This window comes from Schistocerca americana, chromosome 1, assembly GCF_021461395.2.
Source record: "Schistocerca americana isolate TAMUIC-IGC-003095 chromosome 1, iqSchAmer2.1, whole genome shotgun sequence".
NCBI lineage: Eukaryota > Metazoa > Arthropoda > Insecta > Orthoptera > Acrididae > Schistocerca > Schistocerca americana.
In genome coordinates this window covers 89,111,497-89,183,585 of record NC_060119.1, presented here as the reverse complement: position 1 = coordinate 89,183,585, position 72,089 = coordinate 89,111,497, and positions in this window count along the sequence as shown.

Here is a 72,089-nt window from a genome sequence, read left to right as displayed (position 1 = left end):
GTATTGACGTTAGCTCCGACCACGTAGCTCTGGCTGGTATAGTGCCACGGATGTGAAAGAAATTTTTTAAAAAAAATGGAATATCAATAGTGAGATTCGCTTGTGACATTCCTGTCCTCAGTGAAATTGAGGAATAATTGTAGCAGCCATCGAATAGTGTGAACAGTCAGAATATGTATTGATAAAAAACTAGAAAAAGTAAAGGAGTCACAGCAATGATAGCGATAAACTTCATATCAAAATTGGGGGATCATGAAGCAGACGAAGCGAAGGAATTTCACTACCTAGAAAGCAAAATAAAACACGGTGGACGGAGCGAGGAAGTGATAAAAAGCAGACTAGAATAGGTAAAGAGGGCATTTCTGTGCCAGAAAATTCTCCAAGTATCAAACACCGGCCTTAATTTGAGGAATAAATCTCTGAGAATGTACTTTTGGAGCACAGCATTGTATGGTAGTGAATCATGGACTGTAAAAAACTGGAAAAGAAGATAATCGAATCGTTTGAGATGTGGGAGCAGTGAAGGATGTTGAAAATTAGGTGAAAGGATAAGAAACGATGTTTTCCGCAGAATCGGCGAGAGAAACATGTGGAAAATATTGACAAGAAGGAACAGGATAATAAGACGTGCGTTAACATATCAAGGGATAACTTGCACGGTATTTGAGGGAGCTGCAGAAAGTTAAATTTGCAGAAGCCAAAGACTTGAATACAGCCAGCAAATAACTGAGGAGATCGGGTGCAAATGCTACTCAGAGATGAAGAGGTTGGCACGAGACTGGAATTCATTGCTGGCCGCATCAAACCAGGGTACTGGTGACCACAAAAAGAAAGGAAAAAAAGTTCGTGAGCACGACTGTCCCTTAGTCAGCCAGTACCAGCGCTGGCGATACATCAGTCACGTGACACGCCATACTATTCCGCGTACTATGGCGACAGTCGTCCCCATGTGTTTACCGCTGATGCTCACAGCTGTATCAAGTCTTTCTTTCCGTGCTTAACGCTGCATTGGAATGGTAAGAAATACCGATGCATGGTACGAAAAGTAACCTCTGCCATGCATGTCCTGGTATTTGAAATTTTTTGTACTGGGTGTATCAAAACGATATCGAGAAACGAGACGAGGTTGTAGAATACCTTTTAAGGAACAAACTGGCAGTAGGAGCCCACGACCTGAAATATCGTACGACGATGCCACAGAACATCGATGTCATTGGGATGAACACCTGCCACCAGGACTATCCTGCCTCAGCAAACCACATTGCGTATGCTGGCGCACTGCAAGCGGAACACGTTCACGCTTGTCAGAAGAACGCTTCAGAGACCTTTAAGAGCATCGGTGGTACAAGCGTCAGCGCAGAAACTAAAGTTTGCTGCCAAAGACGTGGCATAGCGGCATGCCTTTATCCCTATGATTTCGACGCTCTGTAGAGTCATTGGATGAAGTTCCCAAACATAGGTTCCCACCTTCAATTTGTCCCTTAAATCCGGATTTCCCTATGAGCAGGACGTATTCTGCGCAGTGTAGTACGTCATGCATCCGTCGTAGTGCGTCGTCCCTTCGACAATGACAAAACAATGAAGCTGGATTTTCCTAGAAGCAGGAATTTTGTGCGAAGCGAGCATGACATGGCGTTTTGTATTAACAGGGATGCAAAACTTAAACTGGGCGCGCATTTGTGTTTTCCCAGAAAAGTGGGACCGCAAAGACATTAACTGTTCAGGCCACACGTGCTGTCTAGGAACAGTATTTCAACAAAGTGTTGTTACTTTAACCAAAGTACCAATACACTGTACAGTACTGATAGACTGCGTGGGAATAAAAAAAAACACGAAACACCTGGCTTTGCTCACTTTGGACCCCCAGGGTGTAACAGATGTAACTGTAGATATTTTTATTTTGTGATACCTTCATGTGTATACACACCAGTACATTAATATGTATGCACATCAGTGTGTTAGTTGTTCTTTCTCTGCATCGAACAGTCTTGCCACAAACATGTCTCAAACTTTATGATCCGATGTTTTTTGCACGCTCGTACTGCACCAGTAGGTATATTACGTTTATCAGTAATGAAGTGCGGATGCATGAACGCAAAACCATTAGTCAACACTTGACCTTCTGTCCAGAGAACAATAAGCATTAATGGCTTGCTCGTGGCGCATATACTTGGTGTACTGAACGACATTACCATCAGTTCAAATGGTTCAAATGGCTCTGAGCACTATGGGACTTAACGTCTGAGGTCATCAGTCCCCTAGAACTTAGAACTATTTAAACCTAACTAACCTAAGGACATCACACACATCCATGCCCGAGGCAGGATTCGAACCTGTGACCGTAGCGGCCGCGCAGTTCCAGACTGTAGCTCCTAGAACCGCTCGGCCACTTCGGCCGGCATTACCATCAGTATTTACGTAAGTTTCAGACAGGTAAGTATAACCATTAAAAGTGAAATGTTTTTAGATTGGTTAGTACTTCCGTCCTTGGTCAGCAATAGAAATATCTGCACTCTATCCATTACATGCTGTATAACAGACGATGATGACGATGATTATTTGCTCCAGGTTTACATGAAGTGAAGAAAAGCGTTCAGCAATATACAAGGTGTTTATAAATGAATATCGGGGTTTTAACGCTTTATAATATTTATTATATTAAACTTACAGTTATAAATGAGTTGCTCTTTCATTTAACATATCAAACAGTTTTACCATAAACCTTATAAATGTTCAATATGAGCACCATTTGTCACACGGCACACATCAAGTCTATAGCCGAGTTCTTGCTGAACATTGATAAGTGTGTCTTCAGTGATTGTAGCAACAGCTGCTTCAATCCGGTTTCTTAATTCAGGGAGGTCTGCTGGTAGCGGAGGCACGTACACACGATCCTTGATGAAGCCCCAAGGGAAAAAAATCGCATGGCGTTAGGTCGGGTAAATGTGGAGGCCATGCAAAGCAAGCCGTGTCATTGGGCCCCTAGCGGCCTATCCAGCGCTTCGGTACATGGGTAAATAGGTTTGATGTGTGCCGTGTGACAAACTGTGCTCACATTGAACATTTATAAGGTTCTTGGTAAAACAGTTGCTCTTTCATTTGATATAATTTATAACTGTAAGTTTAATGTAATAAATATTGTAAAGCGTTAAAACCTCGATATTCATTTATAAACACCCTGTATTTTTGACACATCAGTTAACAGTTTACTTCGTCGACAGTGAAATACTCTTGTAGCTTTTTAGCACAGTTTGTAGTCATTTTGCACACGAACTTACATGACTTGCAGCAATTGCTCCACTAAAACGCAGTGTACAAAGCGGTAGACTCAACGAGACTCAATTGGCCTGTCACGCCCGACGTAAAGCGCCCCTGCGCTCGGCACATTGTGCTCTGTCGGAAAATAGCCTCGCTCTTTTTGTCTCCTTCGAGGGGACGACGCAATACACCGGTTCCCTCTTGTCAGGGAAAATAACACCAAAGAACTGACCAATCTACATCAAAATGAGATATAACAGTACGTCTACAATGAACGTCCAAGTAACGCCTAAATACAAATTCCAACAAAGGCAGCGTATGGCAGCAACGATATTACACATAATGTAAAAATACTATTCGAATGTATAATTATTTTACGATCATAGTTACAGTTTACATTAAGATTACCACCTATTAATGTATTTACAGCCCAGACGACGCCAAATGAACTCATTGTTTTTTATGGAATAAAACTCATATAAAGAGCAGTGTAACTGGAATATCATTATCGTAATGATTGTTTGAATGTGCGCCTGTAAGACTTCATTTTTGTGTAATTTTCGTCGCTTGTGCAATAGTATCGCATTTGTCGTGCAACAAGAAAGTAGCGCAGCTGGAGAGGAACCGAGGCTGTGATTCGCAGAAGTCGTGCGCCTTCCTTCTGGATTGCTGTTTCTCAGTAAACGCGAGGAGCTGCCTCCCTCACCCCTGCTCCACCTCAAGGTGACCCTCAGATGCAGAATGTCTGCCTTGACAGCTGCTTTCACGTTGCAGGCTGGCCACGTACGATGCCGTGGAAGGGATATGGAAACGATCTAATTACGCGGATAGCGGAGTCAGTGAGCAATTAATCCAATTCTGAGAAGTGTGCATCGTGCCAGCACACAGAGGTTGCTGGTTCTTGGAAGGAACTGACTGACACATGTATTTGTGTCAAATCGTTCGATCTCTATACTGGAACTTGAACTCGAAGAAACGTATTACCGAGCTGCTCAGTCAGCTAAGTGAGACATTTTCTACTCTTCGTATATTTGCCAGTTTTGGACACAAACACGAAGGTATTACCCGAATGGGGCAGAAATCGGTAGATGTAATATCTTTTTCTGTACGTGTGTCACAATTTCTTAAAAGACGGAAGACTGATCGCTGAAGACAATTCTCCTCCACTCATAAGATGCCAGGCCGAAGACGTGTCTGGAGCCGCCCCAGACAGCGGTGGAATACCTACCTGAGTCATTCGATAAATTCTTGTATCTACCGTGCCAGTGTGGGTGTCTCGAACTTACCTCGTGACTCACAGTTCGTCAACTAACCAATCCACTGTTTAAGTCCTGACTACTATATCGAGCGAGCCACATATTCACTAGGATCGGTACCATGATACGATGAGTTAAACTGGAATGAATTTCGTTATACACTGTAGCCTAACTATTAAATTGCTTCTGTTTGGCGGTGTAAATACCAAGCTGAAGCTCCACAGACTGCTAGAGTTGTCAGCACTGGCACTTCTAAACTTGGGCATGCGCAATGCTCTGTTGTTGGAGTCTTAAAGGGAGGTTTACTATCTTTTGGCTCAAAAAATCGATTTTTTAAATTGCACTTTTGGATCCGTAAAAGTGTTTAGAATCCACCCATGAAACGGTTTTTCCGAATACGGAAAGGAAATGTTTGTTATTCGCGGTTGAACAAAAAAAATGCACTTGTCTGACATCGGCCTTTTTCACGCACCATTTTTTTCGGGAATTTAGACTTTGTAGCAGCGAAAAATTATTCTATGTGCTTGCCCTAGCATCAAGTGATCAAGGAGCTTACGACGTACTGCGGCTTGGCAATCCGACGGCATTCCAATTCGGTGGAACAGACGAAGAAGGCTATTTGGGCAACGCATTTCCACACGTGTTCGACGGATGACCACCCTCAACACCAAAATTGTCCGGCTGGGGAAACTAGTTTGTGCATGTGGCGCATTTCAGAGTCTACCGGACATCTGGACGAATATCAACACGACCAGCCGCTCGCCGAAGAAGTTCAAAAAGTGATTCATCCTATCTGCGAGGCCCTTTCGGAGGACGAGTTATTGTACCGGTGCTTGGGAGGAAACACACAAAATTCAAATGAAAGTCTGAACGCGTGTGTTTGGAAGTTAGCCCGCAAGCATTTGCATTCTGGTGCGAAGACTGTGGAGACTGCGACTTTCCTGGCAGTGAGCAGTTTCAACCAAGGGTATTCTGCAATTCTGAAGACCATGACAACGATGGTCAGTTCGCCAAGCATTCGGACTTCCACCGGATTCAAGCAGCCGAAAACGGCTTGTCACCGGCCGTACGAGCGGCTCTGGAGCAGCACAGGATGGCCCAGATCGAGTAGAACGCCCTCTATGAGGAAAAGGAAGGACTAGTTTATGGATCCGGAATAGCAGATTGAACATAACTTATTTTGACTACATATAAATGCAATATTATGTATCAAACGAGTTTTTCGCGAAATGACTTTTTTTTATCGCGCGATATGGTAACTTCAAATCTACTGAACCGATTGGCATGATTCTTTGTTTCCGTCGAAGCTAACTGAATTGTCTAGGAGTTGCACCACTTTTATTCTTATCCATCAACTATACATATTTTTACTTGGCTGACGAAGCCGAAAAATCGATGAAAAAAGCCCTATGTTGTTTCAAATGGCCGCCATTTTGTTTCAGGGCTTGCTTTGCATGGCCTCCACGTTTACCCGACCTAACGCCATGCGATTTTTTCCTTTGGTGTTTCATCAAGGATCGTGTGTACGTGCCTCCGCTACCAGCAGACCTCCCTGAATTATGAAACCGGATTGAAGCATCTGTTGCTACAATCACTGAAGACACACTTATCAATGTTCAGCAAGAACTCGGCTATAGACTTTTGTTTCCTATGGTCCAAATAACTTAAGCGAGCTACGTCGACTCAATTTTGATTTCAGACAAGCCGGGTGACCTGTGACATACCGCGCGTGGAGGTCTACACCGAAATTTTATTTCATTCCGACGGCACTTCCGCCTATGCTCTTCGACATTTCCGGTCGAAAAAATTCCAGCTTGTAGAGGAAATCTCAATAAACATTTTGACCAAACTTGACACTGATATCTATAACACATACCGAGAAAAAAATTCTCAAAAAACATTCTTTTTTTCGGGCCAAAATTAATAAACCTCCCCTTAATTATTCGCGCCTGGCAATCTCAAGTTACGTCAACGGGGACAGTTGAAAAATGCCGTGATGAGGACTCGAACCCGAGACCTCCACCACTGTAAGGTGTTCACGTACTCTCATTGTACATGATCTATTACATGTATTACTTCTATAAAAATTCTGCGGGGGTAATATAATCCTACTAGCCATAGGGCTGGGGGTGGGGGTGAGAAGGTGCAACAAATTTAAAAAATCTAAACGAGCGATATTAGTACCGAATCCTTTGTCATCAGCGAGCCAAGCAATCCCGAAAACTAGTCACGATAACGTTTCAGTCTTAGGCCTGGTAAGGGGGAGGTTGGTGTGTGTAAGGACGTATAATAAAGACTTGTAGTTCGTGTAGCAACTGCTATCAAACTTAGCACACGTATATCTTGCTATGCTATCTGGAAAAAATTACTGTGGCAATAAGAAGCCACGAGCACCCATACGGCTGAGCATGGGGGTGAAAAAGTGGCAACATGAAAACGCCTGGGGCATTTGCAGTCGAATTATCTAGAAAGGGTGTTTAAGTACTATGGGTACAAACGAATGGGGAGATTAGAGGGCAATGAAACAAGCAAATAATCTCAAACACAGGTCCAGAAACCAATGGTTTCCCTGACCACGTTTGCACAAATACAGTAATGCCAAAGTTGCCTCTTGTTGATGTCTAACGTTACTTTTCGGATGATGTTCCTCATGACGTATGGACTCACATGTGGCGCGTGCTTGCTGGTACACCGGTACAGTTTCATGTAGCTGTTAGGGAACACGTAGTACAGACCTTCTCCAATACCATGGCCTCCCACATCCCCCGACTAGAGCTCGCTGGATTCTCTGTGTTGCGTATTTTAAAAGCTTGTTGTTAGTGTCGAAGAACTCGGGAGTCTGGATGGTAGTCAGCGCATTCGGAACGCGCGTGGAATTATTGTACGTGTACGGGCTTCGATGGGGCGATGTGCTCAGGCCTGCCTTCACATGAACGCTGGCCGTGTGGAACACTTAGTGTAATGTGTTCGTCGTCAAGTGCATATCTGCAGTTTCGATCCTGCGGGACTCTACTGTAAGAAAATGAAATTATAATGAAACTCAGACCTTTAGCTGCTAACAGGGGTTGATAAATATGAACAGGCACAGTTGAAAAATGTGTGCCCCGACCGGGACTCGAACCCGGGACCTCCTGTTTACGTAGTAGACGATCTATCCGACTGAACCACCACTGTAAGGTGTTCACGTACTCAGGCGTAGTATGTGGTATTGGGAAAACCATTGGTTTCCAGACCTATTTTTATTAGTACAATGTTCAATGTGAGCACCATTTGTCACCTGTTCGTATTTCTCACTCTACCAAACTAAAAATTCAGTTTTTACCAATGTACATCATGGGATATAAAAAAGTGGAGGTTGATCAGAGATGCAGCTGTTTTCTAGGAGCAAAGCATGCTGTAGTAGTGAACTTTCAAAGAATATTTCATGAAGATAACGAGCTCATTTGTTTTTTGAGTATTGCTGGTACGTTGAAGAGTCGAGCATTTTTAAGGCAACATTTATTTCACTAATTTCAGACTCTTGCCTTAAACAAAATTGAAGTAAAAATAAGTAATGTGAGTGAATCTGAAGAATAGCGATGAAATACTTACCCTGTTACAAATGTAAGGTGTGTTTCTTCCATTTTCAGCCAAAAAGTTGAATTCTTGTGCACGACATTTTGCAAACGTCTTACCCGGCCAGAATCAGACGTTTCCTCAAGATACTGATGAAACTGCGGGGCGAATTTCACAACACATACCAATGTAACATGTTGGTTGGCTGATTTGGGCGAGCGGACCAAACAGTGAGGTCATCGGTCCCATCGGATTAGGGAAGAGTGGGGAAGGAAGTCGGCCGTGTCCTTGCAAAGAACCATCCGCGCATTTGCGTGAAGCGATGTAGTGAAATCACGGAAAACGTATGGCCGGACCCCAGCTTGAACCATCGTCCTCCCGAATGCGAGTCCAGTATGCTAACCACTACGTCACATCGCTCGGTAATGAAACATGAGCGAATTTCGTGAAGTATAAGTGAAACTTATGTCACATATATTTCACGCATACATATGAGTGTGTGGGTGAAGCAGCGGGCCAAAAACCTAGTGGTACAATAAAAAGTACCGTCCGTCACACTTTTCAGCGTCATTGGCAGAGAGCAGATGTAAACGCACATGTATGAAGTGCAACCTGATGCAAACGGTGATACAGTAGATACCTGCTTCGTTTGCTGGTGAGAGATGGTGGCAAATAGACAGCCAGGGGATGCATTTCATCTGGTGTAAACATTCCCTACATGCGAACATCTCATCATTTCCTCCATCTAAGATGCTCTCAGTTAGTGAGCGGGATGTTCCCTTTCATGTGGTTTTTGAAATGCCCATACCCTCCGATCAGCATGTACCAACGTGTCCTAGAACTTCATAGTCCAGGTGTGAAAAGCTGGAACCGTGTTCCCAACTGTGTGCTCTGGAAACAAATACCCACTACCCCTCCTCTCTCTGCTGACGAAGCCGATGACGTCAAATTAATTTCTGACCATCACAACACAAACACCACCAACACTCAGCGATTAAGCCTTAGATCTGTTCCGACTGGTCGACTGTTGCCTACAAGGCAGTACGAGGAACAGTCTATAATCGCGGAACATGTCGGCAATCCCTCCAGCCGTTACTGCCAGTAGATGAATCCTAGCTGTGCCACAACCTCTTTATACAAGCAGTTCCTCACATTTCCCCCATGACGCTGAGTGGACCCCCTTTCCAGACCTCCCAATAAGGGTATCGTCAGGAGTGCTCGAGGGAAGTGTGGTAGGACCGCTGTTACTTTCTGTATAAGTAACGATCTGGCGGACAAGATGAGGGCCAGTTTACGGTTGTTTACTGATGGTGCTGCGGTTTACTGGAAGGTGTCGTCGTTGTGTGACTGTAGAAGGATACAAGATGACTTAGCAAAAATTTGTAGTTGGTGTGAGGAATGGCGGCTTGCTCTAAATGTAGAAAAAAAAGTACGTTAATGTGGATGAACAAGGAAAAAAATCCGTAATGTTCGAATACAGCATTAGTAGTGTGCTATTTGACATATTCACGTCAATTAAATATCTAGGCGTAACGTTGCAAAGCGATGGAACTAACATGTGAGGATTGTTGTAGGAAAGGCGAATGATCGACTTCGGTTTATTCGCAGAGTGTAAGGGAAGAGCGGTTCATCTGAAAGGGAGACGGCGTGTAGGACACCAATGTGAATCTCCAGTACTGCTCGAGCGTTTGTGATCCAGGACAGATCGGATTAAAGGAAGATATCGAAGCAATTCAGACACATGCTAGTATTATGGAGATGCTTGGGGAACCACAGACACTACAGAGATAAGAGGACAGAAATTAGGGCTCCTACGGAGGCATATAGACAGTCGTCTCTCACTCGCTCTATTTGCGAGTGCAACAGGAAAGGTTATGACCAGTAGAGGTACGGGATATCCTCCGCCACCCACCGTACGGTCACTTGCGAAGTTTGTTCAAAATGGTTCGAATGGCTCGAATGGCTCTTAACTTCTGAGGTCATCAGTCGCCTAGAACTTAGAACTAATTAAACCTAACTAACCTAAGGACATCACACACATCCATGCCCGAGGCAGGATTCGAACCTGCGACCGTAGCGGTCACGCAGTTCCAGACTGAAGCGCCTCTAACCGCACGGCCACACCGGCCGGCTTGCGAAGTTTGTATGTAGACGGAGACGTAGACCTCAGAATACATCTGAGGGGGGTACCGGGAATCGAGCCTTGGACCTTCCGCACTTCAAGCAGCGACGTTAACCATTCAACCTCGTCTGTACAATCACAAGGGAGCGGATTGGAAGTGATAAGACATTAAAGACAGAAGGGGGTAGAACAACTCTACTGAAATGACAGTCGACTACAGACTATTTTAAATACACTACTGGCCATTAAAATTGCTACAGCACGAAGATGACGTGCTACAGACGCGAAATTTAACCGACAGGAAGAAGATGCTGTGATATGCAAATGATTAGCTTCTTAGAGCATTCACACAAGGTTGGCGCCGGTGGCGACACTTACAACGTGCTGACATGAGGAAAGTTTCAACCGATTTCTCATACACAAACAGCAGTTGACCGCCGTTGCCCGGTGAAACGTTGTTGTGATGCATCGTGTAAGGAGTATATATGCGTACCATCACGTTTCCGACTTTGATAAAGGTCGGATTGTAGCCTATCGCGATTGTGGTTTATCGTATAGTGACATTGCTGCTCGCGTTGGTCGAGATCCGATGACTGTTAGCAGAATATGGAATCGGTGGGTTCAGGAGGGTAATACGGAACGCCGTGCTAGATTCCAACGGTCTCGTATCACTATCAGTCGAGATGACAGGCATCTTATCCGCATGGCTGTAACGGATCGTGCAGCCACGTCTCGATCCCTGAGTCAACAGATGGGGACGTTTGCAAGGCAGCAACCATCTGCACGAACAGTTCGACGACGTTTGCAGCAGCATGGACTATCAGCTCGGAGACCATGGCTGCGGTTACCGTTACATATCAGATTTGTTACGACCCGTGGCTCTACCCTTCATTCGATCCCTGTGAAACCCTACATTTCAGCAGGATAATGCACGACCGCATGTTGCAGGTCCTGTACGGGCCTTTCTGGATACAGAAAATGTTCGACTGCTGCCCTGGCCAGATCTCTCACCAACTGAAAACGTATGGTCAATGGTGGCCGAGCAACTTGCTCGTCACAATACGCCAGTCACTACTCTTGATGAACTGTGGAATCGCGTTGAAGCTGCAATGGCAGCTGTACCTGTACACAACATCCAAGCTCTATTTGACTCAATGCCCAGGCGTATCATGGCCGTTATTACGGCCAGAGGTGGTTGTCCTGGATACTGATTTCTCAGGATCTATGCACCGTAATTGCGTGAAAATGTAATCATATGTCAGTTCTACCATAATATATTTGTCCAATGAATACCCGTTTATCATCTGCGTTTCTTCTTCATGTAACAATTTTAATGGCCAGTAGTTTAGTTATAATTTGGAACGAAAAGAGTACAATTATATCAACAACGAAGCATGTACAAGGTAAGAAGGCACTGAAATACACGATAAAAATGTCTAGACACAATTATAGTGATTATAAGACGGGGAAAGAACGTTCGATCAAAAGAAAAAGCAACTGCACGCATAAATTATTAAAGGACACTTACAATGGGAAAGAAATAAAACTGAGGGCGAGCGAGAGATGCGGTGTAATGACGTCACATGACAGTAAAACGTCGAAAATTACCTCGACGGCGACATGGCCACGTCGGTGGTCCAGGCTGCGATCGTAATTACGAGTGGCCATCGTAATTTCAAACGGTCAGACTGTCGAAACTAGCGGGCTGATTCTCCAATTAACCGGTAGTATTATGACGATCGCCTGGTACCTGTAAACACTAAACGGTAAGACCGTGTGATCTGGAGCACGACCTTCTAATGAGAAAGAGCTCTTGCTGCTGTAGTTATCTAACACATCAAGTTCCGGAGAAACCGGCCAACAGATCGGATGATTCTAATTTTCATAGCCAACGTAATAGTGCTCATTCGCACATTTTAGGGAACGGTACAAAGTTGGGTTTTCTTTACTACATGTCATTTTTATAATTGTATGTCACATATATTTCAGTAGTCGACGATAATAATAATTGCAAATGTAAATTTAACAACGAAAATTTCCAAAAAAAATTTATCATACAGAAAAATTATTCTTCACTGATCATAGGGGCTCCTTTCCAAACGGGACGAATTTCTGAAGACAATTCCACTCAATCTAAAAGGTTCCAGGCTGAAGACGTGTCTGGAGACGCCCCGCGACTGGAGTGATACCGACGCGACTGTCGCCTGCCATATGGCCCGACAATCTGGAGTGCCATTTCTTTTCATAGCAGAACATCTTTGGTTGTCATCCGCAGCACCCTTACAGCATAGCGGTACGTAGGCGATTTTCTACGCCCCGTTTTGTTGCCCTTCATGGTAAGCCATCTTGGCTTAGATTTCAGCAATATAATGCCTGTTTGCACAAAGTGAGAGTTTCTACTGCTTCTCTTTGCCCTTGCCAAATCCTACCTTGGCCAGCTGGGCCTCCAGAACTCTGCCCATAATGCTCCAAATGTTCTTTATCGGGAAGAGTCCTCCAACCAGTTTGGGACTTTGACGAGCTAACGCTCCAATTGGACAGATTTCGGCAGGATATCGCTGAGGAGAACGCTCAACAACTTGGTCAGACGATGCTAAGCCGAATAACTGCTTGCGTAAGGACCAGAGCTGGTCGGATTCGTTACTGACTTGCTCAGTTTGCGAAGCATTTCTCATCTATAAATCATCCAATTTTTCAGAAATTGTTCATGTACAGACATACAAATGATTGCATCACATCTACAGATTTCCGTCATACTCGGATAATTCCTTCGTGGTACGTCATCCCCCTCCCCCCCCCCCCAGAGTGTATGCGAAATAAATATGATGTGTGGATATGTGGGCAAAGCCATGGGTAAAACGCTCCTCGTAAACTCCTGAATCAATTTCAACCAAACTAGGGATACATATAACTTACACTCTGGAAAGAAATGCTGTGGTGGTAATTTTTTAACTAGACTAGACTCCGGATAGGGCTCTGTCTTTTTAGCCATCGACATCTTTTAAGTGGCGATCCTCCCCCGCTTTGTCCCCATTGTTCTCAACTGTGGACGGTGAGACACCTTTTACTTGAGTGCCCCTATTTTACTCCGTTCCGCGCCCGTCTACAGCTGTCGCCTGATATATCTTCCATTTTAGCAGATGACACGCACTCAGCCGATCGCGTCCTCGAGTTTATTAGTGTCAGTGAGATGACGTCGGTAATTTGAAGCTCTTGTTGGGGAAAACAACTCCCCCTTCTATAGTGGTTTTCTAAGCTTTCCTTCTGTTTTTTTAGTTTCCCCACTTTCTGAGTTTTGCTCTCATTGCTGCTGATTTTTTTTTTTTTTTTTTTTTTTTTTTTTTTTTTTTTTTTTCCTAAGCCACAGACCTAGCGCTAATGACCGTAGCAGTTTTGCGCCCTAAAACCACAACAACAAAAAACTGTGGTGGTAAGAATCAGCAATCTCCAATTGTGATGGGGGTGATAACATGGAGAGAGAAGGGGGAAGGTGATGTACAAAGAGAGAGAAAGAGAAGATTGTCACAGATAGGGGTGAGTAGGAGATGGACAGAAAGACAGGGAGGGGGAAATGGACGGAAAGGGACGATGATGTGATAGACAGAGGAAAGGTGTGGGTGATGTGATCAGAGATAGGAAAGTGTGGGGGGGGCGGGGGGATGGACAGAGACGGGGGAAGGGAGCAGAAGGACAGAGGAAAGAACAAGGAGGATATGGACAGAGAGAAGAGGGAGGAGGCGATGGGCAAAGGGAGGAGGGAAGGTGGAGTTCAACAGAGAGGGGGCGGGGGGCAGAGACGGACAAAGAGAGGAAGAAGAAGGGGGAGGAGAAGGCTGGAATAAATACATACCTGGCTAACGCCAGGTACTCAGCTAATCGTGTAATAATGGCGAGGGAAGTAGCCACGAGCGTACTACCATGAACTAACCGTCTGCAATTGGCTGAATTTACACAAGAATGCTTCCAAGGCAATGGAAGCCAGTTCCTTTCGAATCGATATGGCGTTAACGTCCGCACTAATATCTGAAGCGAAATGATATCCTATAAACTCTGCACCGGAATGGGGGATGGAGAGCATCTCTCGGTACTTTTATGGACTCAGACACAGCACAGCAGTGTGCATACTCCGAGGGAATGTCGTTCCTCTGGCCATCTCTACCGGGGCTGGCAGTGGAGACACTTCCTGTGGCTTTGGGACGGCAGCGCGCCGACACATCCCAGCGAAAGTTTGGGAAACTTATCGTGGCACGAGGACAGCGAACGCTGGAGAAACTCTGCATGTGCAACGTGGTGTGTTTCCAGTCGAAATTTGAATGCGACTGCTCCGAACCTTAATAATCTACGCCATGTTGCGGCTAAATGAATTTCACTGATCAGAGGATATTAAACATGGTCCGCTCCCTTCATTCGTTAATCCCACACCTAGGCACCTAGAAGGTTTAGGAAAATTGATATTAATGTATCAATTTGCCGATTAAATTTAACGACTTGTCAGTTAACTATGCTATGGGCCTATGATTACATGATTACTATCATTGGAATCGTGATTGAGTGAACTGTTTTAATCAGTGATCGGAAGCATGATTGGCACGTAACTAAACTGTCTTTCTTTGTGTGGGACTGGGCGGCAGAACTGCCGAGAATTCTCCGCGAGTGCTAGATATCTTACTAAAGTCTCAGGGTTACAAAATGATCGCTTTATTTTGTTGCACTGGACTTGGCTTCAGAGGATAAAAGAACTGCTAATACTGCATAGCATACATACATCGACGAAGTCACAAAAACAAACGACCATGTATCATTCTTCATAACGAAAATGCCAGTACTCACAAACCCCATCAGACAGTTTTGGTTCCCCTGTGTCAAGCAAAAAAAAGTTTGGACAGCCATTTCACCACACTACGAAGCGGCGGATTCCTTCAAAAATCCCGTTTTTGGGTATCAACATCATAGTGGTAAAGATGTTTGTAGAAACGATCTAAACCAAAAAGATGTTCTTCTTTCATTCCTTTTGCAAAAATTTAAAACACAGTCCTTTAAAGTGCGATGTGCTGGAGTCTATACTCGTTGCAGAAAATGGAATCTCTCCCAGGACTACACCAAAAAACAGTCTACGGATTATGGAGGTGAAACCTGAGAATTGGCATACCACTTCTTGTCTGCTCTAGCGGCTCCATCTTACCAAAAAATATCATATTTCCCATCTCTGCGATACTGAATAACACCCTATCGCTCCCCCCTCCCCCTCCCCTCCCCCCTTCAGCCACAAAAAGTTCATTATTTCACTGTGGGTTTTAAACTCTGTGTGTTCATCTTCATTAGTTTATTCACTATTCGTACATTAGCGTTTTGGCATCTATTTGTTGACGCGGTGTTTCCGAGAGGTACAAAGTCGCTGACAGTCAACTGAGACTACGCACACAATCTTTGACTGGGAGTTCTCTTAATATTCTTCATAGTGTGTTGCACCTCGCTTGTATGGCTCTAGTGAAAATAAAAGGTGTGCTATACCGGACTCGAATCGTATTATTACACATTCCACACATTATCCGTATAGTGTAGCACTACAGTGGTGACACTGTGTTTCTGTTCTTAAATTTCTGCATTTTTTTTGACAGTTTGTACTTTAAATTCTATATGAGATTATCTTTACGAATGGGTTTCAGTTATGATGAATATTTACAGTAAGACTTTCGTGCAATTATGCTCGCACCACATACACTGTTATTCCATATAATGGTTGACATCTGAAAGACACATGCCACAAATTATAAACTAAGAAGTTGTCCCAAAGATCGTAATTCACTGTCAGTTCCAGAAGTCCATTTTTCCTTCAGCTTCGTACAGAGAGATGTAAAAACTATAAATTACTTTAGTATTTTATTCCACTGTTTTAAAATTTATCTTTCAACACCTTGTGAACATTAAATTAATTTTTTCATTTAGAATGTCATTAGGTGGTTTTAGGAGATGCAAATAAATTTCCAGTTCTTCCATGAGATACTAGCGGGTAAAATTTTTTAGCGTTTCTTTCGGGTAGTTTACTTTCTGTCCAGAAGTGTAAATCTCTCAAGCGAACGACAACGAACTACAGGAATTCTTCGCAGCTGCCAGTAAATATCAGGACTCTCCCCTTTTAGCGTATTTTCATTTCGTGCGTAGTACTCGCCGCTAAGTTCGGCGGAATTGCCGGACCGGCGACTGCGCTGGTGCTGATCTGTTATTCAAATAGAGGCGCCATGGCCATACGGGGAACACGCCGGGCTTGCCGGCATTTTGCCTTTTCTGTCAGGCGGAGCAATAAGAAAAGCGCGCCTTTCTCCGCCGGTTTCGCTCTTTCCCTTCTCTTCCCCTTCCTTACCTTAACTTCGTGTCGCAACAGTTGCGATAAATGAAGCTTTGAGCCAGTTAGACACGGCGGTTTTTCTGTCTTGCTATAATTCACACAAGGTTGCGTAGCTATTCTTTCTACAGTAGTGTAAAATGTTGCTATTCTCTCTACAGTAGTGTAAAATGTTGCTATTCTTCCTACAGTAGTGTAAAATGTTGCTATTCTTTCTACAGTAGTGTAAAATGTTGCACTCGATAATACCATTGAGAATGTTGAGTGAGAATATACATGTACATCTAGATGGCTACTCTCCACATCACACTTACGTGCCTGGCAGAGGGTTCATCCAACCACCTTCACACTTACTCTCTATTATTCCGTTCTCGAACAGCGTGCGGAAAAAACTAGCACGTATATCTTTCCATGCGAGCTCTTAATTTCCCTTATTTTATTGTGATGATCGTTTTCCCTATGTAGGTCGGCGCCAACAAAATATTTTCGCATTCGGGGGAGAAAGTTGGTGACTGAAATTCCGTGAGAAGATGCCGCAGCGAAGAGAAACGCCTTTGTTTTAATGATGCCGACCCCAAATCCTGTATCATGTCCGTGACTATCTCTCTCTCTCTCTCTCTCTCTCTCTCTCTCTCTCTCTCTCTCTCTCTTTCTCTCTTTCTCTCTTTCTCTCTCCCCCCCCCCCCTATTTCTCGATAATACAAAACATGCTGCCCTTGTTTGAACTTTTCCGATGTAATTCCGTTAATCCTACCTGATAAGGCTCCCACACTGCGCAGCAGTACTTGAAAAGAGAAAATGCGTCAGATCTACTAAAGAGGCTACCTAAGTGTTCTACCAATAAAACGCAGTCTTTGGTTCTCCTTTCCCCACAACATTTTCTGTATGTTCTTTCCAATTTTAATTGTTCGTAACTGTAATTCCTAGGTATTTAGTTGAGTTTATGGCTTTCATATTTGATTTGTTTAATGTGTAGCCGAAGTTCAACAGATTCCCTTTAGCATTCATGTGGATGACCTCACACTTTTTCTTATTTAGGGTCAACTGCCAATTTTCGCACCATACAGACATCTTTTCTAAATCGTTCTGCAATTGGTTTTGATCGTCTGATGACTTTAATAGACGGTCAGCGACAGCATCATCTCCAAAAAACCAAATATGGTTGCTCAGATTGTCTCCTAAATCATTGATACATGTAATCAACAGCAGAGGGCCTATAACACTACAATGGGGAACGCCAGAAGTCGCTTCTATTTTACACGATGGCTTTCGGTCAGTTACTACGAAATGTGATCGCTTTGACGAAATCATGAATCCATTCGCATAAATGAGAGGATAGTCAATACTCGTTCCATAAGCATGTCTCTTGTGAATATTTTACGAGTATGGAATAAGATTTGTGCGAAAAGAACGTAATTGACAACGATGCACAAAAGTAATGGTCCATACACTGATGGACTATAGAACAGTCCCCACTAGTTACAGACAGCTTTTTTGGGCTCATCTCATTATCATAGTCCACAGAAAAAAATACTTGAATGGAAGAGAGAAACATCTTGTATTGCGTTGAATTTATTCTGTTAACTTTGCCTTTAACTTATTCTCCAACATGGCTGTTTTCGTCTGATGGGAACCACGCCCATTTTTGTGAGAAGAAACCTGGAAAATCCTGAGGAACAATAAATAGATGCCCAAAAACCAAAACAAGAAAACAGATTTGACTGAAACTTTGTAAGACTGTTCCTACTTTGTGGCAGAGAAGGAGTCATAGGCCACATCGTAAACAACGAAAGACTAGAACTGAGGCAGCAGAAATGAGATTTCTGATTGCAGTAAAGGGCTGTAGCAAATTAAACAGAATTGGAATTTTACTTCCTAAATTATAGATGTTCAGTTTATTCCATGTGCCACGCCGTGTAGCCGTGAGGTCTGAGGCACCAAACTGAATAACTGCTTGCACGAGGGACAGAGGTGGACCAGTGCAGTACTGACTTATTCAATTTGCGAAACTCTTTCTCTTGAACAGGTCATCCAATTTTTCTGAAACTGTAATTAATTGTTTAACTGTACACATACATCACATCTAACGATTTCTGTCCCATTTGTATAATTCCTTCTTGGTGAGTCGTTGTTTTTGTCTTAAAGTATGTACTGAAGGCCTGATAAGGAAGAAAATAGGAGTAGAGAAGGAACCAAAGGAGACCGGTAAGTCAACTACATCAGATTTTCTGTTTACGAGGTGGTGGAGGCGGTGATACTGCTAGAAGATAAAACGATATCTCTTCAAACAGCACTGTTCAGACTTTCACGAATACAGGATGCAATTTTTCAGCGGCAAATGCTTCACGGTGTTCTTGGCGAGTCGGATTTGTATTCACTCTCAAGCTTTCGACGACTTCCTCCGTTCTCATTGTCATTAGATTTCAGTAGGCCATTAAATACTTTTAGTTGGCTGAATTATATCGTGGAGACGTCACAAAGTCACGGAACTTTCGTATTGTCTCAGAGATTATGTCGGATCTGTTCCTCAAGAACACTGGTAGCGATGATAATTTCGTTAGACAGTGGATGACTCAGCTGATTTCTCTGTTGCTTTTCAGCAACAAACGCCCGTTTTCATCCAGTGTAGCCTACTGAAAGAAGGAAGTGGTCGAAAGCATGAGATTGAATGACCCTGACAAATGCTTCACAGTGTTTTTGCCGTGTCGCATGTGTGTTCAACGGAAGTCTATGGTCAGTAACACTTAAATACAGGGTTATTACAAATGATTGAAGCGATTTCACAGCTCTACAATAACTTTATTATTTGAGATATTTTCACAATGCTTTGCACACACATACAAAAACTCAAAAAGTTTTTTTAGGCATTCACAAATGTTCGATATGTGCCCCTTTAGTGATTCGGCAGACATCAAGCCGATAATCAAGTTCCTCCCACACTCGGCGCAGCATGTCCCCATCAATGAGTTCGAAAGCATCGTTGATGCGAGCTCGCAGTTCTGGCACGTTTCTTGGTAGAGGAGGTTTAAACACTGAATCTTTCACATAACCCCACAGAAAGAAATCGCATGGAGTTAAGTCGGGAGAGCGTGGAGGCCATGACACGAATTGTTGATCATGATCTCCACCACGACCGATCCATCGGTTTTCCAATCTCCTATTTAAGAAATGCCGAACATCATGATGGAAGTGCAGTGGAGCACCATCCTGTTGAAAGATGAAGTCGGCGCTGTCGGTCTCCAGTTGTGACATGAGCCAATTTTCCAGCATGTCCAGATACACGTGTCCTGTAACGTTTTTTTCGCAGAAGAAAAAGGGGCCGTAAACTTTAAACCGTGAGATTGCACAAAACACGTTAACTTTTGGTGAATTGCGAATTTGCTGCACGAATGCGTGAGGATTCTCTACCGCCTAGATTCGCACATCGTGTCTGTTCACTTCACCATTAAGAGAAAATGTTGCTTCATCACTGAAAACAAGTTTCGCACTGAACGCATCCTCTTCCATGAGCTGTTGCAACCGCGCCAAAAATTCAAAGCGTTTGACTTTGTCATCGGGTGTCAGGCCTTGTAGCAATTGTAAACGGTAAGGCTCTGCTTTAGCCTTTTCCGTAAGATTTTCCAAATCGTCGGCTGTGGTACGTTTAGCTCCCTGCTTTCTTTATTCGTCGACTTCCGCGGGCTACGCGTGAAATTTGCCCGCACGCGTTCAACCGTTTCTTCGCTCACTGCAGGCCGACCCGTTGATTTCCCCTTACAGAGGCATCCAGAAGCTTTAAACTGCGCATACCATCGCCGAATGGAGTTAGCAGTTGGTGGATCTTTGTTGAACTTCGTCCTGAAGTGTCGTTGCACTGTTATGATTGACTGATGTGAGTGCATTTCAAGCATGACATACGCTTTCTCGGCTCCTGTCGCCATTTTGTCTCACTGCGCTCTCGAGCGCTCTGGGGGCAGAAACCTGAAGTGCGGCTTCAGCCGAACAAAACTTTATGAGTTTTTCTACGTATCTGTAGTGTGTCGTGACCATATGTCAATGAATGGAGCTACAGTGAATTTATGAAATCGCTTCAATCATTTGTAAGAGCCCTGTATTCCGATCATGCAATATTAGTTGGAGGCAACATCAATCTACCGATTATAGATTGGGACATCTATGAGTTCATTGTAGGGGTTGAAGTAATTTTGAACCCGTTTCCCGAAAACTGTCTTCAGCAGCTAGTTCTACAGCCCACATGCAATGCAACCATTTTAGTGATTACAGCTACAAACAATTCAGAACTTATCGACGGTGACAGAGCGAGGTGGCGTTGTGGTTAGCATACTGGTCGACGGTTCAAACCCGCGTCCTACCATGCTGATTTAGGTTTTCCGTGATTTCCTTAAATCGCTTCAGGCAAATACCGGGATGATCCCTTTGAAAGGGTGAGGCGAATCTCCTTCCCCTTCCTTCCCTAATCCGATGGGACCGATGACCTCGCTGCTTAGTCCTCTCCTACCAAATCAAGCAACCAACCTTATGGATGGCGTCAGTATAGAGACAGGGATTAGTGATCTTCATATTATCATAGCGACTATGGTTATTAAAGTTAATAAATCTGGAAAGAAGGGTAGGAGAGTCTTTCAACTAGGAAGAACAGATAAGTAGTTCTTAGCATCTCATTTAGACAGTGAACTGGCGTAATCTAGTTCCAATATGATGGACAAAGAGGAATTACCAGCAAAGTTTAAACGAATTGTAAATTTTGCTCTGGAGAAATACCTGCCTGATGAGTAGATTAAGGGCGGAAAAGACGCACCGTGGTTTAACAACGAAATTCGGAAAATACTGAGGAAGCAAAGGCTCTTGCATTCTCGGTTCCAAAGAGAACGTGCAAATGATGACAGGCAAAGATTTGTAGCGATCAGTGCGTCTGTAAAAAGATGTACGCCTGAAGCATACAACTACCACCGTCATACTCTAGGAACAGATATTCCCGAGAACCCTAGAAAATTCTGGTCCTATGTGACGTCGTGAAACGGTTGCAAGTCTTCCATCCGATCACTCGTTGATCAGTCTGGTATGGCTGTAGAAGACATCAAAAGGAAAATCGAAGTCTTAAATTTCGCAATCAAGAAATCGTTCACGCAAGAGAATCGTATAAACATGTCGTCGTTTGACCATCGTACAGACTCCCGTATGGACGACATAGTAATAGTCATCCCCGGCGTAGAGAAACAGCTGAAAGAATTGAAAGCAAATAAGTCGCCAGATCCGACGGAATACCATTACACTTTTACAGGGAGTACTCCACGGTACTTACTTATCTCGCATGTTATGCGAATCTCTCGTCTAACACGCAGTCCCAAGCAACTTGAAAAAGCGCAGGCGACTCCTGTAAAAGAACGGACATGCAAAATTACAGACCAATATCGTTAACCCTGATTGGCTCCAGAATTCTTGAACATATTCTGAGTTCGAGTACAGTAAATTTCCTTGACACCGAAAATATTCTGCCCATGAATCAGTATGGTTTCAGAAAGCATCACTCGTGCAAAACACAGCTTCGCCTTTTATTGCATGATACACCGCGACCTATGGATGAAGCTACAAAAGTCGCAGCTGCAAAATACTAACACGAATTCTTTACAGACGAATGGAAAAACTGGTAGAAGCCGACCTCATGGAAGATCAGTTTGGGTTCCGTAGAAATATTGGAACATGTGAGGCAATACTGACCCAACGACTTAGCTTACGAAATAGATTAAGGAAAGGCAAAACTACATTTCTCGCATTTGTAGACTTAGGGAAAGCTTTTGACAATGTTGACTGGAATACTCTCTTTCAAATTCTGAAGGTGGCAGGGGTAAAATTAGGGAGTGAAAGGCTATCTACAATTTGTACAGAAACCCGATGGCAGTTATAAGAGTTGAGGGGCATGCAAGGGAATAGTGGTTAGCAAGGGAGCGAGACAGGATTGTAGCCTGTCTCCGATGTTATTCAATCTTTATATTGAGCAAGCAATAAAGGAAACAAAAGAAAAATTCGGAGTAGGTATTAAAATCCATGGAGAAGAAATAAAAACTTTTAGGTTCGCCGATGACAGTGTAATTCTATCAGAGACAGCAGAGGACCTGGAAGAGCAGTTGAACGGAATGGACAGTGTCTTGAAAGGAGGATATAAGATGAACATCAACAAAAGCAAAACGATGATAGGGGAATGTAGTCGAATTAAGTCGGGTGATGCTGAGGGAATTAGATTAGGAAATAAGACACTTAAAGTATTAAAGGAGTTTTGCTATTTGGGGAGCAAAATAACTGATGGTGGTCGAAGTAGAGAGGATATAAAATGTAGACTGGCAATGGCAAGGAAAGAGTTTCTGAAGAAGAGAAATTTGTTAACATCGAGTATACATTTAACTGTCAGGAAGTCGTTTCTGAAAGTATTTGTATGGAGTGTAGCCATGTATGGAAGTGAAACGTGGACGATAAATAGTTTGGACAAGAAGAGAATAGAAGCTTTCGAAATGTGGTGCTACAGAAGAATGCTGAAGATTAGATGGGTAGATCACATAACTAAGGATGAAATATTGAATAGAATTGGGGAGAAGAGGAGTTCGTGGCACAACTTGACAAAAAGAAGGGACCGGTTAGTAGGACATGTTCTGAGGCATCAAGGGCTCACAAATTTAGCATTGGAGGGCAGCGTGGAGGATAAAAATCGTAGAGGGAGACCAAGAGATGAATACACTAAGCAGATTCAGAAGGATGTAGGTTGCAGTAGCTACTCAGAAATGAAGAAGCTTGCACAGGATAGTGTGGCATGGAGAGCTGCATCAAACCAGTCTCAGGACTGAAGACCACAACAACAACAACATGTATGAAGGGCAGCAGGCAGATTCCACGTTTCTGGATTTACGGAAAGCATTTGACATGGCGCCCCACTGCAGAGTGTTAACGAAGCTACGAGCGTGATGGAATAGATTCCCAGATGTGTGTGTGGCTCGAGGACTTCTTAACTAATAGAACCCAGTATGTTGTCCTCGACGGCGAGTGTTGATCAGAGACCAGGATATCGTCAGGAGTGCCCCAGGTTAGTGTGATAGGACTGCTGTTATTTTCTGCATACATAAATAATCTGCCAAACAGGATAGGTAGCAATCTGAGGGTTCTCTGCTGATGATGCTATGGTGTACGGGAGTGTCGTCGTTGACTGACAGTTGCCATTCATCACAGAATTAGAAATTCTGCCAAAGCCATCTTGTATCCAACAACAAACTCTAAACGTAGAAAAATGTAGGTTAATGTTGATAAGTACGAAAAACAGATCTATAATGTTCGAATACAGCACCAGTAGTGTCATGCTTGACACAGTCACGTCGTTTAAATATCTGGGTGTGATCTTGCAAAACAGTATGAAATGAAAAGAGCATGAGAGGACTGCGATAGAAAAGGCGAATGGTCGACTCCTGGTTATTGGGAGAATACTAGGAAATGTGGTTCACCTGTAAAGAAGATCGCATACAGGACGCTAGTGAGACTTATTCTTGAGTAGTGCTAGAGCGTTTGGGATCCGCACCAGATAGGATTAAAGAAAGACGTTAAAGCAATTCAGAGGCGGATTTGTTACTGGTAGGTTCGAGAAACACGCAAGTGCTACGGAGATGCATCAAGAAGACGATGTTCTTTTTGAGGAACGCTATCCAGGAAATTTGGAGAGCCGGCATTTGAAGCTGATTGCAAAACGATTCTACAAACACTAACATACAATTCGCATAAGGATCACGAAGGTACGAGAAATTTGAGCACATACGTAGGCATATAGATAGTCATTTCCTTTCTTGTTCTACTCGCAATTAGAGCGAGGGAAAAATGACTAACAGAGGTGTAGTGTATCCTACAACCGTGTCTTGCGGAGCATATATGTAGCTGTAGACTGTAATCACAAGGGTTTTTAGTACCTGCTACACGCATATTACGAGACGAGTGCTTGAGGACATTTCAATACGCAGTGAAGATTTTCCTGTCGGTGAGGCTGTGTGGCTACGGATGGGAATTGGCAGACAGCGTCACTGGACAGCGGCATGGGTGTGGTGGTCTTCTGGTCGACACTTGAGGTGGATGTCCGGCATTAGCAGCAGTGGTGCCTTGTATTTGTGCTGTTCAGCATATCAAATAGGTCGCGAGAGTAAGCACTTCAGCGACGCAATAATGTTGCCAACCTGTTTCTGGACCTGAACTCAGGCCAGACAGCTGAGAACCCGTGATAAATGTAACATTCTCTCTGAATCTCTGCTGTTTTACACTACACAACTCCAGAGTCTACAGTATACTCGTCTGTGACATACTTTTCATGAAGGGATTAGCCTGCGCGCACGTAAGGACCAAGGAGATAAGATACGAGAAATAGGTCACTTATGGAGGCATATAGACAGTCATTTTCCCCTCGCTCTATTTGCTAGTAGAACAAGAAAGGAAATGACTTAATGAATTAGAAATTCATGTTGCTAAACGAAACAGCCGATACCGGCAATTTCGTATTCAAATTGTTGTTTCCGAAAAAAGCAATCATTGGCGTCTCCAGCGTCTCTGAAATGCCGTTATTTCCGAAACGTTCGTGACTATTGAGTATCGCCCTAATTTACCACGCTGCAGAGAGAACAGTATTTTTCTCCGATATGTTGGGTCCGAGAGGTGATCACAACAGCTACAGAGGAAACGGCTGTACAACTGTCAGGATAAAGCGTTGCTTCCATCGTCTGGACATGAGATGAGAGTGGCTGTGGTGACTGGGATTGAGCGGCAGGCCACAAGTAACACATCCATAATTGAATTAGACTTTTATTTGTGTTAGGTTCAGACGCACCGTCGCCCCTGGAGTGGAGGGTGTTGGCCCGGGAGAACAAAGTGAGGCACAGATTGTCAGTTAGCTGCCAACAGGACCGGCTGGGCAGCGGCTTGTCTAGGCAGCGTTACCCATGGATGTCACCAATATGACAGAAGCTGACGTGGATCACACGCTGCAACAAGTGAACGGCTGGCAGTCATGTCAACGCTGCTTGCCCACCTCGGGCCATAGAATACTGTGGGGTGCTGCCCACGCGTCTCTTATAGGGTGCCAAAAGGATGCTGCTTTCTCGGATAGCTATACATCAATCCAAGCAAATCACAATAATAGTTTTATTACAATAAATTGACAATACTTAATATTGTATTTACAACGAGTTGTCGCAAGCGATGAGCGACATGCAAATAATAAAAGTCCTTCGCTGATTACAATGTCCATGCAAGTTATTCACACTCGCTCATAAGTCACTGCTGTCGTTAATATCACTGCTGTCGTTAATATCACTGCTCTTCTAGGCCTCTCTGCTAGTAGCCGTCTTCTACCGTTCGGCCTAGGCTGGCAGGAGCGGCGCTTATATTCTCTTCTTGTAGAGGCCGCTCCTGTCGTGGTGTCGTCCTGGTCAGCGTCCATTTGGCTGAAGTCGTCTCACAGCCTTCTCTGCTCTTGCGTTTCATCTTCGTGCCTTCGCCTTTCGTTACGTCGCAACAAGTACAGCACAGGGAAGGACGGTGCTCAAACCATAGCCCCCAAGCATGATCAACATTGAAGGCTTGTGTTCCCCTTGGGCAGTGATCAGCGACAAGGTGGTCTACGAGGACCAGAGGGCAGTGACAGGCTAGCCAGGCACCTACCAGTTTGGAATCAAACACGTGTCCCACTAGGGAGGTGGATGCCCTCCGGAGCTAGTCAGCATGTAGGTGACTCAGCTGTGGGAAGACTCCAGGTAGCCCACACACAGGCTTCTGCTCAGGCGGACGCCTGTGCCTTCTGGAGCCTAAATCCATATTAGGTGAGAGGCTGCTGCTGCTGGCAATGTTTACATACACGCCTGAATACAACTTGGAAACATCTGAGCACACTGATAGAGGAGGTCTCCAGTACATTTTTTGCAAACCAGGCTGGTCAGTGTTTTCGTCTCACCGGCACAAGCCCAGAAACTAAAACAGGTTAGCATGCTCGATCTCCTCTGTGCAGCATTAGTAGCTTCACTTGGTCTGCTTATCACTTCTGATAGTCTTTTCTGGACAGCCCCTCCACAGCCTAAAGATGTCTCAACTTTATTTTTCAGAAGTGGTAGCAGGCGTATATTGCAGAGTTGGTGTCCTGAATAAGTACTCTTGATCCCTAGTTATGTCTTCTTACTTCATAGCGTGGGCTCACCGTAGCGACAGCGCCTCCCTCTCTAACATGTCATTTTGCTGCGTTGGTGCCAGACAGTTGAACGCTGCAGACGAGGTCGTGGCGCAATGGATACTTGCTGAGCTCCAACATATGCATCAGTCCGTTTTGTCTTCAAGAAGCTTTCCATGTTGCGCAAGTGTCTGTGACCTGGTAGCCAACCTGATCATGGACTGAGTCAGGTGCGCATCCAGAATTAGTAAAACACTGACGCTCATTCCTCCCACCCCAGAACCTGTCTCTCCTCTACAGTTAATGTGCCATGTAGGTCTGGCATTATTAATAATAATACAGACAAAATGTATTAAATGGTTAATGTAACCACAATAATTTGCTTATATCAGTGATTAGTACAATGCTTTTGCTTTTTTTGAGGGGGAGGGAGGGGATAGGAGGTGTCATAAATCCCGTTTTTTGGGTATGGTTCTGGTCTGCGTGCACCTCTGTCCTCTCATGTCCAACAATGACGCCTTGACATTTGGTGTCCTATTTACGATGGCTTTCACAGGTCTAGGCTCCAAGCGACCATAGCCCCTGTGTCGTGGTGGGGCAGATATCTCATTCAGTAACTCTGGATGCTTCTTTCTTCTGTTTGGACAGACAGGCGTTGTGTGTGCCTCATTCACTGTCTGGAAGCGTCTGGGGTATTAACATAATTGTAACAGGCTAATACCTGGGATAAACATGATGCAGAGCGTTCAAGCCGAAAGGAGTCTACTCCATATTCCACCAATTTCCTCTTCTCCCAGATCTTTACAGTACACATAGCCTTTTCAAGTAAACCCGTATCCATCAGATTGGCGACGTTAAGCAACGCCGGACATGGCTGTTACTTGTATGGGTGACACCACCCAGATACAGCAAGCACTATTGGCAATTTTCCCTTTGCCTTCCTGGCAAAGCACAGAACGGGTGGTGGGACAAAGTTCCTGCTCACCACACTTCGGAATTTAACCCAGGTCACTGGCGCAAACTTCTCCACAATGTCTCATGGAGAGAGGGCACATGACACTGTTGATCGTGATCCATCTGTCGGATGGGTATGCTAATTTCAGCGGACCCCTTGGTGCTATTCGTGAGGATTTGGCTGTATGCCAGCACAGGATTTCATAATCTCCTTGTGGTATCACATATCGATACTACCCTACAGGCGTCATAGCGACGGGATTGCAAGTATCGTCTGACGCCGATAACGGTCGCACGAGCTCTGGCAGACACAAACATGTGCGCCCACTGAGCCACACTTCCAGAGGCTCTGTACTTCGAGAGTCCTCTGCCACCGCAATATACACAAATCAAGAAAAGTTTTGCGTCACCTCGGTTCCGAGAGTTCCGGAACCTGTACAGAAAGTTGGAATGGAGGTCAAACATCATTTCCGCCCTTATTATTGCTCATGAAAACCACACATTTTATATTACACCACCATACAGCGAGACCTTCAGAGGTGGTGGTCCAGATTGCTGTACACAACGGTACCTCTGATACCCAGTAGCACGTCCTCTTGCACTGATACATGCCTGTATTCATCGTGGTATACAATCCGCAAGTTCGTCTAGGCACTATTGGTCCAGAGTGTCCCAATCCTCAATAGCGATTCGGCATAGATCCCTCAGAGTGGTTGGTGTGTCACGTGGTCCATAAACAGCCCTTTTCAATCTATCCCAGGCATGTTTTGATAGAGTTCATGTCTGGAGAACATGCTGGCCACTCTAGCCGGTGATGTCGTTATCCTGAAGGAAGTCATTCACAAGATGTGCACGATGGGGGCGCGAATTGTCGTCCATGAAGACGAATACTTCGCCAATATCCTGCTGATATGGTTGCACTATCGCTCGGATGATGCATTCACGTGTCGTACAGCCGTTACGGCCCCTTGCATGACCACCAGTGACGTCTGTCGGTCCCACATGATGCCACCCCAAAACAGCAGGGAAACTCCACCTTGCTGCACTCGCTGGTCAGTGTGTCTAAGGCGTTCAGCCTGACCGGGTTGCCTCCAAACACGTCTGCGACGATTGTCTGGTTGAAAGTATATACGACACTCATTGGTGAAGAGAACGTGATGCCAACCCTGATAGGTCCATTTGGCATGTTGTCGGGCCCATCTGTACCATGCTGCATGGTGTAGTGGTTGCAAAGATAGACCTCGCTATGGTCGTCGGGAGTGAAGTTACGCATCATGCAGCCTATTCGCACAGTTTGAGTCGTAACACGACATCCTGTGGCTGCACGAAAAGCGTTATTCAACATGGTGGCGTTGCTGTCAGGGTTCCTCCCAGCCATAATCCGTAAGTATTGGTCATGCACTGCAGTAGTAGCCCTTGGGCGGCGTGAGCGAGGCATGTCATCCACAGTTCGTGTCTCTCTGTATCTCCTCCATGTCCGAAAAACAACGCTTTGGTTCACTCCGAGACGCCTGGACACTTCCCTTGTTGAGAACCCTTCCTGGCACAAAGTATCAGTGCGGACGCGATCGAACCGTTGTATTGATCGTATAGGTTTGGTTGAACTACAGACAACACGAGCCGCGTACCTCCTTCTTGGCGGATTGACTATTCAGGAGTGTCATTAAACCCGCCCAAAGATGTAAACAACCATGCATGAGCAGCGCCCATTAGACCGAGGGAAACCACGGGCGAATCAGTTCCAGTCAGAGGGACTGTGTCTGTGATACAGTATCCTCAGTCAAAGTCTGTCTTCAGGAGTTCTGAGAACTGGGGTAATGCAAAAATTTTTTGATGTGTGTAGTATGACTGTGATTGGTGGCAACGACTCAGTCCACTCATGCTCGCAGCCACTTCTCAGCCGGCCGAAGTAGCCGTGCGGTTCTAGGCGCTACAGTCTGGAGCCGAACGACTGCTACGGTCGCAGGTTCGAATCCTGCCTCGGGCATGGTTATGTGTGATGTCCTTAGGTTAGTTAGGTTTAATTAGTTCTAAGTTCTAGGCGACTGATGACCTCAGAATTTAAGTCGTATAGTGAGTAGAGCAATTTGAACCACTTCTCAACATATTGCTACGCACACACCACCTGGCAGCGGCTCCGTCATCATCATTGATGCTTTATTACAGATAGACTTTTCTTTGTGAGCACTGTGATAGCTGGACTCTGCTTCTTTCTGCACTGTTTGCATTAAGTCATCGTATGCTTGGAAATATACAATGTAAATAAACCTTCTGTTTGTTATGTTAACCTGTTCACTAATCACAATAATCATTTCTGCTCCTGTCCAGCTTTCCTACGACAATAGTTGGCGCACCACTCTGTAGCGCACCTCTCCTTACAGTTGTGTACCAAGTCGTATTCAAGATCTGGTGACGATTTATCGACCCTACATGTGGCTGTCATCATATCTTCAAGCTGCTTCTTCGTGTTCTGTCGTCTATTTGCTTACCCTTTGCTTTTCTTCATTGTTTTTGGTACCCAGTGTTCGCCTTGCTTGTGATCTTTATGTTGCAGATTTCACGGCTGCTGATTTTGCGCCACCTTTTTGCTTTCTCTGGGCTTACTTATCTTCCTACTTTTGCTTTTCGCTCTTTTTCTTTGTGCATTGCTTAACTGTCTCGGTATTTTCACGTTGCTTATTAACAATTGCTACTGCGCCATAATTGCCTACTGCTGACCTGTCTCAGTTTACTCAGTTTCAGAGACAACAAATGGTGCGACTACTTCTTCATGACGGCGCAAATGACTTAACTCAACGCGCCGGACCCAGTGACAGAGTAACTGCTTGCAGCGCTTGGGTGTGAGCCGCCGTTTCGTGAGTCGTGAATGTTTGGTGCCGCCTCATGCATAACAAGGTTTTTGGACCGTTTTTCTTCGCGGAAAAATCCATTACCGCTAACATTTTTTTAGACGTTTTGCAACAGTTCATTGCCCCACAGTTAGAAGAATATCAACCATGGATCATTTTCCAGCAAGATGGAGTACACCCCCCCCCCCCCCTCAATATGCTTTGATAGAGCGTGATTTCCTGGATGAAACATTTCCGGTCCGGTGGACTGGAAGGAACGGTCCAACACCATGGCCACCCCGCTCTCCAGACATTACGCCCATTGACTTTTTTTCTGGGGCTATATCAAGGACAATGTCTTCGTCACACCAGTTGCTGACGTCGACGAACTGCAGGCTAGGATACAAGCTGTTGTGGGTACTGTGACAAAACACATGTTACGAAATACCTGGCGGGAACTGGAATACCGCCTCGACATTCTCCGACCTACCAAGGGAGCACACGTTGAGGTTTACTAACGTAAGTGGTCTTATAAAAAGCTAGTAACACTAATCTATGTAACGGCACCAAATGTTAATTACTATGTCAAACGGTTATTCTGTAATAAATTGTTATAATGAGGGCACGACTTTGTGCTTACCCTGTATTACAGTGGTATCATGATTCGTGATGTCATCTCGGACAAAGTGGCTGACTCTCGGATTCGAGAACACATTCTTAAATACTGCAACAGGTTCAGCAACTTACAGACTATGAAGAGTCCTGCGAAAGCTAAGCAGACAGTTTTGAAATTGCACCAATCTGTTCGGTATCCAGCCACGGCCAACAGCCTCGGATCCTGCTCGCAAACAGTGGCCAAGCCGCCCACAGCGTTCATGTACAGGGTGTTTCAAAAATGACCGGTATATTTGAAACGGCAATAAAAACTAAACGAGCAGCGATAGAAATACACCGTTTGTTGCAATATGCTTGGGACAACAGTACATTTTCAGGCAGACAAACTTTCGAAATTACAGTAGTTACAATTTTCAACAACAGATGGCGCTGCGGTCTGGGAAACTCTATAGTACGATATTTTCCACATATCCACCATGCGTAGCAATAATATGGCGTAGTCCCTGAATGAAATTACCCGAAACCTTTGACAACGTGTCTGGCGGAATGGCTTCACATGCAGATGAGATGTACTGCTTCAGCTGTTCAATTGTTTCTGGATTCTGGCGGTACACCTGGTCTTTCAAGTGTCCCCACAGAAAGAAGTCACAGGGGTTCATGTCTGGCGAATAGGGAGGCCAATCCACGCCGCCTCCTGTATGTTTCGCATAGCCCAAAGCAATCACATGATCATCGAAATATTCATTCAGGAAATTAAAAACGTCGGCCGTGCGATGTGGCCGGGCACCATCTTGCATAAACCACGAGGTGTTCGCAGTGTCGTCTAAGGCAGTTTGTACCGCCACAAATTCACGAAGAATGTCCAGATAGCGTGATGCAGTAATCGTTTCGGATCTGAAAAATGGGCCAATGATTCCTTTGGAAGAAATGGCGGCCCAGACCAGTACTTTTTGAGGATGCAGGGACGATGGGACTGCAACATGGGGCTTTTCGGTTCCCCATATGCGCCAGTTCTGTTTATTGACGAAGCCGTCCAGGTAAAAATAAGCTTCGTGAGTAAACCAAATGCTGCCCACATGCATATCGCCGTCATCAATCCTGTGCACTATATCGTTAGCGAATGTCTCTCGTGCAGCAATGGTAGCGGCGCTGAGGGGTTGCCGCGTTTGAATTTTGTATGGATAGAGGTGTAAACTCTGGCGCATGAGACGATACGTGGACGTTGGCGTCATTTGGACCGCAGCTGCGACACGGCGAACGGAAACCCGAGGCCTCTGTTGGATCACCTGTTGCACTAGCTGCGCGTTGCCCTCTGTGGTTGCCGTACGCGGTCGCCCTACCTTTCCAGCACGTTCATCCATCACGTTCCCAGTCCGTTGAAATTTTTCAAACAGATCCTTTATTGTATCGCTTTTCGGTCCTTTGGTTACATTAAACCTCCGTTGAAAACTTCGTCTTGTTGCAACAACACTGTGTTCTAGGCGGTGGAATTCCAACACCAGAAAAATCCTCTGTTCTAAGGAATAAACCATGTTGTCTACAGCACACTTGCACGTTGTGAACAGCACACGCTTACAGCAGAAAGACGACGTACAGAATGGCGCACCCACAGACTGCGTTGTCTTCTATATCTTTCACATCACTTGCAGCGCCATCTGTTGTTGAAAATTGTAACTACTGTAATTTCGAAAGTTTGTCCGCCTGAAAATGTACTGTTGTCCCAAGCATATTGCAATAAACGGTGTATTTCTATCGCTGCTCGTTTAGTTTTTATTGCCGTTTCAAATATACCGGTCATTTTTGAAACACCCTGTAAACACGTGTTGGTGCCCGCACAGGGTGTGAAGTTATGCTCTCGCTGTAATACGGCCCCTCGCAGTAGAGTGACGTATTTTTTTGCGGCAAACGGGGGACATGTACAGTATGCGTGATTACAGAAACGTAAGGCACCCCCTTCTGCTACTCCTTCACGAAAATCGAAATCGCAAACAGTGTGTAGTGTGTTTTCAGAGCCCCACATGCATGCATGTCCAAAGGAACTTTGCATCGTAATCAAAATAACACAGGCCCTGCAATATCGTATTTATCTGCCGATACCGGACAAGCGACTTCCAAGTACAACGTCTGCCCTGGACGGGAGAAATGGATGTACGAGTGAAGGTCGCAGACGCCTGGTTGACAACACATGGAAGTTTGGGTTTGGTCGTGAGTCTTGCATGGACAGCCACATGGAAAGGTGGCCGCTCGCGATATGCGGGAAATCCGGATTTGAGTCCCGGCATCGCACATTGTTTCATTGTCATTCCCTTCTACAGCTGATGGCAGACCTTATTCGCAATTGCTAATTTACATGATGTGTTCAGGAAAGATTCCCAACTCATCTACAGTGCTCCGTGACGACAATAAACTGTCTGTTTGTCTTACTATTACTGGACAAGCAGACCGATTGCAGCTTGATACTGGCGCTTCAGTACTTTACTTAACGTAGCACTTACGAACTGCTTGGCAAACCTAAGTTACGTACATTGCGCTATACACTGCCGGTGTTTAACAGCCAAAACATTCCTGTCTTAGTCATTTGCAGCCTTCGTATAACATTCCGAAATTTGACGAAGACTGTGACTTTTACGCTGCTTTCCTTCCGAGACATTGCTAATATTTTTCATCTAGACTCTTTTGGTTTGTTTGGGTTAACCATTCAGGACAATGTACTTTGTTTCTTCCTTTGGTCCTCAGGACAGAGTTGCTAAGTTATGTACAGGAATTCAAGATTTGTTTTCTGAGAGTTTGGCTTTGCCTAATCGTTTTGTTGTCCTTGTCACAATAAATGAAAGCGCCCAGCCATGCTTTATTAGAGCTCGTCTTGTCCCTCATGCTCTCTGAGAACAGGTGGCTCCGGAAGTTCCTGCTTTGCAAGATAGTGGAATCACAGCATCCATTACTGACAGTCAGTGGGCGTTCCCTGTTGTTGTTTAGTTTACTTTTAGTTATGTCATGTTCCGTAGATCATTTAGCCGATTATTTTATCGATATGATGTGGAACAACTCAGATTACAAGATATATATATACACACATGAATCGTGCTAATGTTAATACTACTGAGATTTTTAGTTCTACACATGCAACTAGATTTAGAGGTACTTTTTTTACCATTTCTGAAACAGAAACTCGTCCATGAAGTAGGGGGAGTTGTCCAAAAGAAACCATTTTAAGCTAGATTTAGAACTTGATATGCTACCTGCCAGACACTTTATGTTGTTGGATAAATGATCAAAGATTTTTGTTGCTGAATAATGTACTCTTTTTTGAGCAACTGACAGCTTCAATAACGGATAGGAAAGGTAATTTTTCCTCTCTAGTGTTGTACGTGTGAACATCAGTGTTCTTCGCGAATTGAAATGGATTATTTGTAACGAATTTCATTAGCGAATATGTGTACTCTGATGGTGCAGTTAAAATACTTAACTCCTAGAATAGGTGCCTACATGACGTCCATGGGTGAACACCACTAATTATTCTCACTGCCAGATGGCTTATGGAATAGTTTTCTGGGGTAACTCACCACTTAGACATAAAGTATTGATTGCACAAAAGAGAGCAGACTCAAATTGTGCGCCGATTTTAATGAAACCGTAAATCTTTAAACAGCCATTGACACTTATCCCTTGCTGCGGTCAGAAGAATTGAAGGATAAATTGGGTGCCGGTCGTTACTTTTCCAAAACTGATTTGCGAGACGCTTACTTGCAAATCCCTCTGGATGAGCAGTCGCAACAAGGCTTTGTCACTAATACTTATTTAAGTCTCTTCAAATTTTCGAGACTGTCGTTTGACAGTCCTGCCGCATCCGCCATATTTCAGCACTTTCTGCAGCATCTGACTGCAAAAGTCCTTTTTGCTCACATTATTTGGATGACATTGTCGTCTCAGGTCGCACTCCTGAAGAACACAGAGTGCGAAGGTAGCTAATGTTACATTTGAGACCAACTGCAGACAACACTCGAAACAGAGACAAAAGTGCAGTTTTGTTCTTAGGACGTGTCATCAACAGTCAGGGTGCACACCCACTGAAATCACATTTGCTTGTAATCTGTGACCTTCCACCCCCATGCAATGTGCAGGAATTATAGTCTGTTTAGGGAAACTCAGGTATTACATCCGATTTATTCCTAACGTCACTCAGACCTCAGTTCCCCCACGTCGCTTGCACAGTAATAATGTACCTTTTATTTGGTCGCAAGAGTGCCAGTACGCTTCCCAGAAGCTGAAGAATGCTTTGCTTAGTGATCAATGCCTTGTTTATTTTGATCGAGCCAAACCTGTCGTCTTGGCTGTAGATGATTCGTCTTCTGTCAACAGTGCCAAATTTAAGCGACAGAACTGTAGCGATGTCAGGCCGACTGCCTTTGCTTCGAGGCTGTTGAACAAAGCTCATTACAATTATTTACAAAAATAGAAAAGAGGCTCTCGCCATTGTCTATGGTATCATTAAGTTTCACCAGTATATTTTTGGCAGAAAATTTTACTTGGTGGCTGACCATAAATTTCTACAATCTTTGTTTAGCCCTTCTTACTTAGTCGCACAGCGCAGAAGCTGCAACGATGGGTTCTTCTTTTGTCAAATTACAGATACAATATTGTGTATCAGCCAACTTCTAAGCATGTCAACGCAGATGCTTCTTCTCGCCTTCCTATTGGCCCAGATTCCGCATTCAATGAGTCTCCTGATTCTTGTTGCTACACTGATGCGCAAGACGCATATGCTTTACATAGCTTTCCTTTTCGTAACCGGAAAATTGCCCAGGCACAACACCAGATCCTGATTTGCAGATTCTGTTGCATCACATCCGCACTGGTTGGCCGTGTTCAGCCAGACAGATTTGTAGCTATGTGATTCGCCAATATTTTTCCCATCGACGCGCCCTGCAATTCACAAAGATGTCATTTTCCTTCGCAGCGATTATGACCAGTAACATGCTGTCGTACCCCAGGCTCTCTAGCTTAACATGCTTCGTTTGCTACACCAAGATCACTGGGGCACCGTTTGCCTCAAGCAGTTGGCGCGACGCCATTACTCTTGGCAAGGTCTGGATGCACAAACTGAACGATTGACTTCTCAGAGCCAAGCCAGTGCTGAACGTAAGTCAGCTCCGCCTCAACAATTCTCTGAAAGGCGAAAACCTCATACACTTTCCAACGTTTGCACTTGAATTTCGTGGATCCTTACTGGACTACTCGCTGATTCATCGTCGTTGACGCTTGCAGCAAATTTACCTTCGTGGTTCCTATGCTTTCTACTATGGCTAATTCCACAATCCAGGCCTTGTCATCGATCTTTTGCCTCCAGGGATTTCCTGAAGTCATTGCGACTGAGAGCGAACCTCAGTTTGTTGCCGCTGAGTTTGAACAATTTTGTATGGCCTCTGGCATCCAGCACATCATGAGTGCACAATTCCACCTGAAATCCAATAGCGAAGATGAACGTTTTTTACAGACATTTAAGCAACAGATGGACAAACTTTGTGCCTCCCACGCGTGGGATCAGGCTCTGTTATTCTTCTTGTCCTCCTACCACTGTGTCACGTAACAGACCATCGCCGGCAGAGTTGTTACATGGAAGGCGCCACCACACCTTGCTTCAGTCGCTGCACCCACCATGACAAGAGGCACCCACTCCTCCCAGCCAGGCGAGGCACCAGAAGAAGGATTCAGTGTTTTATAGATTGTATGGTGAACAGAGGCGCTGGTAACGAGGTACCACTATACAACCTATTGCACATTCTACGGTTCTCCTGTGGGAACCGAAAGTGTTCTGGAATGCCACCAGAACAAAATCCGCTCATGTGAACTGCGTGATCCTGCCTCAGACTTCGTCCTTTCAGAGTTTGTACCTGCCTGGATGCAGCAGCCCTCGCTGCATCCATCACCCGTGAGCCCTGCGCCATTGGAAATCAATGTCCTTTCACATTCATTGCTGTCTTGACAGCCACTGTCATTTGGGGATGGGCCTCTCCTACCACCTGTTGTCCCACGTGACGCCTCATGTCCCCCTGCAGTCATCAAAGTGCCTCGTCTTTGTTTGCTGCTATGCCTCTGGATATCAGTATGCACCTCTTCTCTGTTTTATGGCTGGTATTCCCAGGCAGACTCATTGCATTTGCCAGGGTGCGCAGGGTATGTGGGGTGGGGGGAGAGCTCGATACCATGATCTGTTTTCGATCCTGTCTCCTCACTGCCACTTGCATCTAGTCCACCTGCCTGTTGTTGTTTGCTTATCTCCACTGCTTGAGGATGGTGAGAAGGTTTGGGGAGGGGGAGAGGGATGTGGGATTATCAGTACCACCCCTGGGCGTCATGGCAATGCAACTGCAGGTTTCCACTGATGCTGATTGTGGTGACACCGTATTTTGTAGACTCAGTCAGGTGTGATTACTGAGCTGCACCTCCAGCTGCTCTGTACTTCAAGCACCCTATGCCACTGTAACTTAGGACTGACAGTGACAGCAACTCAGCCCACTCATGCTCAGAGCCACTTCAAAACGTGATGCTATTCATATGCCACCTGGTCATAGTTCCGTTTTTATCATTCATGCTTTAGTACAGAAAGACATTTCCTTGTGGACATTGTGAGAGCTGGACTCCATTTGTTGCTGCACTACTTCTACTGAGTCATTGTATGCTTGCAGAAATACTTGTTAAGTAAATCTTCTGTTTATCGCCAATGACAGCACCCTCTAGCTGACGCTGTGCAGCTCTATGAGTGCCACTCCAATTTCACCCAGTTCGTGAAGAGCAGACAGCCAAGAACCGTCACTTTAGCTTAGCTTGCTATTGAGACCTTATCTGGACTTTGGCTGCACACACATGTGCTCGTGTGTACAAAGATACATAATCTTTTGTATATATTCATGCACCAGTAAAATCCTCTTTTACTTCACTTGCAGTACTGACGTGCTTTACCTCCCCTGCTCCTACTCAATTCCTTTCATTCTTCCTCTTTGTTAGCTTTCAGGAGCAGACCCATGTGCCACTTCCCAGGTGGGATACAAAACATACGTTATGGGCCAGTGGTCTGTGGGCATCGAGTTGGCATCCAGTAAATAACCCAGAAGTCTTCCATCAGCTTCAGATCAGAGAAATTTGTTGGCAAAGACGTCAAAGTGAGATCACTATTGCCCCCCTCAAGCCACTGTAGCATGAGTCTGGCTTTATGATATGAAAAGTTATCATATTGGAAGATGCAATCATCATCAGGGGATATCAAATTGATTCCGTATTTTTAGATTTCCAGACATCATTCCCCACAAGCTACTTCTAATCAAATTACTTGCCTATGACGACCATCTCAGCTGTGTGACTGGATTCATGATTTCCTGTCAGAAAGGGCACATGTGCTCGTGTGTACAAAGATACATAATCTTTTGTATATATTCATGCACCAGTAAAATCCTCTTTTACTTCACTTGCAGTACTGACGTGCTTTACCTCCCCTGCTCCTACTCAATTCCTTTCATTCTTCCTCTTTGTTAGCTTTCAGGAGCAGACAAAAAGTCATTGAAGAAAATGGAAGTGATATATGATGTTGTAAAAGTAACTTCAGAGATAGCAAAAGGGAGCATTATAAGACCATTAATTTTCACAAAATACGAGGTGTAATGGACATAAATGCAGATATTTCTATTAGTGACTGAGGACAGTGTATTGAACAACAGTGCTTCAGTATTTACATCATTTGCAGACTAACAACTACTACAAGCATGTTTTTAGGTTGGTTAATGCCTCCAGGTACATGTGGCAAGAGGAAGCCATTACTTTTTATTTTCCTCTGGGCAGTTGTTGAAGTGTGGATGCATAGAGGCAAAACAGTTAGCCTATATGGACAGGTGTAGTACAATAAGTGGCATAGTTACAGTGATGCAGAAAACATTGGGTAGTAAATCATGAGAAATGTTTGCTAGAAAAAACAACCAACACACTCATTTGCGTCCCCATTAAGGTACCACATATAAAAATATCTGCACTTACACCCATTATACACTGTATATATAAGTGACCTAGTGAATAATGTAGAACATTCCACATGGCTTTTTGAGGATGATGCTGTTATATACAGAGAAACCACAATGCTAGAAAATTGTTGTAAAATGCAGGGAGACCTGCAGAGAATCGACACTTGGTGCAGGGGTTGACAGTTGATTTTCAACACAAACAAATGTAATGTATCACACAGAAAGAGGCATAAAGGCCCATTGTTGTATGATTACATGATTGCAGATCACTTGAGCAGTCACGTCCACAAAATCCTTAGTTTTATGTGGTTATTGCACTTAAAATCACTTGGTACGCATATTCCTAACTGCAGATAAGGTTGATGCCAGGCTGAGATTCAGTGAAAGAATCCTCAAGAAGTGTGGACCATCCACTTCAGAGGTAACTTACAAAACCCTCATTCGACCAGTATTTGAATAGTATTTGTCAATCTGGGATCTGTACAAAACAGGATTTATAGAAGAAATAGAAAAAATTCAAATAGGGGGCAGTGTATTCACTGCAGGTTCATTTAGCACAGGCAAAAGTGTCATGGAGATGCTTAGCCAATTCCAGTGGCAGATGCTGCACTGAGGCATCCTGCATCATGGTGCAGTTTTGAGAATGTATGTTCCTAGAAGAGTCAACCAATATAGTCCTTCCTCTTACATACATCTGGCAAAAAGACCATGAGGGTAAAGTTAGAGAAATTTGAATTCACTTCTAAGCTTATCAATAATTATTATTTCCATGAACCATTCATGGCTGGAACAAGTAAGGGAAGAAGTAGCAGTGGCACACAAAATACCCCCTGCCACACATTGTAAGATAACTTGTGGAGTCCAGATGTAGAAGTACACAGGAATAGTATTTGTTGACTTTTCAGCAGCATATGACTGTAAACCACCAACTATTACTAGTTAAATTTTACAACTTCTAACCTAGCTAAGTTCATCGCCAATGCCCCGTTGAATCATAGGTTCTGCATCAGTTTCCAAGGATAGCATAGATGATGTAGATCACAGAATAATGGGCTTCCTCAGGTATGTGTGCTTCCTCCAATTATGTTCAATATATGCACAAACAACCTATAGCCCCTAATACAAGGAACTCCTTGTATACTGACAACTTTACTTTAGATACCCAGAGCACAACCTGTGAACTGGTGTATAATTCTCTTCCACATGTACTTGACTTGTGCAATACTATTCTGAAAAACCTGCAACTTAAACCATATCTCTCAAAGACAATTGTGTGCTTTACATTTTTTAAATAGAGGACTGATAATGGTCAAAAATTGTATGGTCAGGAGTTGAAATGTGATCAGTCTGTGCATGATAGTGTGCGGTTGTGCGGTACCAATATGATCCAAAAAGCTCCACACAAAAATATGATTTTTCATAAGCCATATCTCAGGTGGTGTTGGTTACAGAGGTAAGTTGTCAAGTGTTATGAATAGCCCTTGCTCTAACAACCATTTGTATGAGTATACCTATCAGAAGAACAGATTTATCCTAGAGTACAGGGTCAAAATTTAAACAACACACACTTCCTCTAGACCAGACAAATTGATCAAATTGGTTGGTTCTTGTGCATTAGGTGTGGTCTAAGGTGGGCTTTAGGCAGCTTAGAAAAGGACTACTTGTTCATCAGCTGTTTCAGGTACTGAAAGCACTAACTGTGGGGATGACCACTTCTGTAATTACTATTTATGGCAAGTCATCAAAATTTTTATGATATTTTCTTAAGATGATGTTTTCATGGAAATTTGAAACTTTTTTGATGTCATATCCATTAACAGTACCAAGATCCATAAGATCCAGAAGTTCAAAATTACCGTACCCTATTTATTCAGAAAATCGCAAAAAAAAATTTTAAAAAATATGTTAGCCATTTTTGCCCCAAAGTCGACAATTGTCTAAATTACTAACCATGTCTCAAATTTTAACTGTACATTTTTCAGACTTTTATCTAGTAATGCTATTTTCCCATTTTCTAAAATCTTTATCTGCTATCAAGACACACTCAAAAAAACTGAATTTTTGACCACTTCTATAATTTCTGCTCATGGCTAATTATTGACATTTTTATCACATGTTATTAAGATGATGTCTTGGGATATCCTGAAATTTTTGTGGGATTTCTGTTGGCACTGACAAGCTTTTGGATAAAAATAACCAAAAGTTATGATTAAACCCTCTTTATTTGTGCACAATAACCAGAAAATGATACATGATGAACAAATGCAAGGACAGTCTACAAGATCCAAAGCTCACTAAATCCCAAGATAAAGAACTCCACATTCTATCATCATTGGTAACCCATGGCCACCACACTTTTTTCAGTATCATTGTCTGTAACTGAGTTCCTGAGGTTCAGAAATATTGTACTCATGTAGGTAAAATAAGCCCGTAATATCAAGCCTGAGGCGGAAAGGTACTTTTAACTGATGTATTCAACACAGATCATTGGTGGCCTCAGAACCCTTGCAATGACCCCAGACTGAAACTGTTTGTAGTCCCATTTTTTTTTTTTTCACCAACAAAATTTTATGACACACTTTATCAGTATAGTTGGCACTTCACACACATACAGCTGTTCTCACCTGGAAATTATATGATGGTGCCACATGGTGGTGTAATTACCTTACAAGAAATTGACTTGCAAGTACAACAAAGAAATTTGTACTGCAAAACAAACACCACATTTTTTTATATACTGTAAGTGTAGCCTAAATGTGTGTTGCATTTTTACGTGAAGTAGTGTAAAGTGAATTTTCTTTGGATGGGAGATGATTTAGTGTTAACCTTATGTGTGCATATTTGTTGTAAGTATGTAAATTGGTTGAAGTGTGTAAATAAACTGTCTAAACTTTACTTTCACACAGAATTGTTTTATATAAGCAGCACATCCTGCTGTAACAGGAAAAAGAAGGGAACCAGTCAAAAAATGGACCAGCTGAAGCACAAAAATGTGAATATGTTCCTCTTTGAAAGACTCTGACAGAACAGTGAGGAACCAGCTGCCCCAGTCTTCTTCCTGCCTTTTGCACCAAAAATTTTGGTATGCAAACTTTCTCATGCTTTATGTGCTGAGAGAGAATAGCAAAGAGACAGTGATGGTGGAAGAGAGAGGAGACAATGCTAGTGGTAGCCGAAGACAGAGAGGACAGTGGTATTGGGAGGGAAAAAGAATGGGACAAAGGGACTCGTAGTGAGACAGAGAGACAATGAAAGAGGCAGTGAAGGAATAAGGAGTCAGTGGTAAGAGAGAGTGAGAGAAAGAGATGAAGACAATTGCAGTGGGAGAGGCAGGCAGGAGAAAGTGCCAATGGGAAATAAAGGCAACATTGGGAAAGAGGCATACATAGACAGTGGCAGTGAGAGGGAGTACAAAGGCTTCACTACAAAGGGCGGGGAAGGTAGAATGAGAGTTGAGGCCTCCAGACCCCATTTTTCTGGCAGTCTTTTATATTTTTCAGCTAGTACCATGATACTGCAAAATTCTTGAAATGATGTTCAGCAAGTTTATTACTTAGAAGCAACGCTGCAGGACAAAAGTTTTCATAAGGAAAAACCTATTAAGAAAACTGACCAGGTTACAGAGGAGTAGTCAGTCTGATACCATCCAAATTTTTGCGATGACATAACAATATTCTACATCAGAAGTATACACATCCTGTTTGGTATAATTCAGTATATGGCAAACAGTTTAGTTCTCAACAAAACCTGCAGAACAATACCTGGTATTTGATATCCACTCAAGTGAAGTGGTTTTACTGCTAGCAGGAAATACCACCAACTCCGATCTAAAGTAAAAGTTCTGCAAACAAGGAAAGAAAAAAAATAGAACAAGAAAGAGTGCATCCTCCATACCGACATGAATTATACCAACAAGGACTGACATCAAGGTAAAATTTCCTAGGTCACTGAAGGAACATAGAATCACCATTGGAATAGTTACCAATGGAATTGCTACTACAGAGGACTCACACCAGCAGTGTTTTGAATGAAAACGAGTTTTTGAAATGTTATCTCCCAGAAACAATGAGCGCTTGCCAACTTGAAAACCTCAGAATTTGCTGAGGTCACAGTTAATTTTGCGAGATGAGGCTACAGTGAAGAAAAGTGATAATTGGTGTTTTGAGCTAATGACAAGCGCCGACACAAACATGAAGAACACAAGAGCAGAGACGTCTGTGAGATGACGTTAGTCAATAGCACACTGACTAGGACATCACCATGGCTGGAGTGGCCTCTAGAAGAAGAGAATGTAAGTGCTGCTCCTGCCGGTCTCAGGGAGGCTAGAAGACAGACACTAGTGGAACAGTTATTAGAGATCCATATCCATTGCTCCCCCCTCCCCTCCCCCCACCTGAATCATGGACCTTGCCATTGGTGGGGAGGCTTTCATGCATCAGAGATACAGATAGCTGTACTGTAGGTGCAACCACAATGGAGGTGTATCTGTTAAGAGAACAGACAAACATATGGTTCCTGAAGAGGGGCAGCAGTCTTTTCAGTAGCTGCAGGGGCAAAAGTCTGGCCGATTGACTCATCTGGCCTTGTAATGTTAACCAATATGGCCTTCCTGTGCTGGTACTGTGAATGGCTGAAAGCAAGGGGAAACTGCAGCAGTCATTTTTCCCAAGGGCATGCAGCTTTACTATATGGTTAAATGATGATGGCATCCTCTTTGGTAAAACATTCCAAAGGTAAAACAGTCCCCCCACTCAAATCTCTGGGCGGGGACTACCCAGGAGGACATCAGTATCAGGAAAAAGAAAACTGGCATTCTAAGGATCAGAGCATGGAATGTCAGATCCCTTAATCAGGCAGGTAGGTTAGAACTTTAACCTGTCCATTTCCCCTTTTCAAAGTTCAATGTAGTGGGAATTAGTGAAGTTCAGTGGCAGGAGGAACATGATGTTTCGTCAGGTGAATACAAGTTTATAAATACAAAGTCAAATAGGGGTCAGGCCTACTACAGTAGTACAAGTTTATATGCCAACTAGCTCTGCAGATGACAAAGCAATTGAAGAAATGTAAGATGAGATAAAAGATTATTCAGATAGTGAAGGGAGACGAATTTAATAGTCATGGGTGACTGGAATTCGACAGTAGGAAAAGGGAGAGAAGGAAACATAGTAGGTGAATATGGATTGGGGCTAAGAGATGAAAGAGGAAGCCGTCTGTTAGAATTTTGCACAGAGCACAACTTAATCATAGCTAACACTTGGTTTAAGAATCATAAAAGAAGTTTATACACGTGGAAGTCTCCTGGAGATACTGGAAGGTTTCAGATAGATTATATAATGGTAAGACAGAGATTTAGGAACCAGGTTTTAAATTGCAAGACATTTCCAGGGGCAGATGTGGACTCTGACCACAATTTGTTGGTTATGAACTGTAGACTATAACTGAAGAAACTGCAAAAAGGTAGGAATTTAAGAAGATGGGACCTGGATAAACTGAAAGAACCAGAGAGTGTAGAGAGTTTGAGAGAGAGCATTAGGGAACAATGACAAAAACTGGGGAAATAAATACAGTAGAAGAAAAGTGGGTTGCTTTGAGAGATGAAATAGTGAAGCAGCAGAGGATCGAGTAAGTAAATAGACTAGGGATAGTAAAAATCCTTGCATAACAGAAGACATACTGAATTTAATTTATGAAAGTAGAAAATATAAAAATGCAGTCAATGAAGCAGGCAAAAAGGAATACAAACGTCTCAAAAATGAGATCAACAATAAGTGCAAAATGGCTAAGTAGGGATGGCTAGAGGACAAATGTAAGGTTGTAGAGGCATATATCACTAGCAGTAAGATAGATACTGCCTGCAGGAAAATTAGACACACCTTTGGAGAAAAGTGAACCACTTATATAAATATCAAGAGGTCAGATGGAAAACCAGTCCTAAGCAAAGAAGGAAATGCAGAAAGGTGGAAGGAGTATGGCAATGTACTGGAGGACAATATTATGGAAATGGAAGAAAACATAGATGAAGATGAAATGCAAGATATGATATTGTATGAAGAATTTGACAGAGCACTGAAAGACCTGAGTCAAAGCAAGGCCTCAGGAGTAGACAACATTCCATTAGAACTACTGATAGCATTGGGAGAGCCAGCCCTGACAAAACTCTACCATCTGGTGAGCAAGATTTATGAGACAGGTGAAATATCATCAGACTTCACGAAGAATATAATAATTCAAATCCCAAAGAAAGCACATGCTGACAGGTGTGAAAATTATTGAACTATCAGTTTAGTAAGTCAAGGCTGCAAAATACTAATGTGAATTCTTTACAGACAAATGGAAAACCGTAGATGCTGACCTCGGGGAAGGTCAGTTTGGATTCCATAGAAATGTTGGAACACATGAGGCAATACTGACCCTATGACTCATCTTAAGATAGATTAAGGAAAGGCAAACCTACGTTTCTAGCAATTGTAGACAGAAAAAGCTTTTGACAATGTTGACTGGAATACTCTCTCTCAGATTCTGAAGAGTGTAAATAGCCTTTCGCTCCCTGTATTTTACCCCTGTCAATTTATACAGAAACCAGATGGCAGTTATAAGAGTCGAGGGACACGAATGGGAAGCAGTGGTTGGGAAGGGAGTGAGACAGGGTTGTAGCCTCTCCCCGATGTTATTCAATCTATATATTGAGCAAGCAGTGAAGGAAATAAGAGAAAAATTCGGAGTAGGTATTAAAATCCATGGAGAAAGGCTATTCAATCTGTATATTGAGCAAGCAGTAAAGTAAACAAAAGAAACATTTGGAGTAGGAATTATAATATATGGAGAAGAAATAAAAACTTTGAGATTCGCCGATGGCATTGTAATTCTGTCAGAGACAGCAAAGGACCTGGAAGAGGAACTGAATGGAATGGACAGTGTCTTGAAAGGAGGACATAAAAAGAACACAAACAAAAGCAAAATAAGGATAATGGATTGTATTCTAATCAAATCAGGTGTTGCTGTGGGAGTGGTCGGTTTCCTGACCGATTAAAGTACTCGGTAGTGAAGCCACTTTATAAAAAGGGAGACAGGGATAATGTTGACAATTATAGACCTATTTCTATGCCATCGGTGTTTGCTAAAGTTATCGAGAGGGTTGTATATACAAGGTTACTGCAGCATTTAAATTCACATAATTTGCTGTCAAATGTACAGTTTGGTTTTAAATATGGTTTAACAACTGAAAATGCTATATTCTCTTTTCTCTGTGAGGTTTTGGGCGGTTTAAATAAAAGGTCGCGAACGCTAGGTATTTTCTTTGATTTAACGAAGGCTTTTGACTGTGTTGGCCACAAAATATTACTGCAGAAGTTGGACCATTATGGAGTAAGGGGAGTAGCTTACAATTGGTTCGCCTCCTACTTTAAGAACAGAAAACAGAAGGTAATCCTCCGCAATATTGAGAGTGGTAATGATGTTCAGTCCCAATGGGGCACTGTTAAATGGGGCGTTCCCCAAGGGTCGGTGCTGGGGCCACTGCTGTTTCTTATTTATGTAAATGATATGCCTTCTAGTATTACAGGTGATTCAAAAATATTTCTGTTTGCTGATGACACCACCTTGGTAGTGAAGGATCTTGTGTGTAATATTGAAACATTATCAAATAATGTAGTTCATGATATAAGTTCGTGGCTTGTGGAAAATAATTTGACGCTAAATCACAGTAAGACTCAGTTTTTACAGTTTCTAACCCACAATTCAACAAGAACTGACATTTTAATCAGACAGAATGGGCATGTTATAAGCAAGACGGAACAGTTCAAGTTCCTAGGCGTACGGATAGATAGTAAGCTGTTGTGGAAAGCCCATGTTCAGGATCTTGTTCAGAAACTAAATGCCGCTTTATTTACCATTAGAACAGTATCTGAAATAAGTGACATTTCAACACGAAAAGTAGTATACTTCGCATATTTTCATACGCTTATGTCATATGGTATTATTTTTTGGGGTAATTCTTCTGATTCAAAAAGGGTATTTTTGGCTCAAAAACGGGCTGTTCGAGCTATGTATGGTGTAAGTTCGAAGACCTCTTGTCGATTCCTATTCAATAGTCTGGGAATTTTGACATTGCCCTCACAGTATGTATTTTCTTTAATGTCGTTTGTTGATAGCAATATTAGCTTATTCCCAAGAGTTAGCAGCTTTCACTCAGTTAATACTAGGCAGAAATCAAATCTGCATGTGGAATGCACTTCCTTGACTCTTGTGCAGAAGGGAGTGCAGTATTCTGCTACATCCATTTTCAATAAGCTACCACAAGAACTCAAAAATCTTAGCAGTAGCCCAAACACTTTTAAGTATAAACTGAAGAGTTTCCTCATGGCTCACTCCTTCTATTCTGTCGAGGAGCTCCTGGAAGAGCTAAAAAATTAAGCAAATTCCAGTGTTACATTCTTGATTTTCTTTATTTAAACTAACGACTTGTCGCCTGAATATGTTTCTTATATTTCATTTTATCTGTTTCTACAATCGTGTTATAATTTCATGTATTGACTCGTTCCATGACCATGGAGACTTCTCCTAAATGTGGTCCCACGGAATAATAAATAAATAAATAAATAAATAAATAAATTAGATTAGGAAATGAGACACTGAAAGTAGTAGATGAGTTTTGCTATTTGGGGAGAAAAATAACTGAGGATGGTGGAAGTAGAGAGGATATAAAATGTAGACTGGCAATGGTGAAGAAAGCGTTTCTGAAGAAGAGAAATTTGTTAACATTGAGTGTAGATTTAAGTGTCACAAAATCTTTTCTGAAAGTATTTGTATGGAGTGTAGCCATGTACAGGAGTGAAACCTGGATGATAACTACTTTAGACAAGAAGAGAATAGAAGTTTTCAAAATGTAGTGCTACAGAAGAATGCTCAAGATTAGATGGGTAGATCATATCACTAATGCAGAGGTACTGAATAGAATAGGGAAGAAGAGGATTTTGTGGCACAACATGACTAGAAGAAGGGATCAGTTGGCAGGACATGTCCTGAGGCATCAAGGGATCACCAATTTAGTATTGGAGGGCAGTGTGGAGGGTAAAAATCATAGGGGGAGACTAAGAAATGAATAAATACACTAAGCAGATTCAGAAGGATGTAGGTTGCAGTATGTATTTGGAGATGAAGAAGCTTGAACAGGATAGGGTAGCATGGACAGCTGCATGAAACCAGTCCCTGGACTGAAGAGCACAACAACATCCATTGCTTACATGGAAATTGTATATAGTAAAGGACACTGACTGCTTGCGCATTGCCCATCACTTGCGACAACTCGTTGTAAATCCAAAGTTAGGTATTGTCAATCTTCTCACCATTAATGTGATTTGCTTGAATTGTATAGCTATCCAAGAAGTCAGCATGCTTTAGACACCCTGTAAGAAACGAGTGGGCAGGAACCCACAGTTGGCATAACTGTAAATAAGGCCAGACTGTTCAGCAAATGCTTCAGTGTCAACATGTCCAGCCTACTACATAGAAGAGGAACGCCAATCAACTAACTAAAATGCATTGTAAATGGCCAAATTTTGGTTTAATACAATATAACCTGTTTAACTGTGTCCAATGTGTATGTTTCAATACAATAATAATAATAATAATAATAATAATAATAATAATAACCCCATGGAGGCCCGGGAAAAGAATAGGCCTCCGGTATGCTCTGTCAGTCGTAAAAGGTGACAAAAAAAAAAAAAAAAAACCACTAATAGGGCTAACCCCCCTTTTAGTGTGATTAGTTGGTTCAGGACAGAACTAAAGAAGCCTCGGACAAGCGCCGTCATGGTCGGGGACAACGCTTGAACCCTATACCCGCCCACAATGGTAACGACACTGCTAGCCAACTGGAAAATTATTTAAATCCAAATAGAGGTGTTTTGCAGGATATGCTTCCTGCAACCACCCTAGAAGGAAAACAAAGACAGAGGATGAGATGGTCAAATGAAGTTAATCGACACCTCATGTTCTGTTATTACCAAACAACAAACTTAGGAATCAACACAACTGGATACAGATCACAAGTATACACAACATTTATTACCAGATACCCAGAGTTAAAATTTTTAACAGAACAATGTGTTGTGACTTGGCAAGACAGCCAAGTCACTTTGTGAGGAAGCCAAAATGCATGCGTTTACGCTCACGCAGACTGGCGTGAGGTCTGGAACATTACAAGGAATTAGAGTAGCCAAAAATAATACATAGCTTCTGGAATACTTAACTTTAATTCATAATTGTAGAACATCACTCTTGATGATACAGAAGTATAATAGCAATAATAACAAAGGATAATGGCGCCTTGCTAGGTCGTAGCAAATGACTTAGCTGAAGGCTATGCTAACTATCGTCTCAGCTAATGAGAGCTTATTTGTCTGTCATCCATCTCTGGCAAAGTCAGCTGTACAACTGGGGCGAGTGCCAGGACGTCTCTCTAGACCTGTCGTGTGGTGGCGCTCGGTCTGCTATGACTGACAGTGGCGACACGCGGGTCCGACGTATACTAATGGACCGCGGCCGATTTAAAAGCTACCACCTAGCAAGTGTGGTGTCTGGTGGTGACACCACACAATGACTAGCTGATCAGATCCGTGTAATAATCAAAAATAACAGGATATCCCAGTCAGAATTAGAAAACATCAAACAACAAGTACAACAAATACTGGAACAAAATAATGTGCAATCAGAAGAAGAAGAAAATACAGTAATGGACTCAAACATCCCAGAGCAAACAAACAACAAACAACACGCATCAATTAAACAATCCGAGGAAAACAAAATCTTAAGACAGCCACCAGAACAAGCACAAATAGAATACGAAGTGATACACATGTTAGATATAGAAGAAAAATTTCAGCTGACATATATAGAATACAAAGACACAAATACAGACATTAGACCATTCTTGTATAGACAACCAAATAACCCACAAGTCGAAACAACAATAAAAATTATCAACACAATCATACACAACAAAATAAATTAAAACACAACTATGGAAGAGTTACAACTACTGGTTTATATAGGAGCACTCACTACACTAAATATACACACTAGGCAGAGATCAGAACCAACCAACACATAGACGAAACCCACAAAACCAGTATGGCAACACAGGCTACAGATCAGAATAGAAGAACTGAGAAAAGACATCGGACAGCTAACACAGTTTATAAGAAATGAAACATCAGACAAAAAACGAAAAAGGTTAGGTAAAATCTCACAACAAGAAGTGATAGAGCAATTAGATGAAAAGAAGCAGAAATTACAAGCATTGGCCAAATGACTTAGAAGATTCAAAAAAAAAAGTGAAAATAGAAGGAAACAAAACCAAACATTCAACACAAACCAAAAGAAGTTTTACCAGACAATAGATAACACACACATTAAATTAGACAATCCACCAAACATAACAGATATGGAACACTTCTGGAGCAACATGTGGTCAAACCCAGTACAACATAACAGGCATGCACGGTGGATACAAGCAGAAACAGACACATACAAGATGATACCACAAATGCCTGAAGTGATAATTTTGCAACATGAAGTCAGCCAAGCAATTAATTCTACTCACAATTGGAAAGCCCCCTGGAAAAGATAAAATAGCAAATTTCTGGCAAAAGAAGTTCACCTTAACACATTCACATCTAACTAAATTATTTAACAATTACATTGCAGACCCATACACATTCCTGTGGTGTCACCGCCAGACACCACACTTGCTAGGTGGTAGCTTTAAATCGGCCGCGGTCCATTAGTACATGTCGGACCCGCGTGTCGCCACTGTGTGATCGCAGACCGAGCGCCACCACAAGGCAGGTCTCGAGATACGGACTAGCACTCACCCCAGTTGTACGGACGACGTAGTTAGCGATGCACACTGATGAAGCCTCGCTCCTTTGCCGAGCAGATAGTTAGAATAGCCTTCAGCTAAGTCAATGGCTACGACCTAGCAAGGCGCCATTAGTAACATTGCATGTATCTAAAGAGTCTCACTTGTATCGCCACAATCTCCAGATGTACCAAAAGGATGGATTAAAGTTAAGTATTCCAGAAGCTACGTACTTTTCTTTATAGCATTTATTACGTATCCTGTTCCAGACCTCACGCCATCCTGCTTTAACTTAGCGCGTGCCTTTCGGCTTCCTCTCATTGTGTCTAGGCTGTCTTGTCTAGACACAACATTTTTTGGCGACGAGGATGGGATAGCGACGGTGCAAACGAAACGAACGGTGCGAGCCGCAGCGAGTCGAGCAGTGAAGTGCATTATTGGATGCCCTTGGACAGCTCGTCCAGGGTCAACATGCACTGCAAAACGATGCGGCAGCCGCCGCTTCATCGCTACCGCAGCCACAACATGCAGTTGCACCTCCATTCCGTAATTTTCACGCAGACATGGAATCCTGGACGGAGTGGTCACGCCAGTTTGGATTTCGCCGCCTACAGAATTCAAGGTAATGAGCGGCAGCCTCACTTATTGTCTTGTGTCGGCGTGCAAACGTACCGTGTGATAGTGAAATTATTTCCCCGACGCGACATAGCAACTCTGTCCTACGAAGAAATTTTGTCTGCTTTAGATGCCTATTTCAAGGAAACAGTTAATGTAGTTGCAAAAAGGTATACTTTCTTTCGTACAAAACGTACGGCCGGTCAAACTAATAGGGAGTGGGTTGCAACATTGCAAGGCCTTACAAGGGATTGTGCTTTTGGGTGTGAATGTGGACTCCCTTATTCAGATACTATGGTACGTGATGCAATAGCACAGAACGCTTCTGATGTTCGTATACGTGAACAGATTTTGAAACTCGTCAGTCCCTCCCTTCAACAAGTGATAGACATATTGGATAGACAAGACACACTTGACTTTGCTCAGGAATCATTTGCAACTTCGCCAGGCGTGTGTCACATTAACCGGCCCGCCGGGCGCGCTGCACAGACCGGTAAACTGCCCTCGTGCACGTCCACGCAGCTGCCGCCACGCTCTAAACCAGGTGTGCCGCGCCAGCATACAAATCCAGTGAAATCATGCCCGCGGTGTGCTACTAGACATTCGCGTGAAAATTTCCCGTCGCGCCAAGCTATTTGCTTCTTCTGTAATAAGAAAGGACATGTTCAAAGTGTTTGCCAGAAAAAGCTCAGATCAGACAATCACAACCATTCCAGGCCCTTTGCTTCGCCCCGGAATCGAACCAAGAATACTCAGCCTCGTGAACCTTCGCCCATGGACATTCATGTAGTTAATTCCACTTCGCCCAGTGCCACTGTCTCTAACAGTGACTGTGTTCGTCCCCCACAAAGTGTACGTCGACGTCGCCGGAAATCACGTCAATTAGCAAGTGATGCTGTACCTGTATCAGTTCAAATTGCACGAGACAGTCGCTCTTGTCGTCAGCAGGACAATAAACTTTTTGTAGACTTGGACTTTGTAGGCACAGTGATCCCATTCCAGCTCGATACCGGAGCTGCTGTTTCCTTGATCAATCACGACACGTACAAACAACTGGGCAAACCTCCGTTGCGTGCCGCAAATGTTAAGTTACATAGTTATTCAGGTCAGAATATCCCTGTGTTAGGACAGTGCACTCTTCTTGCAACATACAAGGGACAAACAAAACTTGTGTCATTTTACGTTCTTCGTTCTTCTACTGCAGTGAACTTGTTTGGTTTAGATTTATTTCAGTTGTTTAACATGTCTATAGTAAATCAGGTCCTATCAGTGAATCAGACTGTGCCTTCAGACAGTGTTGCTCGTCTGTGTGAAGAATTTGCAGACATTTTTGCACCGGGCTTAGGTTGCACTCAGAACTATGAAGCACATTTGGAACTGAAAGTCAACGCGCAACCGAAATTTTTCAGAGCGCGCAATGTTCCTCACGCATTGCGTGATGAGGTCGCAAGAACATTACACGATTTAGAATCACAAGGTGTGATTGAACGTGTGCAAGCTTCTCTCTGGGTCTCACCCTTAGTAATTTTGCCGAAACCTTCCGGCAAATTGAGACTTTGTGTGGACTTCAAGGCAACGGTGAATCCACAATTAGTGATTGCAATTTATTCTTTACCCCACCTGGAAGATCTTTTTGATAAACTGTGCCCGGGTAAATACTTTTCGAAGTTGGACCTAGCAGATGCGTACTTGCAAATCCCAGTGGACGCCGAATCCCAGCGCGTCTTGGTGGTTAACACGCATCTTGGTTTGCACCGATTTAAAAGACTGCCATTTGGGTGTGCGTCCGCCCCTGCATTGTTTCAGCAATATTTACAAACTGTTTGTGCGTCAGTCCCTACTGCTGCGAACTATCTGGACGATATTCTGATCTCCGGAAAGACAGCAGACGAACATTTAGAACATCTCCGAACATTATTTCAAGTATTGCGACAAAATGGTCTTCACCTGCGGAAGGACAAATGTGTGTTTTTTGCTCGTGACTTACCATGTCTGGGACATGTAATCAATGCCCAAGGCATCCATCCCAGTCCAGAACACCTCCGTGCCATACAAGACTTGCCTTCGCCGCAGACTTTGAAGCAGCTACAGAGTGTGTTGGGTAAAATTAACTATTATCATCGCTTTCTGCGCAATGCCTCTTCCATTTCAGCTCCGCTTCATCGCTTACGCCGTAAAGGTGTTCCGTTCGTCTGGACGACGGAATGCGAACGCGCCTTTCGCCAGTTGAAATCGGCGTTGCTTTCTAATACTTGCCTTACGCCATTCGATCCCCAGAAACCCCTTTTGTTGATGGTAGATGCATCGGATTTCGGGATCGGTGCTGTGCTTGCGCACAAAGATGGATCGCATGATCGCCCTATTGCCTTTGCGTCCAAATTGCTCTCGTCTGCGCAAAGAAATTATTCACAGATGGAGAAAGAAGCTTTGGCTCTCGTGTTTGGTATTACTAAGTTCCATGATTTCTTGTATGGTCGTCACTTTACCATCATCACAGACCACAAACCTTTGACGTCGCTTTTTCATCCGAACAAGCCTGTACCTCCGCGTACAGTGCAGAAATTCATTCGCTGGTCTATTTTCCTCTCGCAGTACCGCTACGATATCTTGTATCGGTCCACTGCTAAGCACGGAAACGCCGATGCGTTGTCCCGTTTGCCTGTTGCTGAGGATAGAGCATTCGATTCTTCCGAACTTGCTTGCATGTTCATTGATTCGAAAACCGATGACGTGGTCGAATCATTTCCGATTGATTTTCATCGTGTAGCTACAGCCACAGCTGCTGACCCTGTCCTTGCTACCGTTTTGCGTTTTGTTGCTACGCAATGGCCTTTGTCAAAGTCTCGGATCGAGGATCCGTTGGTTCGCCGATTTTTTCCTCACAAGGTGAGACTTTTTGTACGACGTGGTGTTTTGTTGTTGCGTTCTGATAATGATCAGTCCAGAGTCGTGGTCCCACGTTCGTTCCAGTCCTCTGTATTACGGCTTCTTCACCAAGGACATTGGGGTATAGTGCGAACGAAACAACTTGCTCGTCAGCACTGTACTTGGTTCGGAATCGATGCTGCGATTACGAATATGTGCTCTTCTTGCCTGGCGTGTGCCGAACAACAATCCGCACCGCCGCGGAAATTCTTTGCATGGCCGAAAGCCACTTCCCCTTGGCAACGCTTGCACATCGATTTTGCTGGTCCATTCTGGAATGCTAGATGGTTGGTTGTGGTAGATGCCTTCAGTAATTTTCCTTTTGTTGTCCGGATGTCTTCCACGACGTCATCTGCCACCATCCAAGCATTATCTGCTATCTTTTGTATTGAACGTCTTCCACAGACTATTGTTTCCGACAATGGCCCACAATTCATGTCCGCCGAATTTCAGTCATTCTGCAAGGCCAATGGTATTCAACATCTGATGTCCGCGCCGTTTTCGCCTCAGTCAAACGGTGCCGCTGAACGATTGGTCCGGACTTTCAAGTCACAGATGTTGAAGTTGAAAGAGTAGCATTCTCGGGAGGACGCGTTGTTGCTCTTTTTGTCCTCGTATCGCTCTCAGCCCCGAGGTGGTCGCTCGCCGGCTGAGTTGCTCCACAGTCGTCCTCATCGAACCTTGATGTCTTTGCTGCACCCGCCGCATCAGGTTCCTGTGCAGCGGCAGACTTCTGCTTTTGCTCCAGGTGACGTTGTATTCTATCGCAACTATCGAGGTTCACGGCGTTGGCTCGCAGGGCGCATTCTTCGCTGCCTCGGCCGCGCGATGTATTTGGTTTTGGGGGCCTCTGGTGAGGTGCGTCGGCATCTCAATCAGCTGCACCTCTGTCGTCGCACGGGTTCTGCCGCTCCCCGTCTGCTTTCAGCGACGGTGCCGTCCGGTCAGCGCCCTGGGGACCCATCTACTGGCTCGCCTCATCCCCAGGTGTTACCGACGATGCCTTCCATTTTGCCCCATGGCGACGCGCCGCCGCCGCCTCCGCCGCCGCAGTCTGTCCTCCAGCCGGCGCCGCCCGCAGTGGACGCTTCGCTGCAGCCGCCAAGCCAAGATACGAAGAAAGTAAATTGGAAAAAGAAAACACTACATGGCAAGCACCCGTATCATCTAACACAGCCACACATCGATCAAGACGCATCCAACACATGTCTAAGAAAAGGCAATATATACAGTGAGACGGAAGGATTCATGATTGCAATACAGATCAAACAATAAACACCAGATATCACAGCAAGCACATTATTAAAGATCCCAATACCACAACAGATAAATGCAGACTTTGTAAACAACAAATAGAAACAGTAGATCACATCACAAGCGGATGTACAATACTAGCAAATACAGAATACCCCAGAAGACATGACAATGTAGCAAAAATAATACATCAACAGCTTGCATTACAACATAAACTTATAAAACAACATGTTCCCACATACAAGTATGCACCACAAAATATAATGGTTCTGTTCCAGTATAATTTGTATTCATCATTCTCCAGTACAATAGATAAAACAACACCACATAACAAACCTGACATCATACTCACCAATAAAAAGAAGAAGTTAACGCAACTAATCAAAATATCCATACCCAATACAACAAATACACAAAAGAAAACAGGAGAAAAAATTGAAAAATACATCCAACTGGCTGTGGAAGTCAAGGACATGTGGCATCAGGATAAAGTTGGCATTATACCAATTATACTATCAACTACAGGAGTCATACCACACAATATCCACCAGTACATCAACGCAATACAGCTACATCCAAACTTATATATACAACTACAGAAATCTGTAATTATTGATACATGTTCAATTACCCGAAAGTTCCTAAATACAATGTAACGTACCGTACAGTTAAAAGGAAGTCACGCATGACCAAGGTCTGCGTCAGTTTCCATTTTTGACCAGACATAACGTCTGAGAAAAGAAAGAATAATAATAACAAATTTTATCCTTTGTTTTGTCATCTCAGTTGCATGTTTATTTTTCTGGTGACTAGTTTTGATCAATACTTTAGCAAATTCTTGACTGTCTTGTGATGATAATTTTAGATGCACATGTACTCATAAAACTTGACTAAAAGAACTAAATCAATAAGGGTTATATCTAACATGAGACAGAGTATTTAACATTTTAATGTTTGGATAATAAGTTGCTGTCTCTTTAATCTAAGAATAGATGATCAATGCAGCTAGCCACTATCTCTCTGTAATGTCTTGTCTGTATAGACATGTATCTGTTGTCTTTAAGATCCCTTCACCTTCACACACAAGTCTATACAGTAAAGTAAGGCCCTCCCAGTTCTTGTCTGATCTGTGATAAGACAGGTGAAAAATTAGACTAATTGAGGATTATTAGTATTATCTCTATTTTCATTCGCTCTCTCTCTTTCTCTCCTTTATCTACGTATAGTTTTTAATATAAAATTTCATTACATGATATAGTGGTAAAAAGAAACAACCAAATAGAATCTTTGGTGGAGTCCTTCTTCTTGGTAATCAGCGGCTGGCTTGCTGTAAGAGATCTTTACATTTATTATTACTGTTAAACACTGCAGTCAGTCGGGAGAATCAATCGTTTGGACAATTCGTTCCTTTTACGAAAGATTGTGTTAAATCGCCCAAAAAGGCTTCGTACACATCTGGAATTTGCAGACTCAGTGATTGCAGGCTCTCTTCGACACAGCTGAAACTTCCCCACTAACCACAGGGCCAATGTGATCAACAAATGATTCAGAAAAAACTCATTCGTTCATTCACTCCAGAACAAAAAAGTCACAAACCTTATTTATGGAGGAAATCGAGTCTTAAATTCATCTCCATTACATGTCCAGATCTCTGGTGATTCCACGCCTTAATTATTTTCCTTTTACAATCACTTTCTCTTCAAAACAAACCGCTAGTGGCACAAATTTTAATTGGCTCGCTCTAGCGAGAAGAAAAGCAGAATATGTATCTCTCAGAAACACGTCAATCCCTCAACAGAAACTCCAGAAGCTGTCCTAGTTACCACTCTAACAACCATGGAGAATGCATATATTTATCTGTTATTTCAAAGAATAAATGCACTAGAAAATACTTTGGTGTCGATGAGCTGTCGTCGCATATATTATGAGAAAATCAGATCAGATAACTTTTCCAAAGTGAACAAATGTGGATGGTTTGATTGAAAATGATTAATTGGTGCATGGTAGAGGGTATTTGCTGTGGAGACATTACAAGTACTAACACTCCAATTAATGTTCTACTAGCAAAAAGGTTAAAAATGCTACACACACCTTATGAACAGTACAGTTTAAAAAATGTGTATGGGTTTGTGAATAAAGTCATGGATACAGTCACCAGCTAATTACATCTTTGCCTTCCTAGATGTGGTGAATTTATACATTACACAATTTATATATTTCTTAATCATTTGGATCATCTCTGGAATAGCCCACAAAATTCTCTGTCAGTATTTTAACATGGCTGTCTTTCAGCAACTGTATGTAAATTTCAACAGAGACATAACACAGCCAAACAGTTGCAAGGAACTGGTTAATACATTGACCAAGGTTTTGATACCTCTAAGGATGTCTTCATCAGAATGAAATTTTAAAAGTCATAAAAATAATATAAAGAAAAGTTAGTTTGACAGAAACATTAACCAAGATGAAAAAAATTATAACATAGAAAACTAACTTACGTATGGCAGTAGTCAAAGTTTAGAAAAGGCATGCTCAAGTATAAATTAAAAATGTTCCTGCCTTCAGTTTGTCCCTCTCAAGGTGTATGTATCAGAGCGATTCGCCCAGTGGCTTACATTGCTGCTGTGAAAACAAGTTGCACCGCCTACTGGACACAGACAGTGACATATCCCCATTTGAGACATTATAGCAACAATAATTGAATTAAACAACAGTTAATCATAAAAAAATTAAAAATGAGAGTTTAATGTGTTTTTGAAAATACAAGTAGTCATGTAAATGAAGTACATATATTAGGCTTTACAGAAGCCATATATTAGGCTTTACAGAAATGCTCATTACATAAAGTACAGAATATTGTAGAACATTTACACAAAAAGCTACACAGTTAAAAAAACACATGCATAAAGGAAACTTTGTACAAATGTATATGACACATGAAGAAAAAGATGTTTCAGAACCAGAGGCAGGAAGACACAATAAAAAATTTAGAAATCAAAATTCTGCGAGTAATGGATTAAAGCCACTGAAAAAAATTTTTGTTGCATAATTGTTACTGTTCATTGAGGATAAGGCCATCATTGTTACAAATGTGCTTGAAAATCTGCAGCTCTTAGAGTATGTTGAGCCTATGACCTTCCTCTTCCTTATGTAAAATGGAAATTTTTTTCAACTCCTTTTTGTTTGTGACTGGAAATGAACATATGATCAGCAAAGGTGGAATTATGTGCACTAGTTCCTCATTTTCCCAATGTAAAGTATCATTTTCCTCATACCTGACATTGAAAGATCTTGCAGTTTGTCCTACATAATAAATAGGACACACATCACAAGTGATTTTATGAAGTGCTGAACTGTATATAGGAGCAACAGTGGATTTGAGACTCTGAATAAGATTCTTCTGCAAGTTATTGTTAGTAGAAAAGGCAACTTTGCATCCATATTTTTTTTTAACTAGAAGGTGATGCATTCTATAAGAAATAGGGCCTAAAAGTGAAACTGAAAAAACTTTTTTGAACTTATTACTGTCAGAAACAGAGCTGATACTTAAAGTAGTCACTTTGGCATCAGTTTTAATTTTGAAGATGTTTCCAACTAGTAAGGGATCATAACCATTATCAACCGCAATAGTTTTTATTAAATTCATCTCCATCATTAAGCTTGTCTGGTGACAAAAGTACAGAAACTTCATGAGGAATAGCTGAATGGAAAACTGCTTTTTTTATGGGACTGAGGATGCACCATACTAGCATGTGTATTAGTGGAGTTTTGAAATATACTGAAGGGAAGTCTGTCACTGTCTTCTCACAATGTAATTTTATGTAAGTAATATTACTATGTTATGACTTTTTTCATATTGATTAATGTTTCTGTCAAACTTATTTCTCTGTGTATTATTTTACAGGACTTATAGAATTTCATTCTGATGAATACATCCTTAGAGGTGCTGAAACCTAGGTCAGTGTACTAAACAATCCTGCCGTTTGACCTATATAAGCTTTTGGAAAGTTTCCACACTTAAATTGTATATGCTTACTGCCTTGTGTTAAGTCAGTTGACTGTGTCATTCCTCCATTGAAACACTCTCTGTATTACCGCTACTATGTGGCTAATGCCATTTTGTGAATTAAAGGGGGTGAAAGTGATGTACCTGTAAATGAGGTAGCAAAAAGAATTGGTGCTATCCACCGAAATATCACAAAAAGAAAGGAGCTATAACTTATCTTGGCTACAAGAGCGGCAGACAAACATCACTTTAGCACATAAAAAAAACCACCTTGTGCAGATGTTATTACTGATTCAATGGTTTGGCATCTTGATGGACTCAAGATGGCAGTAATAAAGTTGCTAAAAATATTAAGAGGCAACACGAATCTGAAATCAATGTTAGTACACCAACTGGTGAAAAGTGAGATAGGAAAATCATATACAGGCCCATGAGTCAGAAAGGACAAGTGTCAGGTGTAATCACTAGAGCAATTTGTACCACCAATCTGCATGTAGATTTTAAGACTGATGACATTCTTTGTTTCAGATTGAGGAGTCACATGAATATAAAGCCCCCATAACCCATGGCATCAAGCATATACAATTTAAGTGTGGAAACTTTCCAAAAGCTTATATAGGTCAAATGAGCAGGATGTTTGAAATAGGAAATATTCACCTAAAGCTGTTTCATTATGTCTTATTGAAGGATGCTCTATAAAACATAACAGCTGAGCACTCTCTTTGTCCCACTGATTTGCCTTTGTATATGCTGTGTAATCTACATCTACATAATGCTCTGCTAACCACTGTGAAGCGCATGGCAGAGGGTATTTAGCATGGAATGACATGTTAGCACTTCTCCCTATTACAAATGTGTAAGGAGTACGGGAAGAATGACCACTTACACATATCTCTGTGTGCTGTAATTACTCTCATTTTGTCTTCACAGTTTCTATGGGAGTGATATGTAGGGGGGTGAAAGGTGTTTCAAGACTGCTTGCAAAATTTCAGGTATCAGTATTATGTGAAGAGACTTTTGCAAGATAATTTGTGTCTATCTTCAAGCATCTACCATTTCAGGTCTCTCAATAGTTCTGTGATGCTCTGTCATGAGTAAGGTTGCCACCCATCCAGTTTTTGGCATTGCCCCAGAATTTAAAGTACTGACCAGAATCCCATGTAAAGTTGTTATAATGTCAAGTTGAACATATATATTTCAGAACGACACAACACATATAAGTCACTGAGCAAGTTGACAAAGCAAGACATGTGAACAAGGTAACATTCGAATTAGCACTGAGTCCAAGTCTAGTGGCCACTGGCTGGCTGGCCGCTTAAGTGGCGCGGCTGCTGCATATCTGGCAGACAGCGCCGCATGTAGAGGACGCGCGTAATTGCGCGGCGGCACTTTGAGTGATCGGCGAGTCACAACACTTTTCCCCCCTTTGAAATATTTGCACTCGTCTTGATGGATGTGGCCTGTAGAGTGCTAACGTCCATAGGCGTTGTTTGACTGGCCGTAAAGTCTCAAGGAGGAGGCTTCCCATATGGATGGAAGTGTCCCCGATGATAACGGGTCGAGATGACAGGAGATGTAGGGGTCGAATCAGCTGGGGCCCCGTGCACCAATCTGCCCGTTGCGGCAAGTCCGGTTGATATAACAGGAGACATGGGTGATGTGTCGGCGTCCGTAGAAGAAGGAGGTGAGTAGAGTTGCTCCGACAGAAGATGGTCATCAGGTTCCTGCATGGGCACGTCTCCTGGTGGCGTTCGTTCTTGTGCAGGCACCGAGATGATGGTGAGAGGACTGCATTGTGAGTAATGAGAGATGCCAAGATCCTGAGTGTCAGGTGGAAACACGAAAGTTCGTCCCTATCGAATGCCAGATCAGGACCCATGGGAAGTCGAAACAGTGCATCAGCATTCGCATGTTGAGCCGTTGGCCGGAAATGAATCTCATAATTGAAACGAGACAAGTAAAGAGCCCAACGCTGGAGGCAGTGTGCAGCCTTGTTGGGAAGCGACGTTGATGGATGAAACAAGGAAAAAAGTGGTTTGTGATCCATAACAAGATGAAATTTGGATCCATAGAGAAAAACACCAAACTTATCAAGAGCATAAATAATGGCCAAAGCTTCTTTTTCAATTTGAGAATACTTTTGTTGGGCATCCGTGAGCATTTTGGAGGCATAAGCAATGGGTTGTTCAGAACCGTCAGAAAACCGGTGCGCAAGGACTGCACCGACCCCGTATTGAGAGGCGTCCGTGGCAAGAACAAGATGTTGGCCAGGTCGATAAGTAGCCAGGCATGGGGCCTGTTTCAGCATAGTCTTCAATTTCTGGAAAGCCGCATCGCATGACGCGGACCAGTGATAAGGCATGTTTTTATGCAACAGGCGATGCAACGGCTGAGCCACCGAAGCAGCAGACAGCATACTATCACAAGTTTTTACCATTTTCCCCAAGAAGGTCTGCAGTTCCTTAACAGATGTAGGGCGAGGAAGGGCATCGATCGCAGCGACAGTTTGCTGAAGCGGACGAATACCATCCCCAGATAGTTGAAACTCCAAGTACGTGATAGATGCCTGAAAAAATTGTGATTTATGAAGATTACACTTAGGACCGGCAGTCTGTAAGACATGGAAAAGTGTGTGGAGGTTCTGAAGATGTTCTTCAGTGGTGGAGCCAGTGACAACAATGTCGTCCATGTAACTGATACACCCAGGAACAGGGAGCAATAATTGTTCCAAGAATCGCTGAAAGAGAGCGGGGGCACTGGCAACCCCAAATGGGAATTGTTGGTACTGATAGAGGCCGAAAGGCGTGTTAAGGACCAGAAACTGTCAGGAAGCAGCATCGAGAGGAAATTGATGATAAGCTTCTGACAGGTCAATATTAGAATAATACTGGCCACCCGCAAGTTTAGTGAACAATTCTTCAGGCCGGGGCATAGGATAAGTGTCGATGAGGCATTGCGCATTTACAGTGGCTTTAAAATTGGCACAGTGACGAATATCACCATAGGAGAGGACCACTCACTGGAAGTGACAGGAAGCAAGACCCCTGAAGTAGTGAGCCGATCCAGCTCCCGTTTTACCCGATCACGAAGGGCCACAGGAATGGGCCGAGCCCGAAAAACTTAGGCCAAGCAGTGGGTTTGAGCATGATATGAGCTTCAAAGTCGTTTGCATTGCCTAGCCCAGGAGAAAAAAGGGACAAAAATGTCGTCGACAAGGAATCCAGTTGAGCATAAGGAATAGCATCAAATGCAATATTGACAGAGCCGTCTATGGAGAACCCAAAAACGTGAAAGGCATCGAAACCAAAAAGATTTTCTGCGTTACTCTGGTCAACCACAAATATGGGCACTGTGCGAACGAACGACAGATTTGTAAGATACCTCAGCATTAAATTGTCCCAAGAGAGAAATCTTCTGTTTATTGTACGTCCGTAATTGCCAAGTGACAGGTGATAGGAGTGGAGAACCCAACTGAAGATACATCAGAGAATTAATTATAGTGGCAGCAGAACCGGTATCCACCTGCATGCGAACATCCCGACCAAGAATTTGGACAGTGAGGAATAACTTCCCTGAAAGGTAAGAAGTGCAATTGACAGACAACACAGAAGCAGAATCAGCGTCACGGTCATGAACATCATGTATGCAGTCGGATTTGCAAACAGCAGACACATGACCCTTCTTTTTGCAATTGTGACACACGGCTCAACGTTGGGACAGTCCTCCCGTGAATGTTTTGTAAAACACCGCGGACATGAAGGAAGTTGCCGCGGGTTTTGATGCAGTTTCTTAGAGGGTTGTTTACAGTTAGGCCAAGGCTGCACGTGGGAGCGTACTGTGGCCACATCGGCCAGCGGGGACGCATCGCACGCGTCGTCAACAGCGCACAGCGGTTGTATTTCCCCGACGTCACCCCACGCCTCTATTTGTGCCCCAGCAGTGTGAGAATTTTCAAAAGACTGCGCGATGGAGAGGACTTCATCTAGAGTTGGATTTGCCAACTGAAGGGCATGTTGCCGAACTTCTTTGTCGGGCGCCGACTGGATAATAGCATCCTGTACCATGGAATCGGCATAGGATTCTTTGTGAACGTCAGTAACAAATTGACACTTTCGACTGAGGCCGTGAAGTTCAGCAGCCCAAACGCGATAGCAGTGATGTGATTTTTTTTGACAACGATAAAAGGCAACACGAGAGGCTACCACATGCGTTTGCTTTTGAAGATAGACTGACAGAAGTGAGCACATTTCAGCAAAGGACAAAGACACAAGATCTTTCAAAGGAGCCAATTGCTACAACAACCACATTTTAGGTGAAATCCATGAAAGGAACAGAGACTTACATGTTTGTTCGTCAGCGACATGAAAGGCCAAGAAGTGCTGTCGAAGACGATTTTTGTAATCAGACCAGTCTTCCGCCATCTCATCGTAAGGAGGAAAAGGAGGTATAGACAACGACAAGAAACACCCCGCATTTGATGCCGCGACGAAATCGTGAATCGCCGATGTTAGCGATGTTAGAAGCGTGTGCTGTTCAATGAGACCTTGGAATAGTTGCTCGACAGTAGCCATGGAAACCTGTGGGTCAACGATGAAAAGGAAAATCCCATCCTCATCGCCATTTGTTATAACATCAGGTTGAACACACATATTTCAGAACGACACAACACATAAAGTCACTGAGCAAGCTGACAAAGCAAGACATGTGAACAAGGTAACATTCGAATCAGCACTGAGTCCAAGTCTAGCGGCCGCTGCCTGGCTGGCCGCTTAGGTGACGCGGCTGCTGCATGGCTGGCAGACAGCGCCGCATGTAGAGGATGCGCGTAATTGCGCGGCGGCACTTTGAATGATCGGCGAGTCACAACAAAAGCATCTTGGGACACTCTTTTATCCCACATTGTGTCAAATTTGTGAATCGTACAAATAAACAGAACAAATTATGTGTAAATTTCCCATCCCAGTTATTATATATGATTTAAAATTGCATGTTAAATTAGGGATTACTGGGTTGTTAAGTTGGCAACATGTTTCACGTACAGTTTGAGGATTTTAGAAATAGAAAGGATCAGTGTTCAGAAATGTTGCTTCATCCTTCCTCTAATGACAATGGCAGTTCACCAAATTCATCTGTTCTGAAGAAGAAAGTTAAAAGATATACAGCCTGACGAAGGCTAGTTTGAAAACAAGGATTTTCCCATATGGTTGATGAAAGAAAATGACTTCACAGCAAATTGTGTGATTAGGCCCGCCACACTTTTTGATAAAATTTGAAGGAAGAAAATCTATAGAGAATCATCAGAAGACACAAGAATGTATTCAGGCACAGCTGCAGTGTCGTACAAATAAAAAAAAACAACTTTCTGTCTGAAGAAACATAAGTTTCAAGAAGATGACAGGATACATGCTTAAATTTCATCTGTTTATCACAGTGTGAAAGATGGCCTTAGCTACATGTCATTGGATTGTCAAATGAAACAGCATCATTCCTTGTTTCCAGACAATAATATTGCAGCTAAAATTTTGTGTGAAAGAACTAAAGCAACAGTGACTCAGAAAATGTTCTTGACCTGTACAGTCAGGATGCAGTCATAGGTCAGGTTCATAAAACCTTTTATTTTTCTGTGTTCTCCGACGCTTCAAACCAAGGAAATATAAAAAAAATTCCTTTTTCAGTTTAATACTTTGATGTTAACCATAGGACACATCAGGGACTGCTGGGTTTTTATGAAGACTCTGAACAAACCCACAAAGACATTTTCCATGCAATAAAGAATATAACAGAATCTAATGGCTTTCATCTGAATGAAATAAGTGTGTACAATGTTGCCAATGCTCCAGTGAACTATGACAAAAATGATTTGGTGTATCTCTTACTGAAAAATGAAAATATATCCATTTTAAGAGCTAATACAGTTGCCATGTCATGAATAATACTATGAGACGTGGTCTTCAAATACTTCATTATGACGTAGAGGCATTACTTCTCAAAATCTTTAGCAAATCTGGTTCCTATGTCTCCACAAACACTGAAAATTCTCTCAGTGACTGAACATTTTATGCAGAGTTTAAGGAACTGGTATGACATGTCTGTACAAGATGGCTTCTGCTATTTCCTGCTGTTGACAGAATGGTGTACTGCTGGCCCATGATTAAATCAGATTTTACTTCAAAGGCTGAGGTTGATTGTTCAAGATTAATTTGATATTTTGTGATACCAAAGGTGGAGCATAATTGAATGCCATTATGTTTTCTGGAGCACATTGTTCCCTTGTTTGAAACTGCTGTTAGAAAACTGGAAAATAACTTAGTTACTTCTGTTGAGTTGGACAGAATAATAAGGGACCACAAAAGTAAGTGAGACATCAAGATACAGGGTAAATTCATGGAAAAGGAAGTTCATGAAATCCTGTAAGAAATACCAAATTACAGAAGTTGAATTTTGGAAATGGTGCAGTCATGTTGCATCAATTATTTGTCTCAAACTATGACTTTTCTGAGAAAAATTTGATCATACTGCTTACAAGTTTTTTGCTTAAAGAACAAGAAAATTCTTGTTTGAAAAAGCAGTATGTTTTAAATGTTACCAGAAAATTGACTCTCAATGTGAATGAAGATCAGTTATACACTGAATTCTGCGATTTCCAGAATGCTTCTGCTGGACCTGATAAAAGTAAAGCTGAAGACCAGATCTGTGTAGATATCTTTAAGCAGTAGGACAGAAATGACATCTCTCATTCCAAAGTGTTTAGGAACTGAAAAAATGTATGATGTAAAACTATCAGTAATTCATTTACTGAAAGAATCATCAGTATGGTGAAGAACCAGTGATCAGAAGAAAGAAATCAGATATCCATGACCTTAGTGAAAAATGAACTTCAAGTAAAAGTGAACTTTTCTGAAAGTTGTGGTGAATTCTTGAATTTTATGAAAGAGAGGTGGTACACTGTAGGACTACTGAAAGCAAGAAAGAGCAACACAAAATAGGCATTTACAAATACAAAGCAGTGATCATGTAATTGTTGGACATTTTCTTAAATATTCCTTATCTCCCCTTTTTCTGAACTTTGAACTGAATTTATTACATTGCCTGTAAATGTTCATTTAACAAATTATTTCATGTTTAAGTGACAAAACCATACATAACATATAAAAATGAAATGGAGAAGACTTTTTTATTTTTATGTTAATGCAATACTAAAACTAAATTTTGATGTGTCTAGAAATTATAGGTACAACAAATTGGTTATATTATTTATAACATTAGCATTTTCTTCACTCCATAAGATCAAGAAGTTGTCCAACCCAGAGTTTCTTGAAAGATGGCATCCCTGGTCATGATTCCAACCAACCAGTGATGTGTGCCAGCCTTTGTTGTACATGCTCAGTATCCTTCTTTAGTCCTCTTTGTTATGAGTCCCACATTTCTTAGCAATATCCTAAGATGGAACACACAATGATTTGTAAGCAGTCAGTCAGTCATTCATTCATTCATTCATTTACTCATTTTGTTTAGTAGATCCCATCAAGAAGGAGAACCTCGAGGGATGGGGAACAAATCACAGTATACATTAACATTTGACAAAGATATCATATAAACAGCTTCATCTAAACTGTGCTCTGCAAACCACTTTGAAGTACAAGGCAAAGGGTTCATCCCATTGTACAAGTTATTAGAATTTTGTCCCACATGGAACATGGGAAGAATGATTCTTTAAATTCCTCTGTCTATGCTGTAATTAATCTGATATTGTTTGCATGATACCAATGGGAGTGATATGTAGGTGGTTGTAGCATATTCTTAGACTCATCATTTAAAGCTGGGTTTTGAAACTTTGTAAGTAGGCTTTCTCAGGATAGTTTATGTGTATCTTCAAGTGTCTGCCAGTTCAGTTCTTCCACCATATCTGTGACATTCCCCAGTGGATTAGACAAACCTATGACCATTAGTGCTGCCCTTCTCTGTATGTGTTTAGTATCCTGTGTTAGTCCTATTTGGTACAGGTCCCATAAACTTGAGCAATATTTTAAGACAGGTCATATGAGTGGTTCGTAAACAATCTCCTTTTTAGACTGACTGCATTTCCCTAATATTCTACCAACAAAATGAAGTCTGCTACCTGCTTTACCCATAATTGAGCCTATGTGATCATTCCATTTCATGTCCATATGAAGTGTTACACCCAGATAATTCTATGAGTTTACCAACTTCAACTTTGACTTAAACTCTAGTCATAGATTACTACTTTCTTTTTTTTTCATTTTGTGAAGAGTACAATTTTACATTTTTGAACATTTACGGCAAGTTGCCGATCTCTGCATCACTCAGAAAGCTTGTCAAGGTCTGACAGACTGTGCTTCATAGTAGATAACTGCATTATCTGCAAAAAGCCTGTGGTTATCATTAACATTGTCCACAAAGCCAGTAATGTTAATCTTTTTCCCACTCAAAATAACTTGCTGTGTTCTCTTTACCACAAAATCTTCCATCCAGTTACAAATTTCACTTGGTAATGCATATGATCATACTTTCAGTAACAATGTCAGGTGTGGTACTGAGTCAAATTATTTTCAGAAATCAAGAAATGTTGCACCTACTTTACTGCCTTGATCCATGGCTTACAGCACTGATAGATCATGAGAAACCAAGGTTCCATTCTCCTGACATGACATAAGTTTTTGAAATCCATGCCGGTTGGGATTGAGGAGGTCATTCTGCTTGAGATACGTAATTATGGTCATCAGTGTTAGCATTCAACTGCGATTCTTATACATATATTTTAACAACGCGTTTCAAGAGACAATGCTCCCATCATCAGGTTGTAAAATCTATGTCATGAAATTAAACGGACTAAAAAGACAAAATGCCATCACAAATAGTTGGGAAGTCCACAGAGTAAAACAGAATTAAAAATATATTGGACTGTGGGTCCTCGTCTTACATTGAAGTTATTGACACAAGTCAATGGCCGTCCCATAGCTACCAAATATGCTGTCGCACTGTGCCGGCTCGGGAGCTGTATATATTTCGTAAACCACATCAAATACTGACGAACCAATTCCACAGACCGAACGTGAGGAGAGGGGCTAGTGTAATTGGTTAATACAAACCATACAAAAATGCACGGAAGTACGTTTTTATGTTTTTTAACACAAACCTACGTTTTTTTAAATGGAACCACGATAGGTTTGTTAGCACATCTGAACATATAAACAAATACGTAATCAGTGTTGTTTGTTGCATTGTAAAATGTTAATTACATCCGGAGATATTGTAACCTAAAGTTGATGCTTGAAATCTCCGACATTCAGTTGGGTGTTGTAACAAACACGGGCCATGGTCGGCGAGCAGCATCTGCAGGGACATGTTTATGTTGTCTTGTGACAGCCAGAGCGAGAGCACCAGCAGCAGCGAGTACTGTTTGTATAAAGCGTTTATTTTGCATTTTGTTTACGACCTTCCACTAAGGAAGGGATTCTATTTGTGTTTATCTGCTCTGCATAGTAACTAACAGTTCTTGATAAAACTTTACGTAGTTTTCGTGTTAGATTTCTTAGTGTTTTCTTGATCGTTTAGAACAGAAAGCGCCCTAAAACCGTCTTTTGTTTGTTTCGCGGCCGTTAGCCACTAGTCACTTGAATCAGCAGTTGTCTTGTGACAGCCAGAGCGAGAGCACCAGCAGCAGCGAGTACTGTTTGTATAAAGCGTTTTTGTACTTATTTGCTGCGCTTAGCTTTTAAATAGTTTTTCTGGGAAAACCTAGCGTAGTTTTCGCGTCTCGTATTTCAGTGAGTGTTTCTTGATTATCAGAGTAGCTCATCAGAAGATTAACTTGGGAATTTGTCACCGTATAGAGTAGGGTAAACATAGTCATGTGTAGGGACTGTGGTTGTTGTGAGCGGACGCAAGGAGAATTGGCCACTCTTCGGGGGCAGGTGGAGGCTTTGTCTGTTAGGCTCATCGAGCTCGAGGCGCAGGCGTCGGCTCGTAGTGGCGTTGGGGCAACTGTGGTGAGACCTATGCCTACTTCGGTGGCCTTGGAATCACATGGAACCCCTGATGTCGCTGCGTCTTCCGGCAGTGAGCATCTTACCGGTCAGCCATCACTCCGGGGTGAATGGCGGACAGTGGTGGGCTCGCGCGTGCCTGGCCGAAAGGCGAAGGTGGGATCTGGCCGCGTGGCAGCTGCCTTACCCCTTTTCAACAGGTACGGGGTGCTTCCTAGTGGTGATGACATCGTTTCCGAGCCACCACAGGATGCCTCGCCTGTTGGGCCAGTGGCCGATTCTCCGGCAAGGTCCCGACAGTCACAGAGGGCGGGCCTATTAGTTATAGGGAGCTCCAACGTTAGGCGGGTTATGGAGCCCCTCAGGAAAATAGCGGGTAGGTCGGGGAAGAATGCCAGTGTGCACTCGGTGTGCTTGCCGGGGGGTCTCGTCCGTAATGTGGAGGAGGCCCTTCCGGCAGCTATTGAACGCACTGGGTGTGACCGGCTGCAGATAGTAGCACATGTTGGAACGAATGACGCCTGCCGCTTGGGTTCTGAGGCCATCCTTGGTTCCTTCCGGCGGCTGGCTGATTTGGTGAAGACAACCAGCATCGCACGCGGAGTGCAAGCTGAGCTTAATATCTGCAGCATAGTGCCCAGAGTCGATCGCGGTCCTCTGGTTTGGAGCCGTGTGGAGGGTCTAAACCAGAGGCTCAGACGACTCTGCGACTATAATGGTTGCAAATTCATCGACCTCCATTATTGGGTGGAGAACTGTAGGGCCCCCCTAGACAGGTCAGGCGTGCACTACACACCGGAAGCAGCTACTAGGGTAGCAGAGTACGTGTGGCGTGCACACGGGGGTTTTTTAGGTTAGAGGGACCCCCCCTTGGGCGAAACGATAAAATACCTGACGGCTTACCAGAGAGGACATTATCATCGTTGATAAAGAACGTCCGTCCTCAGAGATCAAAAACAGGAAAAGTTAACGTAATATTGGTAAACTGCAGGAGTATCCAGGGCAAGGTTCCTGAATTAGTATCTCTTATTGAAGGAAATAGTGCGCATATAGTATTAGGAACGGAAAGTTGGTTAAAACCGGAAGTGAACAGTAACGAAATCCTAGACACAGAATGGAATATATACCGCAAGGATAGGATAAACGCCAATGGTGGAGGAGTATTTATAGCAGTAAAGAATTCAATAATATCCAGCGAAGTTATTAGCGAATGCGAATGTGAAATAATCTGGGTTAAGTTAAGTATCAAAGGTGGGTCAGATATGATAGTCGGATGCTTCTATAGACCACCTGCATCAGCAACCGTAGTAGTTGAGCGCCTCAGAGAGAACCTGCAGAACGTCGTGAAGAAGTTTCGTGATCATACTATTGTAATAGGGGGAGACTTCAATCTACCAGGTATAGAATGGGATAGTCACACAATCAGAACTGGAGCCAGGGACAGAGACTCTTGTGACATTATCCTGACTGCCTTGTCCGAGAATTACTTCGAGCAGATAGTTAGAGAACCAACTCGTGAAGCTAACGTTTTAGACCTCATAGCAACAAATAGACCGGAACTTTTCGACTCCGTGAATGTAGAAGAGGGTATCAGTGATCATAAGTCAGTGGTTGCATCAATGACTACAAGTGTAATAAGAAATGCCAAGAAAGGAAGGAAAATATATTTGCTTAACAAGAGTGATAGGGCACAAATCGCAGAATATCTGAGTGACCACCATCAAACGTTCATTTCTGAGGAAGAGGATGTGGAACAAAAATGGAAAAAATTCAGAAACATCGTCCAGTACGCCTTAGATAAGTTCGTACCGACTAAGGTCCAAAGCGAGGGGAAAGATCCACCGTGGTATAACAATCATGTACGAAAGGTACTACGGAAACAAAGAAAGCTTCATCATAGGTTTAAGAGTAGTCGAATCATAGCTGATAAGGAAAAGCTGAACGAAGCGAAAAAGAGCGTAAAGAGAGCAATGAGAGAAGCATTCAACGAATTCGAACATAAAACATTGGCAAACAATCTAAACAAGAACCCTAAAAAGTTTTGGTCATATGTAAAATCGGTAAGCGGATCTAAATCCCCTATTCAGTCACTCGTTGACCACGATGGCACCGAAACAGAGGACGACCGAAGAAAGGCAGAAATACTGAATTCAGTGTTCCGAAACTGTTTCACTGCGGAAAATCGTAACACGGTCCCTGACTTCAGCCGTCGCACGGACGCCAAAATGGAAAATATTGAAATAAACGATATCGGAATTGAAAAACAACTGCTATCACTTAGTAGCGGAAAAGCATCCGGACCAGA